At 46.2% G+C, this 71,519-nt stretch overlaps 3 protein-coding genes across 3 annotated transcripts in view; 2 read left to right on the forward strand and 1 right to left on the reverse strand.

Moving 5' to 3' along the window:
• Positions 1–5,257: 5,257 nt before the first annotated feature.
• Positions 5,258–20,862, reverse strand: LOC119376253 (peptidase M20 domain-containing protein 2). Its single transcript, XM_037646157.2, has 6 exons — positions 20,108–20,862; positions 17,417–17,562; positions 16,315–16,464; positions 11,346–11,487; positions 7,808–8,050; positions 5,258–5,609 (listed from the first exon to the last, which is right to left on the reverse strand). Exons 1-6 carry the CDS (start codon positions 20,337–20,339, stop codon positions 5,281–5,283), a joined length of 1,242 nt encoding a protein of 413 aa, XP_037502085.1. The 5' UTR covers positions 20,340–20,862; the 3' UTR covers positions 5,258–5,280.
• Positions 20,863–29,880: 9,018 nt separating this feature from the next.
• LOC125756527 (glutamate-gated chloride channel alpha-like) lies at positions 29,881–57,632 on the forward strand. Its single transcript, XM_049411386.1, has 6 exons — positions 29,881–29,934; positions 33,506–33,813; positions 43,904–43,983; positions 48,358–48,465; positions 55,494–55,805; positions 57,574–57,632. The coding sequence occupies exons 1-6, from the start codon at positions 29,881–29,883 to the stop codon at positions 57,630–57,632; spliced, it is 921 nt and encodes a 306-aa protein (XP_049267343.1).
• A 10,420-nt stretch (positions 57,633–68,052) lies between these two features.
• Positions 68,053–71,519, forward strand: part of LOC119376254 (kunitz-type protease inhibitor 2-like) — a 4,117-nt gene continuing 650 nt past the window's right edge. The window contains exons 1-4 of the mRNA XM_037646158.2: positions 68,053–68,149; positions 68,460–68,648; positions 68,743–68,799; positions 69,447–69,482. Coding sequence (XP_037502086.1) covers positions 68,107–68,149; positions 68,460–68,648; positions 68,743–68,799; positions 69,447–69,482 — 325 coding nt within the window. The 5' untranslated portion in view covers positions 68,053–68,106. The remainder of the gene's footprint in view (positions 68,150–68,459; positions 68,649–68,742; positions 68,800–69,446; positions 69,483–71,519) is intronic.

Genomic DNA, 71,519 nt, shown 5'->3' on the forward strand with positions numbered 1-71,519 from the left:
GCATGAAAATGGAGCTGTTTTCGAGGAAGACAAGGACACAGATAGCACCTAAGAGATACAAGACGTTCCAGAATAGTTTGCTCGATACTTTCAGGACGTCGTGAAGGCGGAACGCGTAAGACGCCTTAGTTTAGGAGACGTCGCACATAACGTCTAATGATCGGCGTTTTGCCTGTTTGAGACAATCTCTGAAACATCTTCGTAACGTTTTCAAAATGCTGGTCTTGAACATAGTTTGGGACAGCCTCCGCTATTCCCCTATGCGTGGGTTCCTGAATACACCGTCGAGACGTCTCGATGACGCTTTGGAAAAGCTGGCTCGAAAGCTCTGCAAGCAGAAGCGCCACCCGGTGGAAAGGCCGCGCACCCAAAATTTGGACATGCCCCTTGTAGCCACTCTTCGATTGCGAACGAAAGCTAAAAGCTCCGTCCGTGGTGGTGGCGTAGCGTCCCTGGGGGAACTAGTTATACATTAAGCTCTTGCCACTCGAAGAGTGAATACAAAACATGTCAATTTCTGTGGCGCGTCAGCCAGTACATTAAACTATTTGTCGGCGAACTTCTGACCACAAAGAGCGAGTTACATGTAAAATATATAGATACTGGCGAGCTGTCGTCAGTTAATACAAATTTGATGCACGGATCATACGCATCAGCTTTTGAGAACCTATACCTCTGTATGTGCGACCCACACTCGGTCTGTTTAGGGATATTACTTTCGTATAACATTCGAGATAACAGCAAATAATGTTTCACTAAATGAGGCTGCGCTCAGCGATAACACTCTAACAGTTTTACCTCGGTAAAACGACCACCTGGAAAACAAGTGCAACTGCACAAGCGTCTTAAGTAACGTTGGCACGCTGCCACGTGTCATCCTCCAAGTCGCAGCCCTACTGGAGAGAACTTGCATACTAATAATAATATCTGAGGTTTAACGTCCCAAAACCAAGATATGATTATGAGAGACACCGTAGTGGAGGGCTCCGGAAATTTCGACCACCTGGGGTTCTTTAACGTGCTCTTAAATCTAAATTCACGGGCCTCAAACATTTTCGCCTCCATCGAAAATGCAGCCGCCGCGGCCGGGATTCGATCCCGCGACCTTCGGGTCAGCAGTCGAGCGCCATAACCACCAGATCACCGTGGCGGAGCGTTAGAAGTGGCAACATTCAATTATTGCGTACTTGAAATGGATGGCGGCGGATTGTCTCTCATGACGGTTGTCATGAAGTGCGGCTAATAAAATGTTATCATGATCCCCGTCACTGTCTCATGCTTGACGCCATTAATGGTCTGAACTACTTGGCAGAGCTCTACCGAGAAACATTGATTGTTCAACGGGAAATCAAACTTGCTCATTGTCTTCCTCGAAAACGAGTGCGCGTTCGTGAGTTTTCTGCATTTTCGTGCCTGATTACAATAATGCCGCATACAAAAATCTCACAAAACAGCTTTATTTCAATGTGGATGTGTTCTCGCCACGATAAGGCGGTCAGCTTTACCCACATTTCGTGCAAACGTAAAGGTAGCCATTGATATGCCAGCAGGTCTTAGTGGTTAACTCCTTCTTTCTCTTTCACAACGACAGTGTCACCTAATGTCATGACGGCATCAATTGATAAGTCTGCGAAACGTCATGCAGTTACCCCTGGTGAGAGTGAGGAGGCAGTAATGAAGAGGCTTTCCGTGAGAATGATAATTTCATGCGCTGGCTTCTGTCGCAACTGAAATACACGAGTGCTGTTCTTCATTGTGTATGCGTATTACGGCGAAAGCCTACGCCTCAGCAAGCGCGTAATTTGACCGTCGGCGGCGTCGGCGCCAACACGAGTTATGCAAAACATCATCACCACGTGATGACGTCCCAATATGATGCCATCGTGGCATCACATGTAGCCAAAATTTGTGACTTCACTCTGACCAGCATTCAAGTGAAGACAGCCTAATCTCGACGGGCTTTGAGTGACGAAGCACGGCGCTGGTCGTTCCGTACAGATTGGCAGGACGCGTGGCACACTTCTGCTCGACCTCATTATGATGGCTCATACCCAACGCAGGGGATTGGACAAGTAGTGGACAAATTTTTTCCGCATTTCATTCGTGTTCTCACACTACCAGCACGCCTCTTGACGGCGAGATATCGCTGGCTTACATTGAGAAAAGAACTATCAGACCAAGTACTGATATTTTTCCAGATTATAAGCATCTTTTATTTCTATTTATCCAAGTAAAACATTATCGATGTTGTCATCACAAAATTACGTTCCCGCGTTCGCGCGCCTTTAATTTTCACTTGCACAGGTAACCTCTGGTGGCTTCCCCTTTGTGCGCCTTGTGCAATGAGGAGGAAACGATTTGTCACTTGTTTCTATCCTGTCGCAGTTTCGCGATTCCTAGAAAAAGAACACTAGTACCTCATCTTCGAAAACTGGGCCTGGAATTAACAGAACCAGTTATTCTTTCGTTTGGGGCCTCGGCATTGGGATACAGCCACCAGGATGTATGCTGAGCCATTGATGAATTTCTCATAGAGACTAAACCAATGCTTTGATAAATTCTGCCGGCTCTAAATATTTTATTATTGATAATTTGCACGCAAGAATAACATATATTTAACTATATCAGTCTGGCAGCGTTAATCTATAACGAGTTAGCGCAGCTTGCAGTAAGTCGTGCAACGCTGGGTCACAGCAGAGCTGATGGGCACCTAGCTGGTCCTGTCTTGGCTAGGCTTTCACCCTCTCCCTTCTCTCTTTCCCACCTCCTGCTATACTATGCTATACATGGCTATGTCTCCTCTAACCAAGGAATTTTCTTCGCCAAGAATTTCTCTCTCTCTCTCTATCTTTCTTTCGCCCTCTCTGTACTCGTTCTCTCGTCCATCAGAGCTATATTATCCCACGCCGGAGGAATGGGCGCACGTGTTTCGGGAGCGAAGCAGAAGACGACAATGAAGACGATAGCGCGTGCCGGTTCATAATGACGATAATTTGCTATCTACGACGCACGGCCAACCTCGAGCTTAACAGCTCTACTCTAAAACGAAATGTACAAATCCATCCACTACTTGGCCAATAACCTGTATTGGATATGAGCCGTCGTATTGAGGCCAAGAAAAATAAGAAGTGCGCTACGCGTCCTGCCAGCCTCATTAATCCATAAATACTTGTGTACAGTGCGGTTGGTATGGGCACCAGGTCATCGTGGCATATGTCTAAAGGAGATGGCTGATACTCTTGCGCGGTGGTCCCTAGATGGTCGTGTAATCTCCATTGTGCCTGGTACAGCTTTTATTACTGAATCTAGATTCCGTAAATATTCCTTGCTTCAACATTCCATGAACGTGAAATTACCATTTTAAGCATATATGGTCATCTTTTTCTTGTTTGGTATATTTGGTGCCCCACTCGCCAATTCGAAGTGTCTATTACAAAATTTCGATGACATAACTTGATTTTTATTTACATAGATATCAGAAAATACAGAAACCAGATTGCTCGATAAATATCTGAGGCGTCATGCATATAACAGCTCAGACCCAGTTGTGTCAGCATGCCCTCTGCGTCTCTCTCGAAAAAAGAGCTTGCTTTTTTTGCAAAACCATTGACTTTTATTGTGCTCTTACTTGTTAAGCTTTAACCTTTTAAAGGTCCTCTTTATTTTTTACCGTTTTACCTCTTGACGACCTCCGCTGTTAAGCCACAGATGTTCTTTTTCGTTAAACCCATGTTAATTTTACGTCACCGCTTTCACCCTGTCGATTTTGCCTTTGAGAGCATATTCATGAACTCTGTCAAAAACATTGTCTTGCATGGTATTAAATGCTTTTTGCTTCGTCGCCCAGTTTACGTGCGTAAGTTAACAACGCCTCTAATAGTAAGGAAAACGACAAAATAATGATGGCGGATCCCTCCGTCATAGGAATCGATATAACACGAGAGTCAAGCATGTCGTCACAGAAGTAGTTGAGTGTTTACAGGGCATTGGTATATGAGAGCTTGTACAATGTCTACTGTTGTTTGGCAGATATAGCACCGCTTGATGCGGACGCATTCACGTCGACGCCTAGTGGCACATCTCCGTACCGACGACTAACGCCCACGATCATGATTTAACCCTTGCTGTAGCTGAAGTTCTTAACATATACGTGGACACCGCATGTGGTGAATCCCACGCAAAGAGGCATCAGCAAGCACATAGTAAACACTGATACTCGATATTCACTCCTTCAAACCGTCGTGAAACGCGAAGAGAAACTCCACGCGTGTCGTGTATTCCCTCTAGCGTGGCCGTGAATTCGCACAGGACGAGCGGGGAACGCGGTGCGACAGCCAGGCGAGCGTCGGAGAGCTATTTTTCGATATGGATGGATGACATGAGCGACGCTTAGTCTAAAGTAGCAACCTCGCGGTGTGTTAAAGCGCTGACGAAATTACACTTCTATTGGAAACGCGCCGAATGGGACGGTCGTAGGAACGGCGCGCTTCTTTTTTGAGCCTGGTGGCACACATGTCACCACCCCGTTATAAAGGGAACGCTGGTGGCGCTATATGCTGGTTGATGCCATATTTGCGCGAGATTCACCATATGCGGTGTCCACGTATATGTTAAATCATGATCATGGGCGTTAGTCGTCGGTCGGGAGATTGCCACTAGGCGTCAACGTGAATGTGTCCACATCAAGCGGTGCTATATCTGCCAAACAACAACAGTAGACATTGTGCAAGCTCTCATGTACCAATGCATTATAAACAGTCAACTACTTCTTTGACGACACGTTTCACTTTCGTGTTATACCGATTCCTATGAGAAAGGGATCAGCCATCTTTCTCTTAGTTTTTTTTTGCCATCTGATGGCGTTCATTTTTGCTGACGTATTTCCGTGACGGAAATACGTCATGAAAGTCTTGGTGGACCCCGGAAAAAAACACTTTCGTGTTAAAAAGAATAAGAAAAAAATCCGATAGCATAGCTGTCAAGCATGCGCTATTACCACGCCGTGAGCGAAGAAACTACATATGTGGTGTGCTTGTGTCGAAATAAAAATTAGTTAGAAGTAGCGTTCGGTGTGTCGGTCTTCTAGTCCCCGTCTTCGTGCGCTTACTGGTTTCAAGATGTCACTGTACCAACTAGCCGGACCCAGCATCTCATTCAGATTTTACAATTCCGCTCCTGTGCAGAATCGAATTCGAGCCTGCCAGGAAGGGGGCGACCATTCCCAATGCAAAGCCTAGATCCTTTGCATGGCCTAGAGTAAGGGACCGTGCAAATTTTTATTCAGCGTGTCATCGTTTCTATCTGCGCATCCGTCTGAAGCTGCAGAGCGTCGAATTCGGCCCGCGCTTTGCGCATCAGCTCCGCGTTCGTCAGCAGGTCAAGCACGGTCAGTGCCAGCACCTTGGCCGTCCTCAGAGTCGGCGGCTGGGCTTCCTCGGATCCGGCCAGGGTTGCGAACTCGCGCGTGTGGTTCGCCGCTCCCCGCACGTGCCCGGACCCAACTGTGTACACGGCGTGCAATGTGGGCACGCGATGGGACACGTTGCCGCAGTCTGTGCAAGCGCCACTGACCGGTAGCTTTTTCACGTAGTCGTCGATGAAGGAAAGCCCTGCGTGTTCGAAAAACGGAGGCCATTGTTTTATTGCGATAGCAATCATATAGACACCCTCGATGGGCTTTTGCCGTTGCTGTCTCCATCATCTTTCGTATAAAGCCCAAATTCATAACATCACCGTGCGCATCGTATGTTCTATATGTTCTACCCGCTAGTAAAAGCTTGCGAGCGCTGGTGACCAAAGCGGCTGAGATGGAGATGAAATGAGCCGGCCGTCTCCGTCGCACAGAGTGCGCACGCGATAAGATCACGCCGCGTGCGAGGCCAGCTGTCGATTGCTCATCAAGCAGAGAGGAAACAACTTGCCCATATTTCGTAAGAGCATGAGGGAAATCCAGGGGAGGGAAGTGTGTGGCGGGGGGGGGGGGGGGGTCGCTCGAAGAGCGCGATAACTGGCGCGTGCGCTATCTCGAGCGACATCAGGAGACGGCTCGTAAACTTGGTGTGCTCTCAACGCTTCGCGTTTAGAGAACTGACAGCAGAAGAACAGCTGCGGTCCCTGGAGCGGCCGTATTCCCTTAAACCAGAGTTTTCGTGAGTTACGCGAGGTCGGATCCAGATACGTCAGCTGCAAGTCTAACTTAGTACAATATCCCAATTTGTTGCTATTGCATTCATTGTTTCACCCTTAAGCGAAACTGTTTTTTTTCCAGTTAGAACTGACTATACTGTTAATCACGTTACACTAATGTCGCAGTTATGTTCAGCCTGACGTCATCGCTACAATATTTGTGACTCGAAAGAAAAAGACTTAATATGGTTCAGCGGTGTTTAACTGCAACAGTTGCTTGCTCTCTCCACATTTCCTTCATTTATGTAGGGCGTGGGGCCTTTCTGAAACCACCTTTTGTTTCAATGAAATGGTTTTGTGACACCTTTTTCCACCGTTGATTTTCCTTACCCTCATTCCGCAGCACAGGGTAGCCAGCCGAATCTAGAACTGGCTAAGCTTCTTGTCATTTTGTCTACTTCTCCCTTCTTTCCTTCCTTTCTGGTCCACTGAAGTATTTGCATATTCCATTATACTAATATCTTACGTTCGTCTGGATGACGCTGGACTCTTCTTCCGTCGTTTCATAGGTACCAGTCAGCTGCGTTCAGTGGATTCTTTTTTGCATAACTGCCTCCATGTAACAAAGAACAATGTTGTTTTAGTCTCGGATCAATAAAAATGCTCTTATTTGGAGAAACTACAAAACAAAAATGGCCGCTGATAATACTTCTTTCGAAAGTCGGACATTTCCTTTAAATATAACTTCTCGATGGCAGTGAGCACTGTTGGCTGATAAATTCACAGTTCTCTTTAAAAAAAAACACTGTTGATTAGTTTAAGACTTCGCCAGTTCTCCTGTTTACGGCACGACCTTAGTAATTCCTGCCGTACTAAATGCGTACGGACGTGGTTTTCTCGCTCCAAGGCATTCGTTTCTTCCGCCACTTCATTAATTGTGTCACTTTAATGCTTAAATATGCTTCAAAATACACCACGGCTCCCCTAGGGGGAGCTAGGTGTTTTTTACCCGTGCAGACTTCGCAAAATCAAGGATGTGTGCCATTTACAGCTCGGCTGCTAAAAAGCACCCTATAGCTTTACGGGCATCCGTCCCGCATGGACATCGTGGATATGACGTTAAGTGGCGCATTGTGTACAGAGGGTAGTTGTATAAAGAAACTCGGCTGAAGTACACGCCGTCATACGTAACGCGTTTCGACTGAGGCAGTGCAGTTTGGATGCACGGTGACGGAGGCTATACGGTGTCTAAATGCAAGTCGCATTAAGGTCCACAGTAATCTTGATAATATTTCTGTTGGAAGTTTTCAGATTCTCAGAGACACGAGGATTTAATAAAATTTGGGCAGCTACGAACTAATGCTGTGAAGACTGAGGAAGCAACAGAGCTGTTGGCGTTGCCCTTCTCTTTTCCCTCCTCCTCAGCATCACTTCCCTTTCTCACCCCTTGCTGTACTATACTATACTATACTATACTATACTATACTATACTATACTATACTATACTATAGTACACTATACTTTACTATACAAGACTGTTTTGCTTTACCCACTTTCCTCCTCCTTTCTCCCTCATCACCCTCACTTTCCTTTCCCTTTCGTTGTGAGCGTACTTACTGAGTGTTCGCGCTATGCTTCATCGTTCGCGTGCACTTTTCACCTAGGTGGTGCCTTGCCTTACCGAGAGAGTGGCCGTGCTTCCGGTAGGACGCGGCGATGGCGCCGTTCTGGATAACGTCCATGTAAAAGGCCTCCCTTCGGATGCTCACCGCGCAGCCAGTGGCCTCGGCCGCGCCCCTGAAGCAGGCCTCCACCCGGTCCCGGAGAGACAGCAGCTCCGAGTTAGAATCGGAGCGCACGCAGAATTGGAGATCTGTTTTTTCCGGAATGATGCTGGCGTACCTGCCGCCTTCCGTGATGACACCTGCGGGAACACAGGTTAAAAAAATATGCGGTAGTAATAACTTTTGCCCTGCACTTAGCGTCATTGGATACAGATACTAGGTAGCGGTACGCCACGTGCCCGACTTCTCCATCTCCTCTAATCATACTAAGTGAAGACCGCACCCCATTTTTGTTTCCTCATAAGGCTGTACCTCATTTCAACCGGCGTGAAAGAAGAAATAGTTGCGAGTTTTTTGTCGTACCATACCTTTATTGTCGATACTCTATCGGAAACTGTATTCTATGCAGTAGTTTGCCATCCACATATTATATGCTGACAACACTGAAACGTGAAAATACACATACTTTGCAACTTTCCGGGCCGCTTTTGATCAATGTGTCTTTCGAGCGATGTTAGACCAAACATCGGGACGCAAAGTGTACGGCAAATTGTACCATAGCACAAGAGCCTGGGTCTGAGGAAGTAGGTGCGGCAACAATTTTTAAGGCAGGTCTAGCACGCAAACAAAACGGACAGCGAAAAAAAGACATAGAGATCGTTACTTGCAGCTAAATTTATTTCGCAGGAAATCCTCACGTACATACACTCAAAATTCAAGTCACCGCGCATGCGTCACAAACAGTTATAGTTAAAAGCTTATTTGTGCCATCGAACTTTGAGATGATGCCCTACTGTGCACTGTGAACCGACTCGCGTCAGCATGACACTATGAAAGTAAAATAAAACATGACCATTAAAAAAAATTCTACTGGAAAGGGAACGACCTCAGAAGAAAAAAAAACGTGGTATTATGGAAACGGTAAACAAGAGTACAATTGGACACTTAAAATGCTACACAAGCGAGGCATCAGAGCTTGCGCAGTTGTAGATAGTAAGGAAGGAGGAAAGAAGGAGACTGGGGAAACAAAGATGAGTAGTGAGAGAATAGTGCGTTCTTCAATACTTAGTGTTGCACATAAGTTCTCATCTGGACAGGTACACGGAAGGGGCGCTGACGCAACTTGGGTAAAGCTCATTAATGCACGATGCTGGATGGAAACAACTTTATTGAGAGGTAAGGCAGGTTTTAGAGATCCGGGCTCATGTCTCCCACGACGGGACTGAGACCTTGTCACAACGCCGGTGGAGGCCCGAAGTTGGCATGCTTCGAATATATTACGGGCGGGCAAATCTTCATATTCCGATTAGGACAGCCTGGTCTATAACATGGGAAGATCCACCCATGGCGCCATGCAACGCCATACTGCTGCCCCATTTGAAGTTTAGGTTGGCGTGTTTACGTATGCGGCCTTTGATGGATCGGCGAGTCTAGCTGAAGTAAACACGTCCGCAAGAAAGAACTAAGGTATTTGTAAGCGACACCCCACTATCATGCCAAAAAACGTGTGACGTGTCTATTACTGCCGGCATTAAGCCGTTCGCCACTCATGCGCTTCAACATGCGCTTTCATTCATGCGCTTCCACAAACTACCAAGTTTGTCGGGGGCCAAAAACACAGCCCCAACACCAGCGTATCCCGCAGTCTTCTTGACGCGATGTGAAACTTGGTGCACATATGGGATGACGGCGGTTTTTGTCGTGTCGCTTTTCTTCGATGGCACAGCATTGCACCGCTGTTCCCAGTACCCAATTCATTTTCATTGTGTTGCGCGTAAATGGTGCACTGCGCTGCCCACTTTGACGCGTCTGTGTGTGTGTAGTGCGTGCATGTAAACTTTCCTAATGTCCAAGAAAATTCTGGACAGAGAAGTGTGCCTTGGCCACTTCAAGCCTTGAGTTGATCGACTGAAGTTGTCTTACTTAACTCCTGTCGTAAACGCGCTCACGGAAACTCAGTGAACACCTTGGGCATATTCACTTCGGGCGTTGTTTTGTCCGGACTTGAGTAAGCAAAGTCGTGGCTTCCAGCTGAGACGCATTTCTGAATGCGGGCGTACGTTTCTGCACCTCTACGTGCGGTGCAAGAAGTTTGTACGTGTAAGACATTTCATCTTCCCATCGTTTGAAGTGGCTTCTAACCGCCACTGTGGTGGCCATGTATTACGGCGCTCGGCTGCTGACCCGAACGTCGCTGGTACGATCCCGGTCATGGCAGTCGCATTTCGCTTAAGGCGAAATGCTAGAGGCCCGTGTGATTTCAGCGCATGTCCAAGAACCCCACAACCGCCACGTTACCCGGAACCCGGATAGCGGCGACACTCATAGCCTGAGTCGCTTTCGAAGGGTAAAACGATAAACGAGCTAGCGTTTAGAACCATGGCTTTTTGTTCGTGGACTGTCCTTGAAAGTTCTGCTGGCATCCACAGCTGTTTTTATTGCCGACGGTCCTTGACACTTTTGTTTGCTCGTGGCAGCTGGCAGACTCTTCGCGAAACTCAAGACATTGCGAGGGTCAACCATCTAGCTTCGTTTGTATTGTCGCTGTTGGCATCGGCGTTGTCATGCTACCCTGCTTAACGACGACGCATGCTCGGAATTGTGGAGGATTAGAATTCATCCGGGAACGTGGCGTACGCTTTGCTCCAGGAGCGAAGAAACCTCAATGTGTTCTCTGCTTTAGCTTTGCACAAATAGCTCTGCTGGAGGCAAAGCAGAGCACTCGCCTACACTGCTCAAGATATTGGCAGTGCACGCAAACAGAGCGTTTCTGCTACGCCAATTTCTACACAGTGCACTGTTGTGAACTAGGAGCTAAATTTGTGTAATTTTTGACGATCATACGCTGTAACAGTCTCGTCTAATGAGGTGCAACACCTGTTACGCCCATAGGCATGCGCACGGGGGGGGGGCAGGGGGGGGGGGCGGCCGCCCCCCTATTCACCTAAGAGGGGGGCGCAAAGTCAGCCCCACACATTGACATAATAGGGAGAGGGGGTGCTGCGACTCGGGGGGAGGGCAATGTCAGCGCCATTCATTGACATAATGGAGAGGGGGGGGTCGCTGCGACGAAACTTCGCCCCCCCCCCCCTGAAGGGGAACCCTGCACACGCCTGTGGTTACGCCGCTGTTACGCTCTTCATCACGCCAGCGATATGAGACGCCTCCAACATAAGACTAAAATTTACTATATTTTTCAGTGTTTCGTCTTCGGTCCACAACAATAAACGCTAATATCTGAGGCATGAAATGTCTAGCTATGAGCGAAAAGCACTAATATAGCTTCCTGCATTTTTTCCGCCCGTGGTAGCAATATCCCTAACGTAAAAGGAAATTTAAGACGAAGAAATGAATGAATGAGAAATGTAAATTAAAAATTCGATTACATGTGTGATGTGGTAGTTGCGCTGAACGACTGAAAACCAGAGGTCGTACCTTGAATCCACGAAGATGGCTTGCACTGCTGGCGGAGAAGACCAATGTTGACGAAGGAAGCAATGGCGGCATCCAGGGCGTTTACGCCTTCCCATGGGTAAGCTGCCGCGTGAGCAGGCTTGCCCTTGAAGCACACTTCGAGCTGCAAAATGGTGAACGTAAGCTTCGGTTAGATAGGCACGTCGCGATCAGCTTCGAGTTAAAAGGGTTGCAGCTTGGGCTAGTTGGTACTCTCTACTTGAGCAGTGGTGTAGTGCAGCTGACAGCTAGCGCTTGTCCATACTGGCACACTATAAGCAGTAACGTGAAGAACACCCACCACCACACAAACAACTAGACAGATCTCAAGAAACAGATTGGAGAAGATTGCAAACCAGAACTTTCCCAAACCCAGTACACTTCAACAGGGTACATTCCAGACAATACCCAGAAGCGAGCTGTATGCTCTGCACGCAGGAGCACGCAGATATGGCACACATCTTATGGAAATGCACACAGATCAGGACAATATACAGAGACGACAACATAGGACCGGACGTTCTCGAGGAGCGATGACTAAGCGCTCTGACTAGCTCAGACCAGAACAACTGTGGGCAATCCAGCGGGCCCGGGCAGTGGTGGAAAGGTTATGCCTCACCGCGCATAATGTCCGGTTGGCCTGAGCCCGGGCCGGCAACCTTGCAGGTGTTTTTTTTTTCTTAATAAAGTTTTTTTCCTTCCGTCCGTCCGTCGGTGTCACTCGTCCATTGTCCCATTTTGCGTCACACTACTACTCGATTTAAAAGTTGATACAAATGCATTCTTGACACAGCGCTAAAAAACAGAAACGCTGCATCAAACATGCGTTTCTACCAACTAGCCCAACTGTCTATCCTGTTAAAAGCGAATCATGGCCAGCACGATCTTGTCCCGTTTACCTGAATATTGTCAAACCGTTTTGCCGAAGTGGTCTCGAGGCCCAAACTCGCGGTGGCCATCACATGAATCCGGCCACTCGATTCCATGACGCTATCGTGTAAAATATTTCTTAACGTTTTTCAGGGCTTTACCCCGGAAAGTCCGGCATGTGTCAATGATTTATAGCAGGAATGTCGGGCCGGAGAGCTTGAAAGAAAGCCTACATTGTGAGTTCTTGGACAACCGTCGACGTAAGTTGCATCTGAAGTTCTTTCACTCTGTTCGTCATTGTCACGGAAATGCACCTCCCTGTATGATTCAGACGACGTAGATACCATGTTCAAGGTACGAGAGATGGCACCAAAAAACTGATGTGCTTCGACTGTCTAACTTTTCTGGAACAGCCGCTCGCGGCGGGAAAACAAAGCAGAGCGCGATGATTGCTGGTCATCTGTTCATCCGCTCATCTGTTCGTGCGTGCGCGTCTATTTTTGTTTCTATACGAGCGTGTGTACGGCACATCACAACAGGCTTTACGACTTCAAGCCGTTATCTGTATCATACGTTCCACGTGTCGTAAAAGTAGACGCGTGGAGGGAGTGGCAACAGTGCACGAAAAGCGTCGCCCATTCCGCCTTATTTTCATAACCGCCGCCCGTGTGTCTATCGAATTGTGGTTTAAGGCTATTCGCCACGCGTTCGCGTGTTCCCTTTTATAATGTTCACAAGAGTACACGCCGTTATCAGTCTTGATATGACCCTTGAGAATCTGAAATAATAATTTTATTCTGTTCCTGTGTCGCCTAAGGTCGCCTAAGTTTTAATAATACCAAGTTACATAAACTTAACATTTCAGTAACTGAGTCCGACTTTTTGTATCGATAACATATGAATCGCGCTTACAGCGCTTGAAATATTTATTGCTTAGCGAGAGAACTTTTCCATGGGGACCGTAAACTGCGACAGCGTATTCTACAGCAGGAAGAATAGAAATTTTGTATGCCATTAGCTTGACGTCTTTGCTTGCGTTTCGTAATTTTACTCAAAGAAAGCACAGATTTTTTACCATGCAAAGCACACATTTTCAGTCTGGCTGCAGCAGTTCGCGTGATCAGCTATCAAAACACCGAGATAGCTAAAACTACAACATGACACTGGAGGGAAACAACCTCTTCCTTTTTGGGTAATGTGAGCAAAGGTGGTTCAGGCCTAGTTAATTTCTATATCCCATTTTTGACGCCGTGTACGAAGGCCTCAGAGCACTCGTTAATTTTAATCTAAGCATCCTCACAGGTAACTGGAGCATAAAGTACGGAGTGATCTGCAAAAGCTTCAACACAGCTGGAGGCTGAACAACTCTGAGGGCATCATTAACATAAAGAAAAAAAAGACAATAAAAATGTACAACACAACAAAAGGTGTACAGGTCATCCTGAACTAAATAAACGAATATTCTGGAACAAACTCCTGGTCAGAATTTCTGCAAAAAGTGTTATGCACGCCCGGCTTGCAGTGAAACCCCGTCATGCGGGCTCTCCATATAGGTAATGCAGGGTGGCCAGCACCGTAAATTTGTATTTAGTGATGTCACAGTTCGTGATGTTGAGCAACATTATGCCGTATGAATCTATTTAGACACGCTTATCATTCCGAATGTCCGCGCCCCAAGAATATACCCTCCTGTCAGTTATAAAGAAACACAGGAAAACTTCATGGTTCATCATCGATACAGGTCAACACATCCTCAGACGAGAACAAAACTAGAGAAAGACTGGCATAGGCGCTGACCTTGAACTGGAAAGTTTTATTACCAATGCAGGAAGAGTACTTTTTGTATCTGTAATAAAGATTCTCAATTGAAATTGAGTGCTTGTTCACTTCCTTTTCTTTTGTTCTGTTAACGAGCCGCGCTGCATCCAATGCAAAAAATCACAGCATATCCACGGGGTGAATGATGATGAGTGGGGCGAAGCTCCAGAGGGAATCATCGGTAAACAGTAAAACTCCTCCGTGAAATTCGCCCAGTACATCATATAAAGAGTGTGAAACAGCGTGTATACATATATAAACATCAAACTTTTATTGTACTGTTGGTTTACGTAGTCCCTTCATTATCAACCCTTTGTGATCGGTGAAATGAAAGGAAAGTGTCCGCTCCCGAGCGAAAGAGAAAGCGCGCCAAGAGCGACCGCGTTCCCCGCTCGACCTGTGATCAAACTTTTATGTACTGTTGGTTTACCTAGTCCCTTCATTATCAACCCTTTGTGATCGGTGAAATGAAAGGAAAGTGTCCGCTCCCGAGCGAAAGAGAAAGCGCGCCAAGAGCGACCGCGTTCCCCGCTCGACCTGTGATCAAACTTTTATTGTACTGTTGGTTTACCTAGTCCCTTCATTATCAACCCTTTGTGATCGGTGAAATGCAAGGAAAGTGTCCGCTCCCGAGCGAAAGAGAAAGCGCGCCAAGAGCGACCGCGTTCCCCGCGACCTGTGATCAAACTTTTATTGTACTGTTGGTTTACGTAGTCCCTTCATTATCAACCCTTGTGATCGGTGAAATGAAAGGAAAGTGTCCGCTCCCGAGCGAAAGAGAAAGCGCGCCAAGAGCGACCGCGTTCCCCGCTCGACCTGTGATCAAACTTTTATTGTACTGTTGGTTTACCTAGTCCCTTCATTATCAACCCTTTGTGATCGGTGAAATGAAAGGAAAGTGTCCGCTCCCGAGCGAAAGAGAAAGCGCGCCAAGAGCGACCGCGTTCCCCGCTCGACCTGTGATCAAACGTTTATTGTACTGTTGGTTTACCTAGTCCCTTCATTATCAACCCTTTGTGATCGGTGAAATGCAAGGAAAGTGTCCGCTCCCGAGCGAAAGAGAAAGCGCGCCAAGAGCGACCGCGTTCCCCTCGACCTGTGATCAAACTTTTATTGTACTGTTGGTTTACCTAGTCCCTTCATTATCAACCCTTTGTGATCGGTGAAATGAAAGGAAAGTGTCCGCTCCCGAGCGAAAGAGAAAGCGCGCCAAGAGCGACCGCGTTCCCCGCTCGACCTGTGATCAAACTTTTATTGTACTGTTGGTTTACCTAGTCCCTTCATTATCAACCCTTTGTGATCGGTGAAATGCAAGGAAAGTGACCGCTCCCGAGCGAAAGAGAAAGCGCGCCAAGAGCGACCGCGTTCCCCGCTCGACCTGTGATCAAACTTTTATTGTACTGTTGGTTTACCTAGTCCCTTCATTATCAACCCTTTGTGATCGGTGAAATGAAAGTGTCCGCTCCCGAGCGAAAGAGAAAGCGCGCCAAGAGCGACCGCGTTCCCCGCTCGACCTGTGATCAAACTTTTATTGTACTGTTGGTTTACCTAGTCCCTTCATTATCAACCCTTTGTGATCGGTGAAATGCAAGGAAAGTGTCCGCTCCCGAGCGAAAGAGAAAGCGCGCCAAGAGCGACCGCGTTCCCCGCTCGACCTGTGAGAAATAACGGCAAGGATAGAGGAAAGACACGACGCGAGGTCGGTAATATGCCCTACGAAAGCCAACGGAACGCGATCGTGCAAGTGCTCCGGCTTCGCATCGCCTCATGGTCCCATTTAGCGTCCCAAAACCAAACATCTTGCTCAAGGTGTGCTTTGCGTTTTTCGTAGAAATAATTTCTTTATCATGCACATTAAGACGAAAAGTTGAAAGCTCACTAGAGTATATCGCCCGCAAAGTATGTCTTTTAGTGCGATTTAACTCTCGTACGGCAGGGTCCTCGCGCCGTTGCCGATCGGCGCTCACCCGTTGCCGATACACCTCGCCCGTTGCCGATCGGGCGAGGTGGCTACATACTACTACTACTACTACTACTACTACTACTACTACTACTACTACTACTACTACTACTACTACTGCTACTACTACTGCAGAGGAGGGAACGACCCCCCTCTAAGGAGCTTCGGCCCTAAAACGAAGTAGCCCACAGTTTGACGTCAGTAAAGTGTAATACTCAGCTGCCTACTAGCAGTGTCAACTTTGTATGGAGAGCGAAATCACGTGCTCGTATACGCCTGGCGTAATGCGACGCTACAGCTCACCGCTTGCGACGCTGAGAAAAGAGGCGTGACGATATCGGCTGGCGACGGGTGCGACATGATGGCCACGTCGATGCCCTCCAGCGCACCCTGGTCGATGAGCAACTGCTTGCCGCCTTTGCCTTCCTCACCTGGCGTGCCTAGGACCACCAGCTGCAGAACGGGTAGCGGAAAGAAAGACGGCGTGTTTGCAAGAAACGCGCAAGAGTGAGGACGACAAAATTGTCTGGCTGCACAGTCTTGGCTAACACTCTTGGAATAGCATGGCTAACCCATACAGGAACGACACAGGGGTCGTCTTCAAAATTGATTTGGAACCGATTACATAAAATTATTAGGCTGGTTATAACGAATGACGCAGGCGTTGCTACATGTAAATGCAATAAGACTGCAATAGGTATTGGTGTGGTGTGCGCAAATTTTTTCACTATGCTTGTAAATGGTTGTAAGGCATTGCCGCTAGCTCTTCGTGAAGATTTACACCGCTCATTTTAGTAGAGACCCATGCACGTTCACGAGGAAAAACACTCATAAAGTGTCTTTCGATTTCAGTGAGGTCACACGAAAATCTCCGAGAAAACGAGAAAGGGCGTGGCTGGGTGACGCTGCGATACGGATGCTCCCTAACAGGTGTGGCGACAAAAGATGAGATGAACACACACCTCAATCACTGGACAGAGATGTAATCAAGGATATGCTTAATTTTTTGCTCTTGAAATAAGAGCGGCCGCGTCGTAGTCAAAATTTCTCTTTTTCGTTTTAGTTTTATTGTACTTTTTATATGTCAGCTTCTTTTGTCTGAATAGGAGGATATTCATAATGCTTGGTGCTCCGGCAACACACTGAGCGCGTCCGCCATTTTCTTTCTGGTCGCCGTCGCGGAATCGTCTGCTAGCGTCTCCAAAGGAGAGGCCACGGAGAGGCTGAGCTGCAGTCGTTGCCGAAGCTTTCGGACCAAGAAAATGTGGCCGTTTCTTACGTCATGCACGCGTTGATCATCCTGCAAACATTAGTATAGCCAGAACTGCTACTGTTAATGCGGATAGCGGTAGCGTGCAAAATGCGGTTATGGTGGGCCATATGATGTGTATAGGCGCATACGCACCCTGCCACGTATGTCCTTGGACGTCTTCATTGCCTCCTGCACAGCGAGAGCTGCGCCCACCGATGCTTCGGCAATCAGGTTGTGCCCACAGCCATGACCGATTTCTGGAAGGGCGTCGTACTCGCAGAGCAACGCCACGCACGGCCCTGTGAAGTGTTTGAAACGCAACAAATATGAAAATTCTAAGATGTTTTGAATAAGAAGAATTTTATCTCTTCACATATTAGCCATTACGTGTAGAGGACAAGCGTAACTAGTAGTGTCTTATTGAAGCGTATTAGAAGGCATAAGCGCCCATCGCTGAGAATGATCCACAGTCACTATCGGCGTGAACCCACCCTCAAGCCGCCAGCCTTTTTAACTCAAACGTATTATATGCTGGGCTGAATACTGAAGCCGCTGACATCATCCCAGTCACGGAAATGACGTTAGCAAAAGAGTTTCGGTAATATGGGATATCATTGGCGCGACACATCTCAATTCCCTTGCGGATTAAAATTTCAGTCTCTCAATTCACTACCGGTGTTCACATCCGGTGTCTTAAGTCACTTCTGGTTTCCGCTTCACTTGATGTTGCAGTATAGCTAAGGAGTGACCCTTAGACAAGCCTGATCAAACATGATTGCCGAAATCGTTGACATAGTGTGCATCGCAACCCGTAGCCTACAGTGAGTGCAACGAGCCCAAGAAGACACGTCGCGTTCTGCACGTCGGAGCATTGGGCGAAGGATGAAACTGCGAACGATCTTCTATCAATGTAGGTTTCAATAGGGTGCGCTGGATCCGCTTTCAATTTTTGTGAGAGCGGACACTGGTTTTTACAGAGAGTTGTTTCACTGATATTCAACTGTTTGATAGCAAAAGAGAGATACGGCAGCACCCATGGATAGAATCGAGCGCATCCACCACGAGGACTCCCTGGCTTCCGCTTTCTGCTGTGCATCGCAAGAGTACGGGTTCGACTACCGGTGCCGGGTGCAGGCGACATATCCAGCAACAAAATGCTATGCCATTCATTCAATTAAATTTAGGCGCGCGTTTGAGGAATACTTTCCTCAGTCCGGCGGTCGCCCGCACTTCATCCCGGAAATCTCTGGCGCGTGCCCGACATGTCAGATCCTCGCCGACACCTTTCACGTAGCGGCTTCGTATCCTGCAACTCCTCTCTCTTTCTCATCCCCCTTCCCCATTCCAACTAGAGAGGCTTGGGAGGAGTACCTGCTCGGCTGCTCTATCTTGGATGCGCAACGCTTCTTGGTGGCGCGTGCCCGGGCAGCGGCCATCTCCAGTGGCGTTCCGGACTAGGGACTGCCACTCAGGCACACAGCAGCTCTCTTGTGGGTTTCTTGAATAAAATGTTTACCCCCACTATGTGTTAAAAACGTGCCAGGCACTCTACCATGGCGTTAAATATGACGTATATATAGTTATGGGCGCTAATAACTGCCGTACATAGTTCTTCTGACAAACACGCCATAATTCACCACTTACCTTTTCGTTATTCTGTGCTTTCACATCAATTAAAGGTATAACGTGGCGTTGCTGAGGCTCGGCTTTGAGTGCCGTGCGTGGTTTAGTCGATTGATTCGTTGTGTTTAAAGCTGAAGAACGACAGTTATACTAGGCTTAGTCGAGAAGATTGGGTTTGTTTGAGAATGTTAGTTGCCGCTACATGTCTGTACGGGATCGCTTTTGCATTTGCCTCGCCCCCTTTTCTTCAACAACTCGTGTGCTCAGCAGCAGAAATTTCTTGAACGCGAACGTGAACCACGGCGTTATGTTACACTTCACGCGATGCGTGCACTTCTTTACTCCAAGATAGCTCAAGCTCATGAAAAGCAAAGCAGGGCAGGATATAGTGACATGAAGAGCATCACCCATACATAAGGTACACTGGCGAGCCTCGGTCAGGCCCGGGAGCCGCTGTGACCCTCAGGGCTCTGGAAGAGGGGCCTCGCCCGCTGTAATCCACTTACATATTCGTTTCATTAAAGTTTATTCGTTTTCTTGTAATCAACAATAAAGTTCTTCCCTCCATCCATTCTTGTAATCACATCTTATGCTACTACTTTGCATGTTATATTGACACTTTCTCTCAAACAAGTCCAGAGGTGTTCGTTTCCAGTATCAACATAACGCCAAGTACTGGGTTCACTCCTTCGACTGTTTTCGACAATGTTTTGCATTAACTCTATTTGTCAAGATGCCAGATACAGTACCTTCGAAAGCCGAAGTACGCAGAACACGAAATGGTTTTAGCCAAATGTGAAGCGCATCCATATATTTGTCGTATTAATTTCACAGCCTTGAGAAAGCTCGGTGAACATTTAAAAATGTGTTTCTGCGCCCTTGAAACCTTTTCAGTAAATATTTAAACAATAGTGAGGTTGCAAGAAAATCTGTGTAATTAAATTTCTAGTGTGTAGAATTAATGGGCACATCAGCGGAAGGGTTTGTTCAAGGCAAGTTGGTACATGCTACTTCGAAAGAAAAAAAAACGGGAACACTAGACTCAACAAGAGAATCACACGCAAACGCTGACTGCACTCGTGTGCTTTACTTGTCGAGTCGTTCTCGCGCTGTTTTTGACTTCGACATAAGGGGGCCTGACGCCAAAACAAAAAAAAATCCTTGTTCAAACTATGTGTCAGTCAATCACACAGTCATTCAGTCTGTCAATTCGCAACTCACCGTCTGATCCCGCTGGAGCGTCGAATTCCGCCCTGAAGGCAGTCTCCAAGCAGTACTCCCGCTGTACGGTAAAACCTTTCTGTTCCAGGAACTCGCACAGCTTGTCGTGGGCTTTCACTTCTTCCAAGGCCAACTCGGGGTTCTCGAACAAGAAGCGACTCAGCTCCCAGAGTTCTTTGGAGTGGTCCTCCACCATTTTGTTCACCATGAGCGAGAAATCAGCGGCGGCCATGTCCAAACATATAGGCAATAACGACTGGCAAAGTCTCGAGTTCAGGTTTCTGAATCGGTTGTTCGATAGCACTTACGACCGTATGCTAATCGGACGCACTGGTTGTGATCTGCGCACAAAAGCTATACACACCTTTTTGTAGTATACTTTTTTTTGCGCTTTAGTCAGGCTGAGTTAACAACGAGCAATGAAACAAAAAGTTTGTGCCTGTGACCTCTGCGAATTCCTGTTTTTGTGACAGTCAGTTTCCTGGCACATGTGGTGGATCTTATGAGGCCGGTTTTTGATTGCACAAAATAAAATTAAAAAATAAACTCGCCGAAAGATTATTGTCTGCTTTCTTTTGCCTCTGCACCCGTAAACCGAACATACAGCTGTTGTCTAATGGCAAGTCCTAAGCGCCAGTGTTTAATCGACAAGCGAGTTTTACGAAAAGGCGTCGAAAGCAGGATGAGGTCGCAATTTATTCAAACGCGCCGGAAGGGTACGAGACACCGTAATTGGGACAAGCATTAGCTCCATATCTGAGGCGCGTGCTTGTGGGCACACCGATCTCTATGATTTGTGGAGTCAGAGTGTGCGAGTAACGCACGGACTGTTTATGATAAACACCGTGGTTACAGGCTCCGGACTCATTTCGACGTGTCCTGTAGCGATCCTCCCAAAGCGTGGAAGAGTAGCCTTTTATTCGACCCTCGTCGCAATGAAACGGTTTGTCTCGGTAGCCGTACCTACGACCTAGCAGTAAGCAGCAAAACGTGGTCGCACATTTCGCAACCGCAGCAGCAACGATGGCTGAACTGAAAAACTCAGAAGACGTAACTTGAAAGACAAAACGGAACGAAATGCTTACAGCGAGTTAGGCAGGGCTTTGCAGTTTCTACCACGATCACATCTGTGCGGCAGATTAACTTTTAAAAGTGTACATTTAAATATAGGCAACTTTAGAAATATTGCCGATTAGAATATAACACAACGTTCGCGAGATTGAACGTGATCATTTCATGCCGAAAAATTGTTAAATGAATTGCCAGTCTATATACAACGGTGCATTGTATATGGCTTTTATTTATTTATTTATTTATTTATTTATTTATTTATTTATTATTTATTTATTTATTTATTTATTCAAAATGCTTTACAGGCCCATTGAAGGGCATTGGGTAAGGGGGCATCAGTATTTACAAAACAACAATAAAGAGAAATACAGACATAAAGCAAAAAAAAGAAGAAAGAAAGGAAAAACAGAGACAATACAAATATTAGAAACAACGTTATACTATGCTAGAGTGCAACGAAATCAGGTTATCACGGAAAGGTTCACGATTAGGGATGGATACAATGTGATCTCTAAGACCGTTCCAATATGAAATGACTCTAGGTTGTGATGATCAGTTAAATGCCTGCGTGTGACCATGAATGCACATGAAACTACGTGCGTTGTGAATGCGTTGTAGCTGGGAATAGAGCACAACGGATGCTGTCATGAGAACTTTATAATGCCACTTTGTGCTGCCTTTGACCAGACCGGCCAGACCAGCGAACCTAGCGTCATCCGGTGAAAAACTGTAATAGATTCGAGCGAAAAGTAGAGCAGTCTCGTTGCCATAACAACTTCCATAGAACAGGCACGATGCTTTCGGCCTTCTCAGCGGCACCGGCGTCTTACGTTAATACTTTTTATGGAACACACTCGAACAGCGCGCCAGCAGTATGCGCTCCCTGAAGTTCCTGAAGTTGTGCTCGTTTGGTAGCTTCGCATGAAGTCATTCACTGACGACGAAGACATGACGAAGGGCTGCAGACATGTCGTTTTAGTCCATGTGCAAATAGCAAAGGCGCGCCGAAACGACGCCAGTAGTGCGCACATTTCCCATACAAAAGTACTGTTGCCTCTCACGTGACAGACGTCTACGGTCGTGGAATCATGTTGTTGTGGCAACATTTCGATGTTGAAGACATCAGCTCTTCCTGCAAGGTGCGCTGTTAGCACTCAGAAGTATTTTGAAAATAGCAACACAATTCAAATTCTAAAGGACTTCATCTGACGAACAGCTGATTAGGACACACTAGGACGAAGGAAGAAGAGTTGCTAAACGAGCGCTGACTTTAGCCTTGCTGTTCATCCTGAACAATAAGCGAATAGACATACAACCGCCAACCGCGACAGGGGTAAGTAGGTGCGAATGCACAGAAGAAAAATCCAGATCCTGGAAAAGACTGTCGCGTAAAATAAACACGTGCACAAAAAATCATACATGTGAACTTCAACTTAACCTGTCTAAAGCAAAAGAGCTGAGATTTGGACCAGTTGGAAAAATTCATTCATAATGGTACTGGGCGCAAACACAAGGCGAGGAACAAGAGTGCTTATGGCACCGTTTTTTCTCTTTTAACTACTCTTGAGCTTGCGCCCAGTGCCACTATATGAAACGAGACATCCTGACAGAGTGCCGAAAGCTGCTTTTTACCAAATGTGTTCTTCCGCCTGCTGGTCCAAGTTTTCCTAATTTTGCTAGAATTACGGTTGCGGTGTCTTTGCCCGGATGGAGGGCACCATCATTAAAAGAAGAATCATTGCGTAATCACAAGAAACAAACCTTACACTTGAATTAAGAAGTGCCAATACCGGCCCCTATGCTTTCCAAGTTTTCATCATCTATTGACTTCATACCATGGTGCCTAACCAAAAGGGGTCACTCGGTACGCCATGTGTCCGACTTCCCCATCTCCTCTAACGATACCTCGTCTCAACAGGCGTGAAAAAAGAAATAGTTGCGAGTTTTAGGTCGTACTGTACCTTTATTGTCGTACTGCACATTGTCGTACTGTGTGTATTGTCGTACTGTGCCTTTATGTTCTCTTTTAGACTGGACCAAGAGGGGGCGGGGGAGCGCTGTGATGAAAATTTGCCACTCCGTCCTAATAGGGAACCCTGCGCACGCCTATGCTCTGGCTGCTGCAGGTGCAACACCTTAGAAACATTCCAGGAACTTTTTATCGCAACGGAAATTTCTGATGTGTTATCAGCGATGACGATCTGTAGAACAAGCTGTTTGTGCAATTTCATAAACAGCTTGTTTGTGCCATTGTTTGTGCACACCACTTCATCATCAGTAGACGACAACTTCCTTCCAGCGTACTTGCATGTATGCGAATTCATACCTCATAATGGCTGCGGTCTGCCCTGTCAATTCAGCTGCACGATACTGCTCTGCACTTGGGTCGTAGTCCCCACAGTCTCGGCTGATTTTTGCCGTCGCCGTCATTCACCTCATATGTATATATATATATATATATATATATATTATATATATATATATATATATATATATATATATATATACATATATACATATATATATATATATAAAAGCCACAAAGAAAAATAATTCAGAAGAACTTGCCGACGCGCGGACTCGAGCGTGCGACCTCTCGCTTGCCAGCGCGCGGCGTTAGACGTTAGACCACGAACAGCAACGTCTTTCAGCCTGCTAACGGCGAGGTATTTATATACACCATTTACTTCAGCATGCTTTCTTAGTGACCACATAGATGGCGTGACGTGCGCGCGTGGCGCGCTTTAAACATCGTCGCCCCGCTCCTGCGAACGCAGTTGCTGTTCGCCCTACAGGGCGCGGTCGCCTTCGTGCGCTCATCTCGAGGAAAGAAGGGGCGGCCTCTAGGGTGGAGCGGGGGGTACGAAGTTCACTGCACTCGCTGCAGCGGCCGCGTTTGCGAAAGGTGCGCGCTGTTCAAACGGAAATAAATAACAACTGTGACAGTTAGCGCTCGTCTTGTGTGTACCTGTTCGTTCGTTTAGTGCGTCCTGCTTTATGTTTGAGCATTGCGCTTCAAGTGTCAAGCTGTAACGCATTAGTTCGCGCTCGTCCTGTGTGCGTTCTTTTCGTGCGTCCTTTGGGCTCGAGCGACGCGCTGGCAATGTTCAGCTGCTTTCCGTTCTTCGCGTTACATTCCAATTTATTGCTATCGCATTCATTGCTTCGCCGTTGCGGCGAAACTGCGACTTTTTTTTTTCGGTCGAAACTCGGGGCGGAAATGTAATGCATTACGAAAGGGTCGACAGCTTCGGTATTTCGACGGCTGCACGGCGTAGAACTGGTTGGAATTTTTGTGAAGCTCTATGCTCCGCATTTACTTCCCATAACCTCGCGCAATGAAACTTCACCCCTGCATTTTTCGAACTCAAGCTCTTGTCATTCATTCTTGCAATGTCTCGGCGATCTGGTATTCCTCCGCAGAGTGACGCTTATGTCGTGGTCATTTAAATAAGACAACGGGCTTTCAAGTTTTCCTCAACTCTATTTGCCGCGAGGCTTCCATAATGGCCAAGTAGTCGATATCTCCAAGTAATGCAATTATTATATTCATCCCTCCTGATGTTGAGGTCCTATCACAGGAAGACGTTTTTATTTGCTCACTCCCTTGCACGTTTTTGAGCAAAATAATTGCTCAATAAGGATTTGCCATCTTTTTCTGTCTATGGGTGCGGTTGATTATCAAGCGATCTAATTACCTCACCGACACACTATATATCGAAGGATTCACGGCGAGGAAAGCAGCGATTAGTCTCTAGCGTGACAGCTTGGTCTTGTTCGTGATCAATTAGTAAACAAATGCCTACGTGCACAGGGAGTTGTGTGTGCGTAGGTACTTATTGTCCCAATTTATTTGGCGCTGTATTTCTTTTGTAGGTGATTAGTCGGTTGTCATGGCAACCACGCGAACACTTTGAGTTACCCACTCAAACACGCCTTCCTCAAGTGAACAGCAGTATATGCCCGCAGGTGAACGTCGCTACACGTGAAGGAAGAGGGCTGAAGCAAGGTCGATCCATACGATGAAGTCAAGAAGGAAAGTTGCCATTGCCATTATTCTCCGGTAAGACAACGATACGTTGTAATGACGAAGCAGCTTGAGCGTATTTGAGGCGATGCTGAAGCGATGTGCCGCCAAATCATGAGCCCTACCCAGGTGATTAATCTCACGGCAGGTATGTGCGGCGTAGTGGTGAGGCTGCAGAATAATGTTCACCGTGTCGGTTCTAACGTTCGCTGAAGAAGGGCGGGAGGTAACGAGAAAAACTATTTATTTATTTTTCTATCGCTTCGCCGCCGTTGACACGCAAGGATTAAGGGAAAAAAGAATTGGCGAAGCTAGCACTAAGCCGCGCAAGGTTTGAAACTGCGAAACTGGACGATTCTGAAAGCCAATCGGGTTGCTTCTAGGTTCTTTCTAGGCCTAAGCTAGGTGATCCAGGTTGCTTCTAGGTCATTTGTAGGTTTTAGCTAAGTGATGCTAGGTTGTTTCTACGTTGATTCTCAGCGTAGAGAGGTTCGAGTTAAACCACAGACAGTCACAGACATGACACGGATGTCCAAACTCCGGAGACAGAAACTCGCACTGAAACCAAGCGTTCGCACCTCTCATTGGTCTACGGGCACGCCGTCGTTGGTGTAGTCCTTCTATCGCTTCGGGGTCTTCTCGCAGCCGCCGTTGCCTTTCCCATTCCCTAGTATTCTCTAGTACGTACTGGGGCTCTTCGGCCCGCCGCCGTCGCTTCGGAGTCATTTGTTGTTGGGCTAACTGTTGCGTTCATTCTTAGTGGACCAGTGGAGAGTAGTGGGACTTACCCTGTCTCTGTGGCGCATAACCGTTTATGATGATGATAGTTTTTGGTTCGTCGGACAAGGAATGATTTGCTAAACTGCTGCGACGTTAAAAAAAAAAAGAAAACTCCACGGGGACCTTTATCGATTGCTAAGACGATTGCCGTGGAGGGCGACGCAACCCTCCACGTCCCTTCATGCCCTTTCACCCGACTAAAGATCGGAGGGGCGTCTTCTCTCTGCTTGAGCAGCAATCGATTGCAGGCTTCGCACGCGTGGTAATGTTACCGCATGCGCCATCCGCGCGACGGAGATGGCCGGCTCATTTCATCTTTGCTTCAGCCGCGTTCGTCGGCAGCTCTCGCACGCTTTTACTCGCGGGTAGAACATGTAATGTGCGGTGCGTTGTTATCGATTTGGACTTTATACGAAAAAGGTGGGTGACGGCGACGACAAAAACCCGTCGAGAATGTGCATATAGCTGCCGTCGCAAGTAAAGAAACCCTTTTTACGCACTTTTTTTTGTTATTGTGTGCAGCATCTGCTGTTTATAGGAACATTATCTTTCAGACACGCGGTATCCAACACCTATTGTCCCTATGAGCGATTCATAAAAAGAAAACGTAATGAAAAAGCGTAGAGTGCTGACGACAATTATCGCGACACTGCACTAAGCTGGGCTACGTGATTCGCGTTCAAAATGGCGAGGAACGCTCATCCATGATTATTAAATTGTCCGCCAAAAACAGAAGAAGAAAAAACACTAATAAATGGAGATCTGTGTTCATACATAAAAAAAAAATAGTGGAAGCAGAGCCACACAAGTGCCAGCAATTGTGCGACATAGAAATAAAAAAAAAACTACCGTACAATCGATAAAATATGAGCAACGCATTTTGTGGACGCTTAATAGCAATGGAAGAATCGAGAGACAAAGAAGTGATAACGCGCCTCTGCTGCTCATTTCAGCTGTTCAGTTTCAGTTGTCTGCACTGATCGCCATGTTGTCGAATATTGGTGAAGCATAGCAGGCTGTTCAAACAGTTATTATTTTGTTTAAACGCGACCTGTGACTTTACTTTGCGATTTGCATTACCTCGCAGTTATATGCCCTATTTGACCGCTTGAACGGGTCAGGGAGATTGTTTTCTTGCTATATATCAGGTTCAATAAAGAAGTGTTTTCATGTTTTGTTTCTGTAATACTTGTATTTATCATACCTATTGTAATTGTAATTACTTTTATTGATTTCGTGTGGCTTCTTAGCAAATTTTTAATATTTTAAATGCCGCCCCCCCAACCCCCGCCGTGCTCTCGTGGGAGGGCAGCAGTAGTCGAAATAAATAAATAAATAAAATAAATCTGCAGCCTCTGTTAAACGGTAATCGCTGGCATAATGCAATAGTCTTTGCATTTAGAAAAATAAACCTGCGGAAGATAGCCGGGACTTGGACGCAGGTTTCTTAATTGCTTCGATGACACGCAGGTGTCATCTAAGCAATTTCAACGAATTTTGCTTCGCACTGTTCTACTTATCTGGCCCCTCCGTTCAACTTCATTTCTTTTTCCAACGCTATGCGAAACGTAAAAGCCTTTCATTTCATGGAAAATGACAGTAGTTACGTTTGCAAAAGATATGCACGCTCCTTGAAAGAAAACTAAACATGACCATGTCTCTCCATTTAGCTTGGTGACCTTTGTCGGGTGCCTGGAGGACAGATATGCACCTTTAAGGACACCCGCTCAATCTGCCGTTACTGCGGCACCGTTCAATGAAAGTGAAAGAAGAGAACGTAAGTTGTTGTAGGTTTTTCTTTGTGTATGGATATCGCAATTATCGTGTGGAATGGCTGCAGATTCCTCTTTTTGTCGAGTAAAATGCAACATCTCTTAATCCGTCGATAAAAATCTGTAGTAATAAATTAAAACGTGCTCATATACGCGTACAAAGCCTTCGCACTCCATGATAAATTATGAGCATTGCTAACTTTTATATATTTGTTATGTTTGACCAAGTACTAGCCACATCAGCTATGGACCTAAATCTCTTGTATACATTTTTCCTATTGCTGTGAATAAAGCTAATTTTGATATCTTGATTTGATTTGATTAGTGTTGAAACGTTTTTTCTAATGGTATCACACCACTGGGACCTCAACGCCAGATTATGAAGTTATGCTGGGTCAACGTTGAATCCTTTAAGCGCAAGATGATTGCCCCGTGGCTCCGCGAAGAGACTGTCTGCTTGATCATTTTAAAAAGCAGTGGTTTGCAGACGATGGTAGAACCTATGCTATGATTATCCGGTAACGTTGCTAAAACTTATTAACGCTTCGATTTTGAAAAGAGTATACAGACTGCGACGGTTTGTGCGAATGAACGGGGACAGCGAGCAAGATATGCTCAAATTTTCAAAAGATCCTGGCGATACCACCAGTCTTTTTTTGCCTTTCTCTCTCGAACGCGAGATAAGATATCTATTTCTCCGTTAGAAAAGAAACCGGTTGAGCCGAGGCTTATTTCCAGAGGCATTGCTTCTCAAGACTTGTGTTTGGGTAAGTTGGTTCATACATATCGGGTGGATGATTGTCAAATGTTATCGCCCTTGCTGGTTGCTGGTATAAAATTTTTCATGTCTGCTCAATAAACCTCTGTTGAAACTTGAGCGCCCGTCCTGTGTGCCTCTTGTCTACGTCCCCCTTCCACAGCGCTCGTCTGTTCCGCATCAACCATTGCTTCTTGTTGGCGCATGTGAACTGAGAACACTACGTCTACTTTGTTGTGGCAGCCTCATTTATGCGCAACACATTTTCACGGAGATGTGTGAACTTGTTTGCTTTAAATTGAGTGCATTTGCAGGCCAATGCACTGAATTTAGTCTTGCTGAGACACTGTAGAATCCAGAGGTAAGGAAAGGAAAGAGAGGGATGTATTGACGTCTTTACGTTCTGATTCACCCCGGTCCCTCCCGAATATGCCAGTAGTAAGCCGCACTCTAGTGAAATCAGTGCTGCATGTTACTATCTCACAAATAAACGTGTACATCAATACCGCATGTTAGTTCGTGTCTTGAGTATCATGTACTACAGCTATGTATGTATAAATCATGCATCAATAACTATTGCTTCATGTACGATGCACTTAATTACTAACGTCAGATGTCTATATAATTTCGGTGCTTCCAATGTTGCTTACTGCCTGCACGAATGATTTCGGTGTACCTAAAGAATGGACCTTTTACTAGCCTCTGGCTACCAGCTCAAAGAGTTTATGGGGACTTATGGAATACTCTTTAGTAATGAATAATAATGATCGTTAGTGTTTGACGTCCCAAAACCACGATAGCACTATGAGGGACACCACAGCGGAGGACTCCGGATATTTTCAACACTTGGGTATTCAGAATTGAAGTTCTCATTCAATTTCTAAAAACACCTGGCATCATTCACGGCAAAACGTCAAGGACAAACGCACTGCAACAACAGTTCGTACACTACTGTCACTTTGATGAAGCTTTGCGTTTGCATTGGTCTACAACACTGCCGGTAGTCAACGTTCCTCTAAGTGCGTTACATAACTGTAATCAGCACTTTAGAAGAAGCAGATTCGGGAACTAAAAATCGTAAAATCAACATCGCCAAGCTAATTGCAGGTTTAGATGCATATAACTACCACAAAAATTATGCAAATGCTGAAAACATTATAATAGGAAGCCTCAAGAACACAAGCAATTAGCGTAACTCGGTGAATTGGCCAGAGATATCTTTTGCTAAATAGTAATCATTGTTGCTAAAGTTTTCATGTCTGAAAACAATACGCTTCGCCAGTTCTGTCTTAAGGTGATTATTAAACCACTCTACATGAAAACGTCAGTGACTCACAAAAGAACATCCACAGGTGCGCCGGACGTCATGTACCTGAAAGTCACCGTCGAAGATGTCGGTCCTGTAAACGAGCTAGATATGGTGAGAAGCTATTTTTCTCGTGTATCTTCCATTTCATTTCAAAACGTCGAAGAGAACCGTGAATGCTACGAAATTACATGCAAACAAAAAACAGCGACGTGTACGCAATAAAGGTTATACGAACAAACGAAATATTACATAAGGCAATCAGAAAAAGCAACCTTGAAGCAAATACATTGGTTATGGATGCCACGGAAGCTGAGAGGTGGTTCCAGTTTGCGTTTGCCATTGAAACAAGGAAGTAAACACCGTGTTGATGTGATGATGTGATTTTGGGGAATATAACCTTTAAGTGATGGTTACCACGAAACTACATGCATGGCAAATGTTAAAAAAGTTAAAATCTCATAGGTATGGGTTAAGGTGATCAATTGCATGGTTATAAGGCGACAAAGACGTGACATACTGCAGTGCAGTGAAATGTTGCACAGGTTCGGAATTGCATTTATTTGGAATATGATAGCTTGTCTTACTTGCTTCTAAAAGGATTGCAAAATATCTAGACCAGGTGTCTCAAACAAGCGGCAAACGCACATCTCGCTAGCGGTGTGGCCGCACATCACTGTGTTCGTCCCGTATGCTTTTTTTAATTTTCATAATAAGTGTGTCCATGAGCTACACAAACCTTTCTGGTCTCAAGCATTTTTCTCGTGATGCACCCCATGCAGCCACCATGTGTTAAAACATAACCGTGAAACAAAGAACTCTATGCTTCAAGAGCGGGAGGGGGGGGGGGGGTGTCCAGGTTACTCATGCTGGAGATTACTATCGACAGGTTTCTCGAAATCTGATGATCAAAGGCCTTCAGAAAGACCCATATATGACATGGCAACGTTAGCCGACATTTTTCTCAAAAGAGAATAAAAGAGAGAGAGAGAGAGATACGAAGAGGAAAGGCAGGGAGGTTAACCAAGCTTTGGCTCGGTTGGCTACCCTGCACTTGGGGTGGGGGAAGGGGGAATAATAGAAAAGAAAGGGTAAAGAAGAAAAAAGAAGAGTAAGAAAGGGTGGATGAACAGTTTGAAACTACACAACTGAAGTCGCGCTGTTAGTTCACAGGCGCTCGTGAAGTCCGGTGGTCCTCAAGAAGCACAAGAGGGCTTTCGTGGCCTTGCGCATATGCGAGACCGTAGGCCAAGGTCCCAAGATCTTCTTTTCTGTCAGTGTTGTTGAGTCCAGGTGACGGAGCTTGACTTCCGTACTACGTCGGTAGTGGCATAGAATGTGTTCAAGCGTCTCCTCGCAGGCGCAAATGTTGCGTGCCGCACTGCTGGCCATTCCAATGAGGCACGAATACGCATTCGTAAATGCCACGCCCAACCACATGCGGCACAGTAAAGTTGCATCTCGTCTTGAGAGCCCGGATGGCAAACGAAGTTGAAAATTTGGGTCAATCGAATACAGGCGCGCGTTGGAAAAACCCGGTGTATTCCATTGTAGAAGAGTGATACGGCGTGCAAGTGATTGTAGTCGCCACGCGGCGCCCGTTCTCAACAGTAGTGTGGGTATTGGCAGGTCTTGGTCACGAGCCGATCGTGCAGCTTCATCCGCGCGGTCATTGCCGACAATTCCGCAATGACTCGGCAACCATTGAAATATAATATCATGTTCTTCCTCGAGTGCTTGATGGTAGTCGTGCCTTATTTCGTACACGGATTGTTCGTGTAATCCGTGCCGTAAAGCAAACCGTAGTGTTTGTAAGGCTGACCTGGAGTCGCAAAAGATGGCTCATCGATTAGGTGGCTGCCGAAGGATGTACTTGACCGCACCTTGAAGCGCTGCGAGTTCTGCGGCTGTCGACGTCGTGATGTGAGAAAACTTGAACTGTAACAGTACGTTATCAGATGGAACAACTACCGCTCCGGTAGAGCTGTTGGAATTAGTGGAGCCATCGGTGTAAACATGCTTGCGGTCAATGTAGGTTTCTTCCAACAGACGCAAAGACAACTGCTTCAGGGCTAGCGGTGACATGCGTGCCTTCTTAAAGATTCCAGGAACCGATAAGCACACCTCAGGTTGATGGAGACTCCACAACGCAGATGCCGGACGCATCGCAGGTTTGAAGCCAGGCGGTAATATGTCGTAGTGTTTTGTCACAATACCGCAGAATGAAGCATGGGGCCTCCGCGCTGGCAAACACGCTAAAGACAAACTGGGCTGAGTACGAGCTGGTCTTCTTCGCAATGCTGACTGTACTTTTCTTGCAAATTCACAGCTTAAAATAGTTTATCTTTGCCGGCGTTTCCTAACACGTAACAATGTCACAATGAAAGGCAGTCGGCCAGTCCCGAACAGAAGTTAAGAACAAAAAATTACACCATCTCTCCCGCTAAAGGGGACCATGAGGCGATGCGAAGCCGGAGCACTTGCACGATCGCGTTCCGTTGGCATTCGTTGGGCATGCTACCGACCTCGCGTCGTGGAACGCGAAGAGGGACGCTACGCGCGTCGTATCTTCCATCTAGCCTGACCGTTAATTCTCACAGGGCGAGCGGGGAACGCGGTCGACAGGCGGGCGAGAGGGGGGGCAGCGTAGGAGAGGAGAGAGAAGGGGAGGGGACGCGCATGCCCTCGAGCTCATCGCGGCGTTGCGCAGGAGAGAATTTCGGCATGTCTAGCCCGCGTTTCAGAGGAAGAGTGGAAAGGGGGAGGGGAGAGGGAAAGTGGAGAGGGGCAGGGGAGGAGATAGAGGAGAGGGGCAGGGGATAGTGGAGAGGGGGAGGGGAGAGGGTGAGTGGAGAGGAGGTGTGAAGAGGGTATGCGCATGCGCAGTAAGGGTGGTCACGCCGCACACCACCACCACCACCACCACCACCGGATTGAGCTCCGCCTTAAGATACTTCGCATCTAAAAGCATTGTAAATATGGGCCCTGGACGGTAGTTCTGATACACCAGGAAATATGAACGTGCAGAGTGGCTTGTCCATGATCATTTCGGAGTACGCTCCCTAAGAAGTAAAGGTGCGAACCGGCAGATGGAAACACGAAGTGCTATAGAGGTTGAATGAACAGGAACATGTGCCCCAGACTGGCTGGCCCAGGTTTCGAAAGGCACACTTCTCGATTGTCGAAACCGCCTTGACATCCTTGGCTGACGTTGCCAGAGGGGGGATGGGTGGATCAACCCCTCTGAAATTTCGCAGTTTTGCATGGGTATATATGCTCGCACACATACAAACACACGCACGAACACACAGAATAGGTGGTTTAAACCTCAGCCGCCCCTTCTCCCCCCTGAAAGAAATTTCTGGCTACGCCCCTGCTTGGCAGGTTAGGTTTAGCTGCTTTGGCTGTTGACGACATGTCGCGGGATGTCATTGCCGGTAAACGTTCTCGACAACCAGCCCGCTTTAAAACTACTACGCCAAAAATTGGCAAGACGATATTGACAGATAGATCCACCTATCGAAACATCGGCCTGCCTGTCTGCGGCACCTGTCCCTGTTGATTCAACTTGTACAGCAGAGCACGATACCGGAAACTAGCGAATAGTTCTTCAGTGTGACAATAGTAAGTGACAATGATTCAGTGTGACAATTCTCTCCTTTCCGTATTTTCTATTTCGGCGCAGAGTGTGGGCCTAGACGCCAGGATGGAGCTGTCCTGGCCCTTTTACGCGATGCCGTGTGCCTCGGCTTTTCGCTTTTTGCGAGGCCTCAGGCACGTGCGCTTCGAAGACGGCGGACTCAGGGCTGTCGCCTCGCCGATTACCTTCGCCACGTACCGTAATCTGCCAGCGGAGACGCGCCTTCCAGAGGCGGTAGTGCGAGAGACCCGTCTCGTGCATTCCGCGTCTGACAACTTTGATGACAAGGAGCTCACATTCATCATGGACAGCTCTTCGGATGGACAGCACTGCTTAACTGTCTACTCGGTCAGGTAACGCCCTTAGCGTTAACTGTAGGCTCTTGGGTTACTTGTCATTTTTTAAAAACAAAAGCAGAGGTTCAGGGAAGACACGAGTACATAGAGTTTCTTACACCTACCTAGAGAGAAAACTGGCGCTGCGAGCTGTTCTACGCCTGGGAATGCTGGGATATGTAAGATTCAGACTTGGTTCGGATTGGCATCGTTCACGAAGAGCCCGGACACCTCGAAGACGCGCCTGGCTTCAACGTGTTCCTTGCGTCAAAATGGTTGATTTCATGCTGAAGGAGCACGCAGTAAGCTATTTCTTTTTTTATCATTGCACAGAAACGAGTTTTATTTAACTTTGAAAACTTCTGCGTTCATGTACAATATTACGAAGCGTAAAATGTAACAAACGGCCGCTAAGCTAGGAAGGCAGACGACAAGGCCAGCGTTCATTCTGCGACTGCTATTCCTCCGTTTCTTTCTTTCGTTGTTTTTTATGCCGTACAGGTGAGCGGACTTTTATTCTGGAATATAATACGCGAGGATATGATCAGTTTATAAAAGTTTTGTTTCAGAGAAGCTTTATTTGCGCAGTCGTATCCACTTTTTAGCCGAAGCCTCACTCAACGCCAGCCAACACAAGCCTCGCCGACATATCTACCGTCATTCCCATCGCGGCAACGGCGTCCCTTAAGAAATTCACATAGACGGTGGCGCCAGATTTCCCTCTAGGTATTATTGTGAGAAACTCTATGGGAAGATGGAAGCTAGAATACATGAACAAATTAAGGCAGCTTTGCACTAATGGTGCCAAGCCTGAAGGAAGTGCGGAGCTGGACGGCCTTCTTTGTTTCCCTCTTTCTTTTTTCCGCCGTTTCTTCCTTTTTCTCTTATCTCTCTGTTTTTTTTTCTGTGTCTTTTCTGTCTCTGTTTAGTTCTATTTCTTTCTTTCTCTCTCTATGCATTGCTTTAGTTTTTCTCGCTCCTCTATCCTCCTCTTGCTTATCCTTCTTTTTCTGTCTTTTTATTTCTCGCTTCCTCTTTGTTTCTATCTACTTTTGTCTCTCTTACTTTGTCTTTCTGTCTTTATTCACTTTCTTTTATCTAGATATATGTCTCTCTTTATTTCTGTGCAATGCTTTAATCTCTCTCCTCCTCCTTTCTCTCCTCCTCACCCTTCCTTCCCTTTCCCGCCGCCTTGCTATGCTATATATTATAAGGCTATGCTATGTTCTGATAACGTGCCTGGATAGCCCAGTGTTTAGGACGCTCGCCTTAGGATCGCGGGTACGCCGGTTCTAATCCCGCATTGCCAAGAATTTCCCTTTCTTTATCTATCTTTCGGAACTCGTTCTTTCACCCATACGTGCTGTCCTGTCAATATCTTAGGACTTTTGTCCTCGGCGTATGTGCGCTTAAAAAGCTTTTGCTTTAAACGTGAATGTTCACCAACTAGCCCATCTCGTCGTCTTGTTGCTTTCACCCGTAAGAGTTATTCCATCCTGCGCTGGAGAAATCGGCGTACGCGTTGGGGGACGAAGCAGAAGATGAAGAAGAGGACAAATGGAATGCGTGCCGACTCATGATGATGGTAGTTTCTGTTCACACTACCCTGCGCAAAGAAAAGCTTAAAGAGCTTCGATAAGCGGACTTGTCTTCTTCAGGCTACAAGTCTTGAGCATTTGCAGTTGCAGTCTTCTTCAAGGCTACCAGTCTTGAGCACTTGCAGTTGCAGTCTTCAAGGGCACGAGTCTTGAGCATTCACAGTTGCATTCTTCTTCAAGGCTACCAGTTTTGAGCATTTACAGTTGCAGTCTTCTTCAAGGCTACGAGTCTTGAGCACTTGCAGTTGCAGTCTTCTTCAAGGCTACGAGTCTTGAGCATTGACAGTTGCAGTCTTCTTCAAGGTTACAAGTCTTGAGCATTCGCAGTTGCAGTCTTCTTCAAGGCTACAAGTCTGGAGCATTTGCAGTTGCAGACTTCTTCAAGGCTACCAGTCTTGAGCATTTACAGTTGCAGTCTTCTTCAAGGCTACGAGTCTTGAGCACTTGCAGTTGCCGTGTTCTTCAAGGCTACGAGTCTTGAGCATTGACAGTTGCAGTCTTCTTCAAGGCTCCAAGTCTTGAGCATTTGCAGTTGCAGTCTTCTTCAAGGCTGCCAGTCTTGAGAATTCACAGTTGCAGTCTTCTTCAAGGCTACGAGTCTTGAGCATTGACAGTTGCAGTCTTCTTCAAGGCTACAAGTCTTGAGCATTTGCAGTTACAGTCTTCTTCAAGGCTACGAGTCTTGAGCATTTGCAGTTGCAGTCTTCTTCAAGGCTGCCAGTCTTGAGAATTCACAGTTGCAGTCTTCTTCAAGGCTACGAGTCTTGAGCACTTGCAGTTGCAGTCTTCTTCAAGGCTACGAGTCTTGAGCATTGACAGTTGCAGTCTTCTTCAAGGCTACAAGTCTTGAGCATTTGCAGTTACAGTCTTCTTCAAGGCTACGAGTCTTGAGCATTCAAAGTTGCAGTCACAGTTGCAGTCTTCTTCAAGGATACAAGTCTTGAGCATTTGCAGTTGCAGTCTTCTTCAAGGCTACCAGTCTTGAGCACTTGCAGTTGCAGTTTCTTCAAGGGCACGAGTCTTGAGCATTCACAGTTGCAGTCTTCTTCAAGGCTACAAGTCTTGAGCATTTGCAGTTGCAGTCTTCTTCAAGGCTACCAGTCTTGAGCATTTACAGTTGCAGTCTTCTTCAAGGCTACAAGTCTTGAGCATTCGCAGTTGCAGTCTTCTTCAAGGCTGCCAGTCTTGAGCATTCACAGTTGCAGTCTTCTTCAAGGCTACAAGTCTTGAGCATTTGCAGTTGCAGTCTTCTTCAAGGCTACCAGTTTTGAGCATTTACAGTTGCAGTCTTCTTCAAGGCTACGAGTCTTGAGCACTTGCAGTTGCAGTCTTCTTCAAGGCTACGAGTCTTGAGCATTGACAGTTGCAGTCTTCTTCAAGGTTACAAGTCTTGAGCATTCGCAGTTGCAGTCTTCTTCAAGGCTACAAGTCTGGAGCATTTGCAGTTGCAGACTTCTTCAAGGCTACCAGTCTTGAGCATTTACAGTTGCAGTCTTCTTCAAGGCTACGAGTCTTGAGCACTTGCAGTTGCCGTGTTCTTCAAGGCTACGAGTCTTGAGCATTGACAGTTGCAGTCTTCTTCAAGGCTCCAAGTCTTGAGCATTTGCAGTTGCAGTCTTCTTCAAGGCTGCCAGTCTTGAGAATTCACAGTTGCAGTCTTCTTCAAGGCTACGAGTCTTGAGCACTTGCAGTTGCAGTCTTCTTCAAGGCTACGAGTCTTGAGCATTGACAGTTGCAGTCTTCTTCAAGGCTACAAGTCTTGAGCATTTGCAGTTACAGTCTTCTTCAAGGCTACGAGTCTTGAGCATTTGCAGTTGCAGTCTTCTTCAAGGCTGCCAGTCTTGAGAATTCACAGTTGCAGTCTTCTTCAAGGCTACGAGTCTTGAGCACTTGCAGTTGCAGTTTCTCAAGGCTACGAGTCTTGAGCATTGACAGTTGCAGTCTCTTCAAGGCTACAAGTCTTGAGCATTTGCAGTTACAGTCTTCTTCAAGGCTACGAGTCTTGAGCATTCAAAGTTGCAGTCACAGTTGCAGTCTTCTTCAAGGATACAAGTCTTGAGCATTTGCAGTTGCAGTCTTCTTCAAGGCTACCAGTCTTGAGCACTTGCAGTTGCAGTCTTCTTCAAGGGCACGAGTCTTGAGCATTCACAGTTGCAGTCTTCTTCAAGGCTACAAGTCTTGAGCATTTGCAGTTGCAGTCTTCTTCAAGGCTACCAGTCTTGAGCATTTACAGTTGCAGTCTTCTTCAAGGCTACAAGTCTTGAGCATTTGCAGTTGCAGTCTTCTTCAAGGCTGCCAGTCTTGAGCATTCACAGTTGCAGTCTTCTTCAAGGCTACAAGTCTTGAGCATTTGCAGTTGCAGTCTTCTTCAAGGCTACCAGTCTTGAGCATTTACAGTTGCAGTCTTCTTCAAGGCTACGAGTCTTGAGCACTTGCAGTTGCAGTCTTCTTCAAGGCTACGAGTCTTGAGCATTGATAGTTGCAGTCTTCTTCAAGGATACAAGTCTTGAGCATTTGCAGTTGCAGTATTTTTGAAGGCTGCCAGTCTTGAGCATTCACAGTTGCAGTCTTCTTCAAGGCTACTAGTCTTGAGCATTTGCAGTTCCAGCCTTCTTCAAGGCTACGAGCCTTGAGCATTTGCAGTTGCAGTCTTCTTCAAGGCTACGAGTCTTGAGCATTTGCGGTTGCAGTCTTCCTCAAGGCTACGAGTGTTGAGCATTTGCAGTTGCAGTCTTCAAGGCTACAAGTCTTGAGCATTTGCAGTTGCAGTCTTCCTCAAGGCTACGAGTCTTGAGCATTTGCAGTTGCAGCCTTGAAGAATACACTTTCGCTTGTCGAAACGTCGGCTCCGGCGACTCCTCGTGTTCACGAATTTTCGATATCTTCTCATTTTTGAGCGGCATGAGAGCACCGAGTGACTCTCGTGTTTCTCTTCCAACCACTTCCTGTCGAGCACGTACTTCCGGTTGACCAAATATTGAAGAAAAGTCTCGTAAATTATCAAACTGGTAAGACATCAATGGTCCTTGTTCAAGTTAAGAGTTATGTCCGACACACGTGATATCGGAGCATAAGTTACGTTAAGATAAAAGCCTCTTAGGTGTCAGGATAATCAATGAAAATTAATTGAATGAGCTCCTTGAAAGAGCAGGCGGTTTCCTTGTCAGCAACTGGGATCGTTGCGGCACTTGGCGTTGTAGGTCTCAACCACGCGTTTTTCTACGTGGCCTCTGAGATCTGCTTCGGCAGCGCGACGATGCACAAAGTTAACCCAAGCAACGCATCAGGGCACACAAACCGCGTCGTGCAAGTACGGGACACCTAAGTCTAGGATAAGGGTGACCCCCAATTCTTCTTTTTTCCCAACTCACCTAGCACGTAACGCTCGTGTAAACGTAAACGGGACGCCGTTGAAAGCAGATGATGTTTCCCACCATGCACACAAAGTGATAAGCCATGAGTAGGAAACATGCATTCTAAGGTACTACTAAAATGTGTTTTAATCTGTGTACGTCGCGTCAACGAAGAAGTGGACGCGTAGTGTGCGTATTATTTATATATAGGCGCATCGAGTGTTGACGCTCGTTGAAGTGTTGATGCTTTGTTGCTGGTCTTTAGCCGTGAAATTTTAATGGGCGTTTAGCAAACGTTAATCCAGATGTTTTTACCACTCAACCGCGATAACTACATTGTGCTTCTGTAAAGACTAACCGAGGTGGCGTATCTGGGCGGTAGAGTAGCGAAAAATTGCGGTTACTCTCTTTATTTTTCCAGTGCTTGCGTTTTAATTGTCACAAGTGGCTTTGTTTAAGATCCTCGCCTCCGTTATTGCTTTACAAACTGCAGAGCACGGTGGCAGGTAATTATAGCCCGCCACCGCGCAGATCTTGACATATATACTATGTGGCACCGGCTACATGAAACATACTGTGGGACATCCAACGTAGAGCCTTTGTCATCACACCCAAGTGACTTACACGACGCAAGAAATGGTGGCGTATGCAAAACTCAGGCTCGTTATCACATGCACGTCGATAACTCCACGTCATTGCTACGCAAACAGTTACACACGCGGATAGTATATGCCCATGACTCAGATTAGCGTGATGTATAAAACACGCGGTTGGTTGTCACATACGTAAAGTGAACGAATCTCACAAAAAAAAAGTTGACCATTTGCGTAGCACTACGTAATCAGCGATCGCATCTACATGTACAGCGACGTTAAAATAAAAAGAACGCTCAAAGTGCACAAGATCTTTGTGCTCAAGAAATTGTTTAACGTTCTTAAATCTCACTTTTGCACGCCCCCTCAGTGTTTTCCAAAAATTCTTACAAAGTGCCTTCGGATTCCGGTTTTGTTCATCCAAGAACGTTATAACAAGAGTGTTAGCGAGCACATACCAACCGAAGATGTAGAAGTGCAATTTATCGAGGCTGCCATACCATGTCCTGGTGTTTCTGTAATCGGTGTTGCAATGGAGCCGAAAAGTAACAACTGCGCGTTCCGTGCCGTGTAAGAAGGCATTGGCTCCAGCAAGATTTCGTTTCTACTCAGCTTGTGTGCTCGGGATATGTGTGCGAATTTGTGCACTTCGTTATACGACACACGGTAAACTGTAGCCCTGGAAGATATGGCAGCACACGTTACTACCAGTTCACTGTGTACTGTCGTGATGGCTGCTCTATTAAAAAAAAAGTGCATGTTGGTTATCTCTGAAGGTGCTTATATGGGCACGTTTCAATGCGATGGCTTTTCTCGAACGATTCTACGGCTGCTCAGAGGCAGCTGGAAACAAGGTTTCACTTCCCTCAATGCTGAACATGCGTCAATATCCGAGCACGCACAAGAGACAGCATATGTGCATCTCCGACACGAGCACTGTGTTTGAATATGCCTGAATGGTGGTACTATATTTCTATATTTCTGACACCCTTGCAGTTGCAGTCTTCTTGAGCATTTGCAGTTGCAGTCTTCTTCAAGGCTACCAGTCTTGAGCACTTGCAGTTGCAGTCTTCTTCAAGGGCACGAGTATTGAGCATTCACAGTTGCAGTCTTCTTCAAGGCTACAAGTCTTGAGCATTTGCAGTTGCAGTCTTCTTCAAGGCTACCAGTCTTGAGCATTTACAGTTGCAGTCTTCTTCAAGGCTACAAGTCTTGAGCATTTGCAGTTGCAGTCTTCTTCAAGGCTGCCAGTCTTGAGCATTCACAGTTGCAGTCTTCTTCAAGGCTACAAGTCTTGAGCATTTGCAGTTGCAGTCTTCTTCAAGGCTACCAGTCTTGAGCATTTACAGTTGCAGTCTTCTTCAAGGCTACGAGTCTTGAGCACTTGCAGTTGCAGTCTTCTTCAAAGCTACGAGTCTTGAGCATTGATAGTTGCAGTCTTCTTCAAGGATACAAGTCTTGAGCATTTGCAGTTGCAGTATTTTTGAAGGCTGCCAGTCTTGAGCATTCACAGTTGCAGTCTTCTTCAAGGCTACTAGTCTTGAGCATTTGCAGTTCCAGCCTTCTTCAAGGCTACGAGCCTTGAGCATTTGCAGTTGCAGTCTTCTTCAAGGCTACGAGTCTTGAGCATTTGCGGTTGCAGTCTTCCTCAAGGCTACGAGTGTTGAGCATTTGCAGTTGCAGTCTTCAAGGCTACGAGTCTTGAGCATTTGCAGTTGCAGTCTTCCTCAAGGCTACGAGTCTTGAGCATTTGCAGATGCAGCCTTGAAGAATACACTTTCGCTTGTCGAAACGTCGGCTCCGGCGACTCCTCGTGTTCACGAATTTTCGATATCTTCTCATTTTTGAGCGGCATGAGAGCACCGAGTGACTCTCGTGTTTCTCTTCCAACCACTTCCTGTCGAGCACGTACTTCCGGTTGACCAAATATTGAAGAAAAGTCTCGTAAATTATCAAACTGGTAAGACATCAATGGTCCTTGTTCAAGTTAAGAGTTATGTCCGACACACGTGATATCGGAGCATAAGTTACGTCAAGATAAAAGCCTCTTAGGTGTCAGGATAATCAATGAAAATTAAGTGAATGAGCTCCTTGAAAGAGCAGGCGGTTTCCTTGTCAGCAACTGGGATCGTTGCGGCACTTGGCGTTGTAGGTCTCAACCACGCGTTTATTTCTACGTGGCCTCTGAGATCTGCTTCGGCAGCGCGACGATGCACAAAGTTAACCCAAGCAACGCATCAGGGCACACAAACCGCGTCGTGCAAGTACGGGACACCTAAGTCTAGGATAAGGGTGACCCCCAATTCTTCTTTTTTCCCAACTCACACCTAGCACGTAACGCTCGTGTAAACGTAAACGGGACGCCGTTGAAAGCAGATGATGTTTCCCACCATGCACACAAAGTGATAAGCCATGAGTAGGAAACATGCATTCTAAGGTACTACTAAAATGTGTTTTAATCTGTGTACGTCGCGTCAACGAAGAAGTGGACGCGTAGTGTGCGTATTATTTATATATAGGCGCATCGAGTGTTGACGCTCGTTGACGTGTTGATGCTTTGTTGCTGGTCTTTAGCCGTGAAATTTTAACGGGCGTTTAGCAAACGTTAATCCAGATGTTTTTACCACTCAACCGCGATAACTACATTGTGCTTCTGTAAAGACTAACCGAGGTGGCGTATCTGGGCGGTAGAGTAGCGAAAAATTGCGGTTACTCTCTTTATTTTTCCAGTGCTTGCGTTTTAATTGTCACAAGTGGCTTTGTTTAAGATCCTCGCCTCCGTTATTGCTTTACAAACTGCAGAGCGCGGTGGCAGGTAATTATAGCCCGCCACCGCGCAGATCTTGACATATATACTATGTGGCACCGGCTACATGAAACATACTGTGGGACATCCAACGTAGAGCCTTTGTCATCACACCCAAGTGACTTACACGACGCAAGAAATGGTGGCGTATGCAAACTCAGGCTCGTTATCACATGCACGTCGATAACTCCACGTCATTGCTACGCAAACAGTTACACACGCGGATATATGCCCATGACTCAGATTAGCGTGATGCATAAAACACGCGGTTGGTTGTCACATACGTAAAGTGAACGAATCTCACAAAAAAAAGTTGACCATTTGCGTAGCACTACGTAATCAGCGATCGCATCTACATGTACAGCGACGTTAAAATAAAAAGAACGCTCAAAACCAGAAGTGCAACAAAGATCTTTGTGCTCAGAAATTGTTTAACGTTCTTAAATCTCACTTTTGCACAGCCCCCTCAGTGTTTTCCAAAAATTCTTACAAAGTGCCTTCGGATTCCGGTTTTGTTCATTCCAAGACGTTATAACAGAGTGTTAGCGAGCAATACCAACCGAAGATGTAGAAGTGCAATTTATCGAGGCTGCCATACCATGTCCTGGTGTTTCTGTAATCGGTGCAATGGAAGCCGAAAGGTAGTCAAACTGCGCGTTCCGTGCCGTGTAAGAAGGCATTGGCTCCAGCAAGATTTCGTTTCTACTCAGCTTGTAGTGTTGAGCGGGATAAGTGTGCGAATTTGTGGCACTTCGTTATACGACACCGGTAACTGTAGCCATTGGAAGATATGCAGCACACGTTACTACCAGTTCACTGTGACTGTCGTGTGGCTGCTCTATTAAAAAAAAGAAACGTGCATGTTGGTTATCTCTGAAGGTGCTTATATGGGCACGTTTCAATGCGAGGCTTTTCTCGAACGATTCTACGGCTGCTCAGAGGGCAGCTGGAAACAAGGTTTCACTTCCCTCAATGCTGAACATGCTCAATATCCGAGCACGCACAAGAGGACAGCATATGCATCTCGGACACGAGCAGTGTTTGAATATGCCTGATGGTGGTACGATATTTCAGATTTCTGACACCCTTGCAGTGCCGTCTTCTTGAGCATTTGCAGTTGCAGTTCTCTTCAAGGCTACCAGTCTTGAGCACTTGCAGTTGCAGTCTTCTTCAAGGGCACGAGTCTTGAGCATTCACAGTTGCAGTCTTCTTCAAGGCTACAAGTCTTGAGCATTTGCAGTTGCAGTCTTCTTCAAGGCTACCAGTCTTGAGCATTTACAGTTGCAGTCTTCTTCAAGGCTACAAGTCTTGAGCATTTGCAGTTGCAGTCTTCTTCAAGGCTGCCAGTCTTGAGCATTCACAGTTGCAGTCTTCTTCAAGGCTACAAGTCTTGAGCATTTGCAGTTGCAGTCTTCTTCAAGGCTACCAGTCTTGAGCATTTACAGTTGCAGTCTTCTTCAAGGCTACGAGTCTTGAGCACTTGCAGTTGCAGTCTTCTTCAAAGCTACGAGTCTTGAGCATTGATAGTTGCAGTCTTCTTCAAGGATACAAGTCTTGAGCATTTGCAGTTGCAGTATTTTTGAAGGCTGCCAGTCTTGAGCATTCACAGTTGCAGTCTTCTTCAAGGCTACTAGTCTTGAGCATTTGCAGTTCCAGCCTTCTTCAAGGCTACGAGCCTTGAGCATTTGCAGTTGCAGTCTTCTTCAAGGCTCCATACTTATGGACAATCATCTAATTATTAGCAGTGTCTTGTTGCAGGCAAACTACAATAATCGACTGCCCCATGGACTTTTCCAATTATCCGAGGGAGATCCATGAATGCAACATCAGCATCACAAGTAAGCACGATATTAACCCTTTCAGTCACGAATTATGATGCACTGTCTGCAAATGCATCAAATTTGCATGGAATGATTTCAAGGCACTCAGAATTACATTCCAAGAAATAAAATGAAGGAATGTATTGTTTTGTGTGAGTGACAGTAATTAATGCTAATTAGCGTGTAAATAAATATCTAATTATTCTGCAGTCAGTCAGCTTCAATCCTTGCATAAAAGGAATCAACTATTAGGCCGAAAATGAATGCGCAGTTTCTGTTTGGTTGTATGCTTTTCGAGCGAAGAAAAAAAATACTCTTGACGTTGGTCCTAGAACGTCCACGTCGAACGATCGTCGAACATGGTAGTGTCTCTAGCAAAGTGATCATCTGCAGCAAGGTACAGCATAATGAAGTCAAATAAGCGCTAGTTGTCCACTCAGGAAGCCTGCACGAATGTGCACACTAAGTTTCAGGTCATTTGAAGAAACACGCGGTGCGTGATGCGACTTCGAAGTTGATATGTACAATTGTACACACCGTGACTGAAAGGGTTAATCTCCTTCTGTAGTTTCCTTTACGAATTATTAGCAAGGCGGACGTTGTAATATGTCTCACTTCATTGACTGCAGTCACTGAGTGTTTGTAGGTACTTTAGGTGAGTCGATGTATCCAGTGGAGACTTTAACCACCATCAGCACTACCACTGCCGCATCGTCGAGCTCCTCGGTCTAATAATAATAATAATAATAATAATAATAATATAATAATAATAATAATAGTAATAATAATAATAATAATAATAATAATCACTGGTAAACTGCTGTTGAAAAGCACGCTGGCAAAGAAGAAAAAAAGAAAACGAAACACGCGAGCGCTCTGAAGGAGTAGACAGAAAGAAGATACACAAAATCACGTGAGAAAACTATTATTTAACCTCCAACCAAAGTTACTAAAACACGTAAGTACCCGATGTGTCGGAACCGGCTTGGTTCCTTCCTCAGATACATTTCCTTCCTCAGGGGGGACAGCGGCGAGTTTGCAGCGGCGTCTTGACGGCACTCTCGCGGCAGTCAATGACCCCACGCATTACGGCGGAGCGTAGCCCATGCGCATACACAGGGGGGAGGGTTCGGAGGGAACGGTTGATGTTTTGAGCGGTTCGCTGAATGTGCCACGACTCCAGTAGTAACCTCCTCCTCCACTTGGTTTCACTTTCAAGGATGGCCGTTCCGTTGAAGTCTATTTTGTGGTCAAACGTCTCCGCGTGTTCGGCGACGGCGCTGCGCTGTTTGTTGAATTTCCGGGCGTCGTTGAAGTGTTGTCTAATTCGTTCGGGAAGGCTTTTGGTCTCGCCGATGTACGGTGAGGAACACTCGGCCCACGGTATTTTGTATACGACGCCGGGCGCCCTGTCCTTTGTTGGCCGGTCTTTCGGGCGGGGAAGGAAGCGGCCCAGCGTGCATGAAGGCACGTGCGCGATGTGCACACCTTCTTTTCTGAAAATCCGGACCAACGCCTCGCTGGCTCCCTGGACGTATGGGACCGACACGCGTTCTCGAGAGCTGTCCGTTTTGGACGCGTGTCCGTCCCATACGTGGACGTATGGGACCGACACGCGTTTTCGAGAGCTGTCCGTTTTGGACGCATGTCCGTCCCATACGTCCAGGGAGCCAGCGAGGCGTTGGTCCGGATTTTCAGAAAAGAAGGTGTGCACATCGCGCACGTGCCTTCATGCACGCTGGGAAGCTTCCTTCCCCGCCCGAAAGACCGGCCAACAAAGGACAGGGCGCCCGGCGTCGTATACAAAATACCGTGCGCCGAGTGTTCCTCATCTTACATCGGCGAGACCAAAAACCTTCCCGAACGAATTAGACAACACGTCAACGACGCCCGGAAATTCAACAAAGAGCGCAGCGCCGTCGCCGAAGACGCCGAGACGTTTTACCACAAAATAGACTCCAACGGAACGGCCATCCTTGAAAATGGGACCAAGTGGAGGAGGAAGTTACTACTGGAGTCGTGGCACATTCAGCGAACCACTCAAAACATCAACCGTTCCCTCGGAACCCTCTCCCCGGTGTATGCGCATGGGCTATACGCTCCGCGGCAATGCGTGGCGTCATTGACCGCCGCGAGAGTGCCTTCAAGACGCCTCTGAAAAGTCGCCGCAGTCCCCCCTGAGGAAGGAACCAAGCCGGTTACGACACATCGGGTTCTTACGTGTTTTCGTAACTTTGGTTGAAGATTAAATAATAGTTTTCTCTGTTTACTTACCCAACCAGACAGACTTCTGTCTAATGTTTACCTTCAAAACAAAATCACATCGCCCATATAACTGGTGCAGCGTCGATCAACGCGAATTATTAATTTTTGACGAACTGACCAACAATAGTTATCTGAATACGCCAAGTGACGTCTTTGGATACTTGTAAGGAATAAAGGTGTTGCTGGTGTGGAATGGCTGAGTGTGAGTAGATGCAGGAAAGAAATGGTTGTACATGACCTGAATCAGGGTTACTAGGTCGAAAATACAGAAAATAGCCAAGAAATTGGAAAAATGTAGCGATAAAGTAGTCAGCTTGAGCCAAGGGCAGTAAACGTAGCCAAACGTAGCCACCCGTGTGTGAAAACAACTGCGACGTTCGTGTTCAGATGACTAAATCCGAGAGCATAGTGGTGATACGTAAATAAGTACAGCAAGAACCCCTCATAATCATAATTGCTGACACTAAAGCATCAATTCTTGATTTTAGCAATTATTTCGTGCGGCATGACGAAGTTTCTTGCACCGTTTCAGAAATGATACTCGCCACGCATCTTGCGTGGCATTTATTAAAAGAACTCGAGGAACCAGTCCTGTGGCGACAATTAGAATGCGTACTGCACGAGTGTGCTCAAAATCGTAGCTGCTGGAATAGAAGCATAGCCTGTAGTCACTTTCGCAATCGTTTCTCGCGTGATGAAAAAGTCCGAGCAGTCAATAATTCCCAGTCCCAACCCGCACCTAATTCCAAGAAATAACACATACAGTTTGTCGGATATCCGATTTACAATGTCAATGACTGCAGAGCGTCCTGCATGCGGATCACTTTTAAATGCTCTGTTCACTTCCAAGTGCATGTAAAGATGCGTTCCGCAATAGGTGGTCTGCAAAATGAGGCCCCAGGCAACAATTTTTGAATGAAACGTCTCGTTCATTTCTCACTTTATTTGATATTTCATGGAGAATGGAAGAATGTTTCTTGTTTCTTGAGAAAAAACGGGCTGTGTATTTATATGCCTTAAAAATTCACGAGAAAAGCAGTTGTGATATGATCGTTAAGTTTCCTCGACACTCATGTGTACCCTTTGAATTTCTATAATCTTCGTTCACCTTGCAAACTTTGTGGCTACGTTTTTACTGTGCTTGATCTCTCCAAAATTGCGAGGATTTATTGTTTTCTGGACACAGGAACGTTATTAGTTTTAACAAGACTGTTTGTTGGCCTAGTTGGTACTTGCTTAATGACATTTTTAGCAGCGAAAAAGCACATACACGGAGCAAAGAAACACACAACGACAGGACGGGTGGCCATTAGTTTCCTCGCACATGCATAGCAGTTGTGAATTCTCACAGCTTAAAGAAATGTATTGTTAGTAGTTATCAGTTCTTAAAGCGGCAAAACCGCAAGACGGACTGAAGCTTAGGAAAGTTCCATGCCGAACTTTGCCTTACCTGCTCAATGACCATTACTTCTACACATTGTCACGTGTTCGTAACGTTGACGAAGGCAGCAGTCGGCGTGTTCAAGACTAAACTTTTTATATGAATGAACTTTTGCTAGGAAAATGGAAAGATAACGAGCAAGCCATTCACACTGTAGAGTGACACCAGCGTGAACAGTCGTTGGCCGTCGAGTAATCTGATGTGTGGTCAGGCACGTCGGTATTTATACATGCGGCATCGAATATTCGAGCCTTACCGCTGGTGGCCGCGCAAGTTTCAAAACGAACTCAACCGTTCGCGTTTGCGCGCTCAAGCCTATCAGACAATATCAAAATAATCTGGAAGGTTCCCAGATATTGGGGCGCGGTATGCGAAAGGCAGTGGTTATGCGTGTAACGGACCGGTTACATAGAAATACGAAAAGGAGCGCACGTGACTATATCACAGACACGAGCGACTCCGTAGTTCCCTCAAGTAGCTTACATAGAAATCTGTGTGGCCAGCGCGAACAAATTGTGCCGCGTAACGCTGTCGATGTTCATGCACCAGTCGTTTGCTCAGTCATCTGTTTTTCGGTTATCTCCGAGATCTTTTTCCTTCCAAAGGAGTAGGGCAGCAAACCAAGAGCTTTTATGGTTTCCGTCCCGTCCTCTTTGTTTTTTCTCTGTTGCTGATTCGCTTTTCAGCAACCCTTCCTGAGAACGTCACCAAGTTTCTGTGGTCCGAGCAGAATCCGGTCAAAGTCAATCCCAACGTGGACCTTGTCCGATTTGAAGTCACCGTGCAAGGCCAAGGTAATTTGCTAACACTGACCAAAGTCTTTGTTATGGTGGTACACGTTTAATGAAAGCTGGCGGAAGAAAAGGCCGTTAAAACCATCGCATGAGGAGCTTAATGTCGCGCTAGCGTGGATAAAATATTAGGTATCGAAGGACAAAGTTAACAGTAGTAATGAAAGCCAAGATAACTGGTATGATTGCATTGTAGAATAGCGCGAAAACACAGAGACACCGGCTGTATCATAGGGAGCATCTGTATCGTCTGTGTTGCCTGTGCGCCGCTGTTTTAGCGCTATTCTAGAATGAAGACAAAGCTTAGTTCAAAGAACGAACAACAGTTGTTAAAATTCTTACGCCTTATCTTAGACTTTAGTATTTTTAAATATTTAAGTACATATGCTTTCTAGTCTCTCCTAGTTAGTGTTAATTATTCGAGTCGCTGCCGATAGCACCAGGTTCCCCGCGGAAATTGCTGTTTGGCCCTCTCATTTTTGTCATATATACAAGATATCTCAGCAAATAGCGCGAATATTTTGAAAATGAATACCTGGTCAGGCGAAAAAACATAGACATTCTTCCCACTACACTGTAGTAGCTGGGAGTAACTGCGCTGAAACCGCAGCACAGTCACATCGTAAGCTGGAAGAACGGCGTTTCTAGAGCGCTCTTGGGGCTACCAATACAAGTACACTAGCAAGGTACCCACTACGCCATAAATCACAATTTTTGTGAAGTTCGGAAGCACCTACTAAGCCATTATCCGTCATTCTGCGGAGAAGCGAGGCACCAGCTTTACGTCTGTAAGCCTTATGTGCACTTTGTTGACGCGACGACTGATGACGATGAAGAATTATGGCTCAACCCTTTGTAATGGGTTGGAAGCTTTAAACGGCCCACCAGTTATGTAATTTGCATTAGGTGACGCCCGGTCGCTATGTCCCTCTCCCGCCATGCTGTATAACATACGTTGACGTGGGAGAGAGGTGGGGGGGGGGGGGCAAAGAACTTTACTGAGACCCCGAGGAAATGAATCATGCGCTTATGGGCTTCCTCGGCAACTAATACAAGTGCACTTGCGAGGAACCCACCATGCAGTGCTGGGCAGTATCGAAGATACATGTATCTTCGATACTATCTTAGATACTTTTAGGGTATCTTGTATCAGTATCGCGATACGTCTCGCAAGACGTGTATCAGTATCTGTATTTCCGATACATTGAAGAATGTATCGTGTATCTTAAGATACAAGATACTGCGATCGCAACGCAACGGTGCGAAACAATAAACGTTGGTTGAACTCCGCTTCTGAAGCCGGTACTGCTCCCACTAAGCCACCAAATTAAAACTAAAGGCAGTGAGATTATTTTATCTTTCCGCCAGAGTTTTCCAGCGAGGGCAGGCGGTGAGCTCTGAGCGTCCCTATGGAGGAAGCAGAGTCACGTGGTGGCGCTCGCTTCGTCTCGACCGACAAACGCGCGAACGTCTACGCCCAGAGGCATTTTGTTTTCATGGTTTCTTTTTTTTCTTTTTAGTTGTGTCAATGCTATGGCACTTCGCTCTTAGCCACTGTCCTGTGCCACGTACTACAATGCGTGCGGTGTGTTTTGCACAAATTCTGATGCCGTTGTAGTGTCGTTATCAAAGTTTCTCTTGCTTTGTGCTTCGTTACGAAGTCTGAAGAATGCAAGACAAGGGGTTGCTTTGCGTCTCGTGGCTTTGACACATCGGCGATTCGAAGGACGTCGTCGATGAAAATTCGACTTACATGCAGTGAGATTGATTTATAAGCGAACAAGATTCGAACAGCTATAGTACCACCGATACCGATGCTGGATTTAACAGAACAAGCATTCACTTAGCAGAAGCTATCCTGGCGTACGCCTCTTTTTCTTTTATTCAATGAGTTTTCAAAATCATAATTGGATTGTTAGCACAAGTTCTTTCTAAGCTGTCCTTTTCCATTCCAAACATCACCTATGTCTCTGTATTGCTTTTTTCGGGTCTGCTTACGGCAATATGTATTTAACGGGCTGGCAAGGCAAGCTCACTGCCTTATTCTGACTTTTAGCTGTCTGCATCATTTCTGCTACTGTTTACAGACCTATATTCTACTTAAGTTTACTGTTATGTCAAGGCGACGATGAGAACAAATATATAATAATGTGCGTGCTTGGAGTACATACAATAACAAAAATTTTGCTTACTGCTTAGTAAAATGGCAAATTTGAGTTTTCATGATAATAACGTAAACTATTTTTTTTTATTCACATACCCTAAAGGCCCATTCGGGCATTACATAGGGGGTTTTGATACAGTTATATGAACAAACTTGCAAATAAGACCATTGGTAATATCCCTGAATATAGTAAACAATATAAAACATACTACTCTTAACAAGGCCGGGTGCAAGAAGATTGGTAACATAAATCAAATTCTTAAGACAAAGTTACAAAATCAAGGATGCAAAAGAGAGCGAGAGATAAAAAGAACAGTGCAATTATACACTGAAAAATAAAAGTACAATGAAAGTTAAGCTGAAAAAATCGATTTGTACAATGAAAAGGAAAAGAAAGAACTTGTATATATACATACATGCGCATACCCATATGTATAGGCTAGTCATACGTTCAAGAAAATCTTCAAGTTATTTACAAAAGCGTCATGATCAATGATCGAAGCTATGTCCCTCGGTAGTGCGTTCCAGTGATGTATGGCTAGAAGTAATGGTGAACATTGATACGCATTAGTGCGTGCAAAGAAATGCTGTACTTTGAAAGCGAGATCAAAACGCTGGGAAATATTATGAGGTGTTTTAATGTGAGCTTCGCGGAACCGGATTGACTATGATAAAATGTGTGAAAATGTGACAACAGTGCTAGTAGTCTGCGTTTTTGAAGAGAGGGTATGGAAAGTGAGTGTTTGATAACTGTAATGCTATCGTTGCGCGAGTATTTCTTGGTGATAAATCTTGCCGCTTTATTTTGTATCGATTCTAGTTGATCGATCAGATATGATTGATGTGGGTTCCAGATGATGGATGCATATTCTATCTTTGAACGGACAAGTGTGGTGTAGGCTAACATTTGGAGCCATCCTAACAATTAGGAGCCATCTCAAAGATGTTAGCAAAGGGATTGGAGAAAAAGGGATTGGAGAAACATTGTTATACAAAATGCTCCGTTTTTTCTAATAGCGTCTCAGCGAGTCGGTTCGCTATTTGACAGCGAGGTCGCGTTTACGCTATTTGACATAGGAACTGAATTTTCTGTGGTCTTACTTAAATGCCTAATTCTCATAGCTATTAGGTGTTACCCGCTGCGGTAGTCTAGGGTTATGTTGCGTGACTGCACCATGAACCCGTAGGTCGCGGCGGCCGCAGTTCGATGCCCGTGTGCTTATATTTAAGTTTTAGGAGCAAGCTCCTTATAGCATCACCTGGTCGGTCGTCGCTCCATCCGGCGTGTCCCAGCCATCACGTCTCCCGTATCATTCAATAGATAGCGCTGTCCCATAGAGGTGCATGCAAACTGCAGTTGGGTTACGTATACTAGATGGCGCTGTCCCATAGAGATAGAAAAAAAATATAAGAAGTAAAAAACATAAAATAAAAATAAAAATAAAATAAAAAGTAAAAAAACATAGAAAAACATAAAAGAAGAAGACAAAAAGGAAAAAGGAAAATAATCAAAGCGGCGTATCGCTTTGATGACTGCTGGGCGAAACCACTGAATATTTCACGGTGTAACCACGATTGCTTCAGGAGCTTCGCCCAAGCTCTTCATAATTCACCCGTGGATATGCTGTAATTTTTTTATAACACCACGTGGTGGAAATTTTGGAGCCCTCCACTACAGCGTCTATCTAATAGCGTGATTCTGTGGGACGTTAAACGCAACAATTATTATTAGCTTTGGGGGGTGCCGCCTGTATCGTGTTCCTACACTTATTCGCTGCGTTGATACAGAATCGCTTTTCTATTTTACTTAGCTATATTTGTTTTTATTTCTTAGTCTTCCTAAATTTTTTAATGTTACTAATCACCAGGTGATCGGAGCTTCACTGGCAATATAGTGTGAATAGCGACGGTGTCCTGTGGCATTTTTATGCAAATTAGAACACGTCTGACACGTTTTCTAGGCTTCAGATGTTCTTTCATAACAGAAAATTTTTTAAAGATCGCGCATTACTGCTGCATCACTAACGAACGTCTTACGCCAGCCGATAACTAGAATATCAAAGTAATTGCAGTTTTATGGCCTCTACGTAAACCGATGCGTCGCAAAGAATGTCGCTTCCCGTTCTCGCTGACGTACACCTGTCCGGTGATCGGGTATTGCGAAAACTGTGATACGTTTACGGGCAAGGTAGAACTAAACACGGTATTTGCACCATTGTGCGGAGGCTTCTCATTGAAGTTCTTGTAATTAGATGGCAGCCCGCTAGCTGGTCGGCAAGCGAGCATCGACTCCACGCAATTACAAAGGCGGTAAGCAAAAACCGTTATCAGCGCAGTGTATAAAGAGGTGTCATAATAAGCAGCTAAAGCAACCCCATAAAGTGTTTCGGAACGAAAGTAATATACCTTGAGCAAGAAATAAAAAAAAACTTTTGAGATACTAACAGACATTTCATTTAAATGAAGCAAAATTGGTCTCAGTTAATAAACTTTCAAGCGAACATATTTCTGCATCAGCGTTTCGTGCTCCATTACCGTATATACAGATATTTAATAACAAATTTCCGAATGTATCGAAGTATCTTAAGATACAATTGGAATGTATCGTATCGGATACAATCGGTGTTGTGGTATCTTGTATCTGTATCTCAAATACTTCTTGCCGGAGTATCTTGTATCGTATCGCGATACAATTTCAAAGTATCTTTGCCCAGCCCTGCCACCATGCTATAAATCATTATAATTTTTGAGAAGTAGGGAAGCAGGCACTATGCCATTTTTCGTCATTCTACGGAGAGCCGTGGTACCTGCTAAACGCATGTAAGGCATTATGCGCACTTTGTTGATGCTGTGCCTGATAACGACGAAGAATTATGGCGGAACCCTTTGTAATGGGTTGGAAGCATTCAAGAACCTACTCGTTGCGCAATTCGCATTGTGTGACGCCTGGTTACAGAATTCGCGTTGTGCGACGCTTGGTGCTTATTTTACTCTTCTGCCATGCTATATTGCATGTGTTATTGTGGTTCCTTCCCGACATGAAGCCTGTATAGGACCTTTTTGCAAAGCAGTTTCAAGCACCGGCATGGCTCAGAGGTTGAATACTGGGCTCCCACGCAGAGGGCCCAGGTTCGAACCTCGTTCCATCCTGGATTTTTTTTGTTCGTTTTTTTCTTACTTCGAGCGATAGTGGTTACGGACACCGGCGGCGGCGGCGGCGGCGGACAACTACGGCGCCAAAAACGGCCGGTGAAATGATCTCATAACAGCTTTCGCTGTAAAATAAGGCGAAAGACACCACGCCTATGGCAACCTACTTCAACAATCCAGGAAAGCTGCAACCATAGAGGTTCCTGCCATAAAACTCTACGATTACGCATCACTTAGAGACCTCCCAAAGGAGATTATGTGTGCAGTACTTAAAATGACACCTAACCGAGCTATTTTCAGCAGCGTTCTGATTGCGCGAAGATCTTTCTGGCTGAAGAAAAATCTCTTATCTGTAAGTAAAAAAAAAGGATGAGTGCGACGGGACTGTAAATGGAGTTTACGGTGAGAGAGAATTAGGTTACGCCGATAAATAACACAATTTAGGAGCGGTGGGTAATACCGTTTGCCATTATAACGCGAAAGGGAGGCAGGCAGACATAGCTGAGACCGTAGTTGCCCAGTTGAAAAAAAGAAAGGCTTCATGAATACGTATTCTTAAGTGGCACGTGTGTCGGCGACAGGTGCTGCTACGATCAGCCTTCGACTTGTCATGCTGAACAGACATAGTATAGTACTGGTGAACAAGGCCCCCGTAGCGGGGCCGAAACGTCTATTTGTGTGTTTGTTTCAACGATTGGTCGGTGCTTGCCATTCCCACCAGACATAGTATCCAAGGCAAGAAAGGGGGCAGCTTACTTTGGCCGTCCCAATCATTCCTAACGGGGCTTCTTTGTACAAGATGTGTTTTTTGGAGTGGATGTAATATTAAAGAAGTCCCTGCGATTGATTGCAACGCTATCGTCCTTCAGCTAATTTACTTGAAGAGGCGGGCATTAGTTGCACGAGAAACACACACGAGTTGCATGAAATGCACAATCTACGAGGTAAAAATATTCATGCCATGCGCGTTCTATGCTCTTCCTGAACAGAAAATGTCAGATTTGTTTTCTCAAGAAAATGTAAAATGATTTCTCTTTTTCCATGAATTTATTAGGGCGAAAGCCTAAGGTGCTCCATCAAACGCTAAATGTGACCGTCGGCGTCAACACGAGTGACGCAAAAAAATCACCATCATGTAATTACGTCAACCCATGCCGTCCCGTAACGTGTTGTCACATGATGACGTCATCACACGAGATCTCCGCTTGGTCAAATGTGGGACGATCCCGAAGGCTTTGCAAAACCACGTGAGGCACAGAAAGCTTGCATGCCTCCGATCCCGGAGGCAGTGGAAAATCACGCCAGATGGAGAAATATAGCTTAATAGAATACGTTGCTGGGTCTGTGGTTCATAATCCTCAAAACCGGATAGGGCGAAATCGACCAGGACTACGAAAGAACACAGATGCGCCTGTCCTATGAATCTGTGCTCCTTCGAAGTCCTGGTAGATTTCGCGCTATCCAATTTTGAAGACGGAGAAAGCTTTCGGGTGCGGCATCAATGCAATTGGCTGAAAAGAAGATGCCTTTCGCCTTCGAGTGGTCTTAGGTAGATGCATACCTTTGTTTTCGCATTGTGAGGCCGAGGTAAAGTCAGGAGACCAACCTATACTTCAGCCTTGGCTTGCAGAATTTCTGGAAGTAGTAACTAAATATCTAAAATTTCATTTCAGCTAGAGGAACCGTTGGCAAATAGCTTAGCGTCATTCCCTTGTAGGCCAGTCGAGCGAGCACCTGCGGCTGCAGCTGCGTCTGGCGAGGCGCATGGGAGACCAACTGGTGGGGACGTACGCGTCCACTGCTCTCCTGGTGGTCTGTTCGTGGCCCGCCTTCTGGCTCGGGACGACGGAGCGTCTGTCCCTGTGCGGCACATTGCTACTCGCGCTGACTCAGCAGAGCGCTGCCGCCCGGCGTGCGTTGTCGCCTTCCGTGGCCCTGACGCCGGTGGACTGGTGGATGAGCGGCTGCGTCGCGCTCGTGCTGGCAGTCATCGTGGAGACCACCATCGCCTGCTACGAAGCCAAGGTCGGTGAGGCAGTGTTGAAAGGAGCGAGGGCTGCGTGTTGTCATGTATAAGACGTCCAAATCTCATGGTAGTGATTCTCCGTTTTGTGATGTGCAGAGCAGAGCAGCATTAGACTAAGTACGCGCGAAAAAGCATACATTTAGTTTTGAAGCATGAGCATTAAACACATAGATGAGTGCGACAGAAAAACGACAGGAAGCTTCCGAAAACTGGAGCAAGGCGATTAACAACAAATTTCGTTTATTCTTTCCGCGGCCAGTTACGTCCACCTTTGCCACTATCATTTTTCAAGCAACGTCTGTTTGTGGTAGTTGTGGTAATGGCAGCAGCACCCATGCATAGCATCTCGAAGTTGTGAAATACATAAGATGCCACTCGTCACGTGGGCTGATAGTACAAAGGCGGGGTTTTTTTGAGGAGGTAACTTGTTTACATTCGGGACCCGGCGCGCATGCTTCATAAGGGCGTGAGGTGATGGAGATCCTGTAGGTCTGGTTGCATTTGAATGCAAATTTGCATATGAGCATCAGTGCGTGAAAAAAGCATACCTACGGGGACGACCGATTATGTCGTGTACCTAGATACTGTGTTTTCCCCGCATGACTTTTGTGTGTCGTATGAACTGGCTTCCCCGTAATGCGCGGGCCATGACAACGCTGACGAGGTGGCAAAGTAGGGCAAGCGATGGCGTTAATATTCCTGCAGTGTTGCCTCCTGACAGCCTGATTACCCTGCGTTCATTTTGTGTGGCTGGGGGTAAACGATAAAGTACTGAAGCTAGCGGCGTGCCTATGCATGAATCTTGTCTTGATACCCCCAGTTCTTACAACTTGGGGCGTCGCCAGAGATCGCAGAATTTCCGGTTTTCCTTAAACTCGGACCTTCCAACTTAGCGCCAATAAACTTTCTCCGAGCCTTGCATTTAGCCTACCTCGTAGAACTGATATATCACCTATTGTGAAAGCTGTTCTTAATGTAAACAATGTTGAAACTACAGGTTTTTTCTTTACCCGGACTGTTAAAACATAAAAAAGCTCAAACGATTGTGTCAAACAGATGTTTGTAATGAACAGACACAGATGAACAGTGAGGTTAATACATTGCGTTATCATACGCGTACATTCGAAATGACAGTGCTTTCGTATGTGTAGCGTTCATTAATGCTAAACAATAATAATAAAAAACGCCCCTATTGATCTCCAACTGGGATGCTGAGAACTTCCAACGTTTTGCAGATCCTCCCTGTTGCCTGGCGCGTTTATCGGGTGATGCCGCTAGAAGCTGAAACAAAAGACCACCCATCACGCACCAAACACCTGCTGCGACACCTGGTTTCACTAGCGCGGCCCCCGGGACGCATGGATGCCGCGGCTTGTCTGCTATTCCCCGCAGCCTTTGTGCTATTCAATGTATGCTACTGGGCTACCATGTTTGGCGGCTGAGATCGTGTCTCCGACTGTTCGTGACACATTGACGGAGCCAGTTCATGAAGGTATTGATGCAATACCGCAATGTCACGAAAATAATCTCCGGAAGTGAAGAAGAAAGAATGAACGAATGTGACCTTTATTGAAATAAAAGGACGACTCTTTGTCGCTGTTGGGGATAAGGTGGGAAAAGGGTAAGGGGATTGAAGGGTGATGAGCGTCTTCACGTCACGTCCTCGCATGAGTCAATCGACCTCTCCTACACCACTCGAAGCAGGTCACTTTAAGAAAATAATAATTTCTTGCTTTACGGACGCAACTTCTATGAAGCGTCCTTCCTCCAGAAGGCCCCAAGCTTGTGCCGAGTCCTGAAACTTCGACCTTCGAGGTCAAGGATGGCTAAGGGTCTCTCCCAAAATATTTTGTGAAGGTAAGACCAGTATTTTAACATAGTCGTAGCACGGCGACACGAAGAATTGGAAAAGATAGCCGCGAGGGAAAGCTGCTGACAGCTAGACTCTCGGGTGCAGCGGTTAAACCAATATCGCGCCCTAGCGGCTATGAGGTTCTGATGCTGAAAGCACGCAGTTGTGGAATGAAATCTCTGCCCGTACGGCCGAATTTCAATGACGGCAAAATGCACTAACGCCTCGTTAAGATTACAGCTATAAGCAGGTAGAAGTAGCAAACCCTAGAAATCCGCGCGATTTGCCATCTAAGCGGGCGGAATGCAAGGCGGCCAGCTCTATCGGTCTGGAACGGATTTTCTCGCGAAGGCTATAGAGGAACACCTTTCCGCTTCACCGGAATCTGTTTCTAGGCTGCACTAGCACGTAAACGTTCGGTCGGAAATTGAACATGGCGGCAGAGAGTTTATTGTTCTATGCTATAATAATCTTTAACGATCTGTCTGGTAAGTCCTTTTCGATTCACAATAGAAATAAAAGGCTTTTAGAGGGATCTATCTATCTATCTATCTATCTATCTATCTATCTATCTATCTATCTATCTATCTATCTATCTATCTTAGTCGCCTACGTCTGGGTGCTCTCATGATGGCCTCCTTGACTTAGTGTAGACCAGAATTGGCATGGGAAGGTAAGAGGATTTGACGAATATAACTGTCAAGTCATAACCTGAATAACGTGAAAATCCTGTCGCGTACGTCGCGAAACCCTCTCCTCCAGACACGTGTAGCACACACCCGTTTACCACAGGCCGCGGTGTACGGGTATGCGCCACAGGTGATAGATAGTTTATATCTACCCATGAACGGCAAGAACAGACAGTGGTAATTTAAATGCGAGAGTGTTAAGAAAAACCAACATCGCAGCGTTGACCCGAGGAATGGAAATAAAAATTAGGATCCCAGCAGGAATCGAACTCAAGCATTCTGCGTGACAACCGGGTATTCTACCCCAGAGCCATACCAGGTCTATAAACTAGTTTGGAAAAACGGCCAATGCAGGCGTAATGTCGGGGCAACGTCAATTGTGGTGGCGGTGCTGGCTATCTAATTTTACAAGAAAGCAATAAACACTACATATGTACTCCTACGATACAGGCGTCATATCAGGTTAACGTCAGTCGTTCCAGTGTTGGCTCCGCTTTTATAGCAGTCTAATAAACATTACATTTGTATTCTGTGATTCAGCAAGCAATACTGAAGCATTGCTCGACACCGGAGGAATACATTAACGAAAGTTACACATGACATTCCCATGATTGCACCACAATGTGCATTAAGTTTCGATAATACGGACGTATGTACTCTAACATCAGGGCTGACGTTACGTCGCACCACAAGTTACCCTTTAAACACCAGTGTTGTCGACGTGCCTGGTAAGCCCACGATGTGCACACACAGCTACTACACTTCCAGAAACACGTAGATCCATCTCGTAACGCTGGGCTCGAAGCCATAAATTACAGCATAGAAATACTCGCTGACTGCTTCGCATGAAACCGATTCCCACAACGCGTGGGATCTGCCGAATTTCTTTAGTTGTCCAGCTATATTTGTACATATATAATATTCATTAGCTTCCAGCAGTCGCCGACAATTACACCGCCCAACAGTCAAGTGAGACTCGCCAGTTTAGCCAACAATAGCTAATATTTACCAACGCTACCCAACGCCATTGACAGCCAAACTTATACAGGGCTAGCCATCAGTTTGCCAATTAGCACGCACTACCCAACAAAAACCTATGGCTAGCCAGCGCAAAGGCAATATTTACCACTAATTAGCTACTACTAGCCAAAATTAGCGTGCATTAGCCAACACTAGCTTACAATCCGTTTGTGTAAGTCAACACTAGGAAGCGCATTGCCGACAAAACCCAGCCCTAGTCAATGGTTACCCGGTACTCGACACAGTTAACCAGCACTAAATATTGGACGTTTGACGAACCCGTCTTGCCACAGTGCCTCTTATGGCATGTATGTGATATCGTTTGTGTTATGTTATGCGTATTCTGATATGGCAGAGAGAGAAACTGCTTCATTGATGTCGTTTCATTGATTCTATTTGACGCCATGAGATGTGCCTGTTTGTAATGCATGCAAACACATTCGGGAGATTAACATGAATGTGAATTTCAAAAATAAATTAAAAAAACAGACTCCCTTGTGCATTCGCCTAAGACGACTCGAAGGCGAAATCCATCTTCTTTTCCTTCTCAATAAATGTATTGATCCTCCCCACCCCCCTCGAAAAGCTTCTTTTTTTTGCACCCAACGTGGTTTTGCACTGCCTCCAGCATCGGATGCATTGCAAGCTTTTTGCATCTCACCTGGTTTCGCACTGCCTCCGTGATCGGCCCACTTTTGACCAAGTGGTGATGTCATATGCTGACGTCATTAGGTGACGTCATGATGATATCATAGTAACGTCGTGATGACGTCACTAATTTTGGTGATTTGTGACGTCATTGTGACGTTATCACGTGATGATTATTTTTTGCATCACTCGAGTTGACGCCGCTGACGCGGGACGCCGACACCGATGACCAATTTTCGCGTTTGTTGAGGCGTCTAAAGCTTTCGTCTTAACACTGCTTCAATACTGCTAGAGGCACATACGTGCCTGCACTAAATCGGCCTTGAAGTAACATTGTTCAAGAAACATGACGTATCATATTAAATAACTATCCGCAAAATAAGATCACGCGTGAGTAACCCATCCAGTCACAATACCATTATTCTCGATAACCAAATGGGGGCTAATATATCCGGTGACGTGTGTTCCTCCGTTCCTAATGTTATATATTGCAACACCTTCGTCGTATTTCCTGATGCACCACCATCGCAGCACGGGCATGCCATCTTATGAAATCAATAATTATCGATCCGTGTGGTGTTGCTAAGGTCATACAATTGTTAAATATATCCGACTAGCCTGGCCGCGACAGTATTTATCCCAAAAATTCTAAGGAACACCGCTTACTTTTAATTGATTATTGTTTAAGAACATTTTCAGCGGTATCTCGATGCCCATCACATCCCTGCCGAGTGGAATATCGGTAAAGTAATTCCACCCCACAAGATCAGCAATTAGAATGAGCTTAACCCTTATCGTCCCACCTTCGTATCTAGCGCATCCGGCAAAGCGCATGAACATATTCTGTTTCTTCACCTCATTTCTCCAATCAATCTCGTTGTTTTTCCATTCACAACACGGCTCTTGTAAATCACTTTCTTGTGAAACTTAGCGACTCCCCTACAGCCACAAGCAACGCCTAATGCTGCATATATAGTATTTCCATGGGTGATTGCGCTTTTCTTGGTTACTCAAAGGCATTCGATAAAATCGGCCAGAAGAAACTTTTAGGTGCGAAGCACCTTACGGGGGCCCTGCAACACTTTTCGAGCATGTTCAAAAAGCGCTGCCGATCGGTAGTCGAGGCTCCCGAGAACACGCGAGCCAAATATTACAGCGATGCGCACGGCCTGGAATTTACAATAAATTCTCAAAGTCAGCTGAAAATCGCTCCCTCTTCTCTCGACAAATGATGTATTAGTCCGCAAAATATGACGCGACTGTCGGCAGTTCCACCATTGGCTGATGTTATAATCACGATAACACCCTCATTATTACTTTCGTTGTTAATTTTGAGTTCAATAAGTAGATAATATGTATGTTTATATTCTATTATCGCGTTAAAAACACCGAACAAACATTAATATTAGCACTTCCGGTCTCACCGACAGCTCGTCTGCTCGTAGTTGCGTGGTTCCGTTTTCTTCGCCATGCGCAGTGCCGAAAACGTGAATATTTCTGTGCTTTTGACCATCGCCGGTTGCCGTTGAGAGTGGCAGCCGTTCGAGTGTTGCCTCGTCAGCTGAGAACTGCATCGTCGGCACGTTCTCACGACCGCGAGGCACGGGCGCAGCGTGTCTCCGATAACAATGCTGGCGTCCGGTAATGGCGGCGCTTCGGGGTCGTCTGCCAGTGCCGTCTTACGAGGCGGTGTATCGGAGTATGGGCCGATCTCAGCTGTCATTCGTTCCAAACGAGCGCGCAGGTGTGCTTCCATGGTTGGCAGAGCGATGAGAACACTACGGCGTTCGAGGTGCACACCCAACATTACCAAACCGACGCGCAGTTTTCAAGCACGCGCGATACACAGAGCGATCGACTCCGCTCGACGAGAACGACGCAAGCCGACCGGAAGTGGCGGCACAGACCACGTGGTTGCGCCCAGACGTCAGAGAGAAAAAAAATGAAGAAAAAAACTCCGCCAGCGCTTTTGGGCGGAGCCTCGCTCCTCTGCGCTGCCTCCCTCGACTCGCTGCCTAGCTTTCCGCGCGGTCGCGGCGTTGAGTTGAGGGAGAAAGCTGCGGAACGTGATCTCTATAATTTGGTAACACCACTTAGACTTGACGGATTCGAAAAATGTTTGCGGCATATGACTCGTGAAGAGTCATACGTCAATAATGAGACTATTCCAATATAACTAAGAAAGGTGTTGCAGGGCCCCTTTACGGCTTCGGGTTGTCGGCGTCTCCCGTCGTCGTAGCCCGTCATGGTGTCTCCTGCAGTCGCCCGTTACGGTAAACCAAGTGGCAAATAAGACGGCGCGTTCGCTCAGGGAAAGCTCGCGGGAACGCGCGCTCGCCCACGAGAGACAATGCCCCGTGCGCTTCACCGAGTGGCAAATTAAGACGGCGCGTTGGTTCAGGAAAAGCTCTATATTTCTGCGATGGACGCTGTATGCGGTGGGCGCTGGACGCTGTTTGCGACGCTGTCCTGTCATTGCTATTGACTTCTTCCTATGCGAAACAGCGGTGCTTCGCTCGATCCTCCCCAGGTTTTACGTTAGTGGAGCTGTCTTGTATAGCATATTATAGCAAAAGGTGGGAAAGAGAATTTAGGGTGAGGAGAAGGGAAAAAAGGAAGGCAACGCCACCAGCTCCGGCGTTTCCTTGCGTAGCTACCCCAAGTTTTTTTATGTTAAGCATAGTTACGCAGATCCCTGTCTTCTTAACTGTCTCAAGCACTTCTTGACTAACCACCTTCAGCCTATTGAACGAAGTGACCACATATCTAGTGTACCTGTCAATTCAGGGGTTCAATAACGGTCATGATAAATATTAACCACCTGCCTGATTGCGTTTCTTACATAACCTTACTAAGGAATGACTGAGTCATTTTTCTGTGAATTTACCGGTGATAACGATGCTAATGATCACCAAACTGTTCTTAACGCTGTATGTTACTGTTGCGACAAATGGTTCATGGAACCAACTCCTAACAAGTGTAAAATTAGGCGCTTAACTGGAACGCTGTCCATCTCCCGCTGCTATTTCCTCAAGATATTTTCTTGGAGCCTGTCACTTTCTCCCACCTATCTCAGTCAACGTAATATACAAGTTGAAATGAACTCTTCACGTTGGTATCCTTGTTAGAGATGCTAACCACAAGCTCAGTTACTACTGTCGCACACCTAGGATGCAGTAGAGGGAAAATACGCTTTTTGACACAACTGGCCGGTGCGCTACTAACACCATATACCGTCATCGTAAATAAATGCACTAATACTAAACATTTTCGCATATCCTTGTTTCGCTAAACCTATTCTGATATTCGGTACCTACGCTTTGAAATAATGCCCCCGCCATACTACACATCTTCACGCATCAATCATGTGAATAAGGCAGCATTGCGCCGTACCGTAAAAAAAATCACGCCATATCCACGAAGTGAATGATGATGAGTTGGCGAAGCTCCGGAGGTAATCTGGTAAACCGTCAATTCCCGTAAATTTTGCCCACTCGATCATCATACCAAGACCTGACACACAAACGCGGGGGTCCTCATATATGACGTTAAGCTCAGGGGAACGTTTGTTGTCGGCGTTGCCATTTTGCCTTGGAGGGCGAGAGCACGTTCACGATCGTTTTCATCCATGGCAGAAAGAGAATGTGTGGTCTGGAACGCGCTTATACTTCATGGTCATCAGCGTCATCGTCATCGTTATCACGTGTTGTGGGTACATTCCACTAAACTGGAACGCGCTTATTCTTCATGGTCATCAGTCGTCATCATCATGGAACGCGCTTATACTTCATGGTCATCAGCGTCATCGTCATCGTTATCACGTGTATTAGGTACATTCCACTATACTGGAACGCGCTTATTCTTCATGGTCATCAGTCGTCATCGTCATCTTTATCACATGGAGTGGCTACATCCCACTATGCGTGGCTACCTACTACTACGCACTACAAAGGAGGGACAGGCCCACACCCTGAGGAGCTTCGCTCCTAAAACCTACGGGCAGTCTTTCATGCAGCGTAATCCTATGAACTGGAACAGCCTTCCGGGGTCAACTGCCTCCATTGGAGAGGCTGCTAGTTTTCGCGCAGTTGTAGCTACCTTGCTGTTGTCGTACCCCTCTAGCTCTCATTGTATTGTAAGGTGCTTACTTTTTGTGTTCCATGGGATTTTTACTCGTGTGTATATTCTCACATAAACGCCGCTCCTCTGTAGCGCCCTTGGACGTTGAGGGTATTAATAAATACATAAATAAATGAAGCGACAGAGTGTGCTTGCCGACGTATGCACCATGTATTTCCGCCATACTGGATAGATAGATAGATAGATAGATAGATAGATAGATAGATAGATAGATAGATAGATAGATAGATAGATAGATCATGAAATAAGTGCAACTTATGTATATAAACCACTTTGTCCGCGAGAAAAAGTTGCAGTGACTTTCATGGGTGTTTTTTACAGGATGTGTCCTGGCAATGGTGCATTAACCTTTCAGCTACCATGAAATGGCGATAAGAAAGCCAGCCTAAGGCCTAAGGAGTGTCGTAGAAAGATAAAATGAAAATACAGACAACCATACATCAAAGCGCGCCAATATTATAATATATGCATGAGGCGGAAGAAACCCATATAAAATGCATATAAAATGCCTTTTGCCTCTGTTCCTTTTTTTTGTATAACAAGAAAATAAAAGATACAACTACTACTACTACTACTACTACTACTACATAACACGATAAAACTACGCTACTGCTGATGGCGCAAGAGCAATTTTGAGTGCGGAGTACTTTAGGGTCCCGGGCTGTCGTATGCTGTCGTCGTCTCATGTAGCTTGGCGTAGCGCGGTCAAAGCCACATATAGCATAGCCATCTGCAGCATATTGAGCGCGCGCTGGCGTCAAGAAGAATTCTTCCTCTTGTAGTTCGAGCGCCTTGATGACGATGTCAAGTGCGGAGTACTTTAAGGGGCCGGGCTGTCCTATGCTGTCGTATGCTGCCGAACGCTATCGTCGCTTGGCGCAACGCAGGCAAAACCACGTATAAAAACCGAAAAAAAGAGGAAGCAAGCGAAGAATAGAAAGAGAAAGAAGGAAAGGGAAAAATATGAAGAAAAATAGAAATCAAGAGAGAAAAAAGACCAAGAAAGCTGAGAGAAAACGAAACAGAGAGGAGGAAAGAAAGAGAAAATTGAAGAGAAACAAAGAAGGCTGCCCAGCTCCGCACTTCCTTCAGGCTTGGCACCACTAGTGCGAAGCTGCCTTATATTTTTTATGTTAGATTTAGCATTTCGCTGCTTCATTGAGAAAGTTCATGCACTTCAGAAAGACCGAGGCACTTCAGATGAATCAGTCTTCGTTATGAACTTATCCCTTTATAAGGATTTTAAACCGCATCCGCTTAGAGATATGTAAGTATGACTTGGTGTAGGCCACCTTCGTTTCCTGCATCACAGATGAGGCACTTCCAGATGACAGCGGCAATGCGTTCCGCCGGGCGTTGTCTTTCCGCCCTTTGAGCAATTTATGTCACAGCTTTCTGTGGCTCCAGAGCCGATGCTAGGAAGGGCGGATATTCTACAGATTGTGTGCAGCGTTAAGACGATATAGGATTCCTTTGTCGACACCAGACGATGCATGAAAGCGCCCGAACCTCACCTGAAAAAAAAAAAAACAGTTTCTCTCTCATGTTCGCTTTTCCCTCTACAGACACTCTCTTTATTGGCACCTATTTTCGGACGAAACACGCGGACAGCGTCAGTTCCGAGGGTCGCGCCTATCAGATATCTGTTTCTGGCTGCCCGTCGCCATCTCCGTTCGCGCAGTGCAAAAGCCAGTACGCGAGGTGAAATCCGTTGATCGTGCACAACAGGCACGCAAAACAACAAGGACGGCTAGGAACGAGGACGCGTAGGGGTGCGATTACGTAGCAGAGCGCGATAACAGCGAAATCCAGAACTGATGTCCCTCGTGTATCGACTAACCGTGGCCTAGTGATGGCACGTACTGTTGGCACGACAGAATGACGAAAAGACTGGACACGCCAAAAAATAATAACACACAGCTATATTCTGTATTTACAGAAGGCACTTTCAGGCCCTTTAAAGGGCCCCTAATCACCCGGAGGTCGAAATTTAGTTGTGGTGTTGCGGTTGTGCACGAGTCTACAACGAACACGTAGCCGTGAGAATTTTTCGAAACGGTATCGTAATATCGGAGTTACACGTGTTTGATGACACACCCTCGCTTGTTTCGCTCTTTCCTTCGCTCGTCGGCTCGTCTCTCCTCCTGGCCGAGTGTTCCTCCTCACCGTGAGAGGAGGAAGAGCAGGAAGCGCGCGTACCTGCGAGCGGACAAACAAGTTGCAGATGACGAGCAGACGACATGTTGACGTCACGGCGAACCGTTGAAGGGATGAATGCCGAAAGGCACAGGAAAGGAGAAGGGATTGTTTCTTCTAATTGGTGGAGCGCCCGCGGCTCGTAGCGCTGCCGCATTTGTCATTGCTGTTCGTGAAGGCATTCCGAACTCGATGCACGTGTTTACTTAAAATGTCAAAAGAATAGAGTATTTTAGTTTGACGTTTTTACGCTCCGCTCAGCAGCTAAGCGGAGCGGGGGCACGAGTGTGCATGCGTCCTGCGCTTAGCCGTAAGCGGGCTAGCGGAGCGAGGCCCACGCTCCGCGGCCAGAGGGCGTTGCAACTGCGAAAGATCCGCTCGGCAGCGGAGAACGGATAACTAAAACCAAAAAGTCGACCGCCGCTCCGCTACAGCGAAGCGGGCCAACTCGGAGCGGAGCGGACCGTAAAAACGTCAAACTAAAATGCTCTAATATCAGAGCTGGTTTAGGGGCCCTTTAAGGTGAGCAGTAAGGGCGAAAATCGCCGAATCGCGATTTCGCTCCAAGTTCTCTCATGATAGCTAACAGAGTGCTCATAGAACAATTCGGAACGCCGTACAGGCAGTCTTTTGGCGGCGGAGTGGGTCGGCGGAGAAATAATGCCTCAGTTGGCGCGTGCGTGGTCACCCGGCAAAGAATCCTCGCTACCTAGTGCATCTAAATTAGTGTTGCCTTGCGTCACAAGGCTAGCATTAGGCACCCCTTACCGCTTTTGTGCGCGCATCCGTGTGCTTTGGACGCCTTCTATCTATATTGTTACAATGGGTGTTGTCTATCTTTTCGATAGGGCTTTTCCGATTTATCAGTATATTTACGCTGTCCGATTGTGACACCGCTAAGTGGAACCGAGCGCTAGCCCTTTGTCGCAAGGTAATGCCGCCCTAAATGCACTAGGGCGACAGGCTTGCTTACTGTATGGCTGCATTTTTCCGCAAATGTGCTGCGCCGGCGAGGGGCCGCCTGTGCGGCGTTCCGAATTATGTTCGGAACGTCGCACAGGCGACGTTCCGAACATAATTCACACCTCAATGCATAAACAGGCGGCACCTCAATGCATAAACAGGTTCCTAGAACTCGGAACGCGACGTTCCGCGTTCCGAGTTCTAGGAACCTGTTTATGCATTGAGGTCCCGCCTTAAAAACTGCAGAAGTCCCTGACACTGGTGCCTTTAAGAAAAATGACAAACTTAGGACGAATTTCTACCCAGCAGAATGCACTGCGGGAAAATACTGTCACTGGTAGATATACATAAATCTATTTCACTTGGAATATATAGCCGGATTATAATTTGAATTGCAATAGGAACTCCCACAGTAATGTTCACAAGTTTTACCAATTTTTAAAAAAGGGCAAGCCTTATTATTGTATTTCCATACAAAGTACGGAATTCGCTAAGATAACCGCAGCAATTACTTAGTTTTCGTGTAACGCTCGGTCGGCATTGAATGGCTACGCGTTAAAAGTTTTATTACAAAACAGCATAATCTTAATTAACGAAATCATTTCAATGAAACCTAGTGTATTGATGGGATGTATCGAACCAGTTGCATCGTCGTACGCGTTTCGTTATCTCATCGGCCGTGCAATGACACATAACAACTCTCGAAATTATCGCTGACGTCGCATTGTCTCTTCCTGCACAACTACAAGCGACAGCGGGCAGACCGCCATCGTTCTCGCGAGATCGTCGGCTCGAAATGAAGCTGTACGTTTTCCTGGCACTTCTAGCCACCGCACTTGGTAAGCCAGACAACGTGCATGCGTTTCTTACACTGACGTTATTAAACAGCGAAGCCGGTGTTTAGGGTCGTCATTAATCCATCGGAGCGTAATGCAGCTCCTTGCGGGCATATATATGTGGCACAGAAATTGGGCAAGCTCCAATACTCACCTCCGGTCCACTAAAAATGAAAAAGCTACCTATAACTATACTCACCTCCGGTCCACTCACCTCCGGTCCCCCCCCCCCACCAACCCCCCATGAAGCTGTTATAATTGCTTCAATAAAACAATCACGCTGCACCATGTGAAACAAAAATTTTTCCCCGAGCGGATACAAAGTTCGAGACACGGTGCACACAGAAGCCGAAAGTCGGGCCATGCATAGCTAAGCTGCGGAGGTGGTGGTTCAACGTGGAGACAGGTAAATGCGAAATGTTCAACTACGGAGGCTGTCGTGGCAACGAGAACAGATACCTGTCACAGAAGGAATGCAAAATGACATGCATGACTCCAAGCGGTAAGTCCCACTTTGTCGTTCGTAAATTAGCGGACCAGTGAGAACTGCGGTATACGTATTGACACTAATATACGCGTTTGTGTGCTTTTCGCAGCACTGGCACACCTTTACCGATCGGGGAGTGCAGCTTCTGTAACGCCAGCAGTTCAAGGTAAAAGTGATAACTTTCTTAACCGAGAGACAATGTTAACGAATTAGCTTTGACTGAGAACAGTTTTATTGATGATCGAAGCTTTCAATAATAAAAAAAAGAACTGCGTGAACACTTCGTTTTATATAATTGGTGGGGTTTCACGTCCCAAAACCCCGACATGATTATGAGGGACGCCGTAGTGGATAATAATAATATCTGGGGTTTAACGTCCCAAAACCACCATATGATTATGAGAGACGCCGTAGTGGAGGGCTCCGGAAATTTCGACCACCTGTGGTTCTTTAACGTGCACCTAAATCTAAGTACACGGGCCTCAAACATTTTCGCCTCCATCGAAAATGCAGCCGCCGCGACCGGGATTCGATCCCGCGACCTTCGGGTCAGCAGTCGAGCGCCATAACCACTAGACCACCGTGGCGGGGCGACGCCGTAGTGGAGGGCTTCGGAAATTTCGTCCACCTGGGGTTCTTTAACGTGTACCTAAGTCTAAGGACACGGGCCTCAAAACACTTTGTTTTGCACTGTAGTGGCAGAAGGAGAGTAAAATGCGCACAGCCAACGAATGGACGCAGTTTCTCCACAAAATAGAAAACTTTCACAGAATATTTCTATAAAATCTCTCTTCGTTTTCATTTCACCTTTAGTGGCACACACGAAAAGCGAGGATGCGCTCCTACGTGGTGAGTAGAACCTTATCTGGATTCACACAATTTAATTTAACGCGATACCGTTTAAGAGCTCGTTTTGCAGAAATCCCGGTGTCGGCGTCGTTGGTTGTGAGCGAAAAAATCAGCGTTGTTCGTGACCAAGAAATCGCGAAAGATGCAAATAATATAAATAATAAAAATATTTGGTTCGAGTGAGAATCGAACCCAGGCCTCCTTGCGTGGCAAGCAGGTGTTCTACCACACAGCCACGCCATGGCTTGAAACAGCTTGGAAAAAAAAAAGACATCATATGAATGTCTTGTAGTGGGAGGGGTCTCCCTACAGCAAGTAATATTTGCGTGGCAGAAGAGTAGGATCGTAGAATCGCCAGACGTCAAAACGTGCGAGTTGCGCAGCGAGTGGATCTTCCATAGGCCAACCCGTTACAAAGCGCTCAGACATATTTCACGATGCTCATCAACAAAAGCGTCAATGAAGTGAGCAGCTGCGTAAGTTCGCGTGATGCCTTACGAACGCGTAGTTGGGTCATTCGCTGATTCGCAAAAGGAAGAATTATGGCTTGGTGGGCACTGCGTAACTGTAATTGCAGGGGGCATTCTAGGATAGTTTGAAACGGCCAATGTTACGCGCAGAGACGTTCGCTTCCTTCCGGAACGATTGAGGCATGCACCGAGAACCGAAGCCAGGCTAGCAATTGGGAAGGCTATGCGCACGGAGCCCAACTACGCTATCGCGTTCTACTCTTGAAGGCGAAGATGAGGCGTCCTCCAAGTTTTTTGTTTCCCTGTTCGTGGTGCTTGTATCGAAGTTTAAGCAGCATGCGCTGAATTTAGAAATGAGACCGAACACCAATTTACAAGTATGATAATAATGCTCTTCTTACTGCGGTATTTACAGCATACAGCTAACTCATTTGAAGGATGAGGACGCTGCTTCTACGGTACGACAAAGACACAACAAGCCCAACAATTGCGCTTCTTCGCCCTTCGTAACGTGCGTCTTCCCTAACGTTGTGTGTCGTGTAACTACGAGCTATGAGCTATGAGAGTTGAACTATGAGCCAGTAAAGATATAACGTAATACAAAAAATAATGTGACGTATCACGGAACTTACACCTTCTTTCCCTATAACAGCGATCTGAGTAAACGTTATAAAATTGGCAGAGAAAATTTTTCGGTGCTTTCTCTGCCGCTTGTGCGTACGTGCTTAGTTTTTCGACATAGCATGGGCTTTGATCGTTTTATACGTTTAGTGTGAGCTCTGTGAGATGAATTTATGAAGTCGGCAGGGCATATCTTTGCCTTGCTACAGAAAACAAAGCTCTAGGGTAGTGGCCTACCCTTACTTCAACGCGAGCGGCTGTCAGGGCGTTGATGCGGTTCCCTAGGGAAACCAGGCAGAGCGAGTCGTTGTGACTGCTATCTGATTTATTTGGTGCGTTGCTTTCGGACATCCCTACTGCTACGGGTCCGTTGTACTGTTATATGCTCTCTTCTCCTCTTTCATTCTTTCAGACACTCCTCCCCATTTCAGATTAAACGTCGCCTACACTAATTACTTCAAGAGGAAAATTAAGCTGTCGGACTCACCATTGTACGTTTATGTAGCGTCCCAGAAGACCTGCAACACGTTCTGTGTGATGTACGCCACACGCATGAGAGAGACGATCTGAAGGCGGCCTTGCATCTTCAACGGGACCAGTGCTTAGAACTCAGACATATTTTGGGCCCATGGCAAAGCAGCATCGGTGCGTTACGCGCCACGAAAGCGCTGCTGACTTTCGTGCGGGCCACGAGCCTGAACGAAACTTTGTAGACAGTGTAGTGTATGTGTGTGTGTTGTATGTGCTATGCGGTTATCAATGTATATATCATAATCATCACCCAGCACCTGGCATAGCTTGTCAGGCGAATAGCCAGGCTAGCATCTCCAGCTTTTCATTAAAACTTTTCTCTCTCTCAAAGTGCAGGGTAGCCAACTGGAGATTCCCTCTGGTTATTCCTCCCTCTCTTTCTCTCTCTCTCTCTCTCTCTCTGCTAAAGTTATTT

This window comes from Rhipicephalus sanguineus, unplaced genomic scaffold (genome assembly GCF_013339695.2).
Source record: "Rhipicephalus sanguineus isolate Rsan-2018 unplaced genomic scaffold, BIME_Rsan_1.4 Seq1138, whole genome shotgun sequence".
NCBI classification, from domain to species: domain Eukaryota; kingdom Metazoa; phylum Arthropoda; class Arachnida; order Ixodida; family Ixodidae; genus Rhipicephalus; species Rhipicephalus sanguineus.

Excerpts from the sequence above, each read along its gene's own strand:
- LOC119376253 (XM_037646157.2), bottom strand. The coding sequence starts at position 20,339 with ATGGCCGCCGCTGATTTCTCGCTCATGGTGAACAAAATGGTGGAGGAC. Across the intron at positions 17,563-20,107 it reads CGCTCCAGCGGGATCAGACG|GGCCGTGCGTGGCGTTGCTC; the intron begins GTGAGTTGCGAA and ends AACACTTCACAG. Across the intron at positions 5,610-7,807 it reads GAAGCACGGCCACTCTCTCG|GGCTTTCCTTCATCGACGAC; the intron begins GTAAGGCAAGGC and ends TCGAACACGCAG.
- LOC125756527 (XM_049411386.1), top strand. The coding sequence starts at position 29,881 with ATGTACCTGAAAGTCACCGTCGAAGATGTCGGTCCTGTAAACGAGCTA. Across the intron at positions 33,814-43,903 it reads TTAACTGTCTACTCGGTCAG|GCAAACTACAATAATCGACT; the intron begins GTAACGCCCTTA and ends GTCTTGTTGCAG. Across the intron at positions 43,984-48,357 it reads ATGCAACATCAGCATCACAA|CAACCCTTCCTGAGAACGTC; the intron begins GTAAGCACGATA and ends TTCGCTTTTCAG.